Genomic DNA, 72089 nt, shown 5'->3' with positions numbered 1-72089 from the left:
TTGTTGAATTGCAGCTAAAAATATTGCCTGGAGGCAGCTGATGGCTTTCAGGCAAGAGTCTGTATTACCCAACACTGTAAAAGTTGCATGAGTTTAACTTGTTGTTTTCTCTCCCTTTATAGGTGCGGCATAGGAAGATGTGGCGTATTAAAGGGTAATGCCTCCGATGGTAGATCAGGTAAGCCTATGGTGGTAAAAGTGATTGTATTTGTCGGCTCTCTCGGCTCACCTTGTTATTTCTTTTGTTTTCCCCCAGGTGCTGGAGTTCGACGAAGAAAATGATAAAGGCAGCACCGAATCGAAAGATGCTGTGGACTGGTGAGTATGACGCCACGCTGCTGCTGGCGATGCGACACGTGCTGAAGTAATGTCCTTTCAGGCTTGGAGACGTGCTGGATCCGGAATCAGGTAAGGAACTAAAATAATGTCCGTGATCTAACCTTTTCTCCTTCTTTCCCCTTTTTCTAGGAGCTCCGGATTCGAGGCGGGCGTAGCAGAAGACTGGATGCTGACTTGCAGGCATGGTGAGTGTTACGCTGCTGAATGCAGAATAACGTGAAGCGTGTGCTGCTGTTCGGGCTTGGTTTAAATAGCCTCCAAAGTAGTTCCAGGTAAGAAGTTCCCTAGAACCACACCCGAGTAAAAAATAGTCCCTGTAATAAAATAGTCCCATCCAGGCCATCCAGGCCTCACGGTGGCTTGGATTCATTTGCAACATGGTCTGCATGAGGTAAGTAAAGTCTATGAGCCTGGCGCCTATGGCGCCAGAACTGATTTCTAAAATGAGCCTGGCGCCTAAGGCGCCAGGACTGAACCCAAACAGCCCCCAGCCGGGGCTGCTGGGGTTTTAATAAGTATCTGGATGCCTGCTCCCGGGGCTGATGGACTCGATCTGGATGCCCGGGGGTAGGCATCATGACAACCTTATGGTTACCACCTGGGGCAACCTTCGCTATTGCTTATGGGAAACATTTCTGCAGCTAAAATGGCAATCCCACCACGAGTACTGCATTGCATGCAGGTTTTACTGAGGTTTATACCTCCAGAATATTTTAAGGACCTTGACATGATACGACTCAAGCTATTTTGGAGCAATAAGATCCTTAGGGTGGCACTATCTAAACTGAAACTACCCATATGACCCACAGGGCTCGTGGCTCCAGATTTCCAGACTCACTACTATGCAGCGCAGCTACCGCTTGTCAGCTGATGGGGGGAAGCGCATCAGGCCTACCCACTATGATGATGCAGGCAATAACTGGAGAACAAAAGTTGCTGAATCTCTTGTGGGCGGGAGCAGCGTCAGCTGATGGTTTACCGACACCAGCATGAAGTATGGGCTAGACTTGACCCACGCAAACAAGGCAGACATATTTTAGCACATGAAATTCCACTATGGGGCAATTACATTTTTAAAGGCCCAATGAGCAGCAGCAGATACAGGATCTGGGGCGTAAGAGGGTACAGAACCATGGGGGAGCTATACGATGATGGAAGAGCGCTGTCATTTCAAGATTTCGGTTTGAAGTGGAATATGGGTGTGTAAGGAAGGCATGGTATCAAACAGTGAAGACAGACAAGTGATCACAGTTCAAGGGTGTTTATTGAACTTCAATGGGTTGGTTGAACGCCTATCTAACCCTAAATGTAATGATCGAGCAAGCTACGACCATCAAATAACACAGCCCTAGTGGAGTCTGTGTCAAAACAAAAGGGCCTATACTAATAAACCTATTGGCAATCCTTACTTCAAAATACAAATTGTGTGGAACAACAATTTATAAGAAATGATATGTCAGGATAGTTGAGCGGTTGACTTCCCTTCCCCATGTTTTCAGCACGAGAAAAGGCGGCACATTCAAGCTTCACACACACGCTGGCTTCTATGCCACAAGGATATCGTTCAAAGCATAGGTATCAGGGCATTCTGCCAGTCTCTCTCAATAACAGTCCCTAATTGCAGAGGGCCTGACGTAACAAACAAGCACCAAAGTTCCTTTCTTATCGGGAGTTTCACATTCACAAGTTCTCGAGTCCACTGTTCACTATGGGTCTCCCCTCCTTCAGGCTCGGATCCCCTTTTAACACAATATTCACAATTGGTCTCCCTTGATCGGAATCATACCACAGATCTCCCTCATTCGAACTCGTACCCCTTAAGCTCAAGGTTCACAATTGGTATCCCTCATTCGGGCTCAGACCCCTTTAGCACAATGTTCACATTTGGTCTCCCTCGTTCGGGCTCGGACCCATTAAGCACAATGCTTACAATTGGTCTCCCTTGTTCAGGCTTGGACCATGTAATCTCACTTTCTAGGCTTTCCTCTTTGTATCAAAAATCAAAGACGATTTTGCTTAAACCTATTCAGTTCAGATGATAGGCAGCAGCTGGGATGGAAGATGTTGGAGGTCGGGGCCCAACTATGCATAAGGGTCCTGCACACCAGTCAAGCTACTGTGCGATTAGCAGGGGAGAGAGGGAGTGAAGGAAAAGGTAAAGAGGAAGGACTTGAGGATTTTTGGGAACTTAAGGAGGTGCTGCTCAAGACGAAGAGGGAGTGGGAGGCTGTTCCAAAGAAGGAAGCCGGCTGATGAAAGCGACAGACCACCTGCTCTCTGTTTCGCAAACTGCTTCACACACAAGCAGTTGGTGCCAGAGGAATGCACATTTCTAGAGGGGGAGTATTTGGTCAGAAAGAGTTGCAGATAGGGTGGTCCCTGACCCCAGACAGCCTTGTGGATGATGCAGAGGGATATGAATTTAATACGTGCTGCGATCGGGAGCCAGTGAAGACTTTGTAGGGCAGGAGAGATGCAGTGCCTGGGCTTGAAGCCAAGGATAAGTCTTGCTGCCCTTTCTGGATTAGCTGGCGGGGTTGCAGAGTGGATGAAGGTAAATTAGGGAGGAGGCTATTGCAATAGTGAAGCCTACAGAGACAGAGAAACCCCTCTTAGCGTTAGGGCTAGGGATGCCTTCCCCAGCCCCATTTTACCTTGAATAAAATTCTGAAGCAACAAAAATGCCACCTTTGGGTTGAATCTCTCACTACTCCACCCTCCCAAGAGGCAGTGGAACCTATGTCACATGTGACAAGCCCTTGCTCCTTGACCTGGGAGTTGTTGAGGTGGGTTCCTTCCCACAACACCACAGATAACTGCCTCACGGATCAAGGTGGTAGCACCCAGCCACCCCATGGTCATTCCCTAAAAGAACCCAATGATCAGGAAACAGACACAGGGGGTAATTACATGTTTCCGTGTCTGGAAAAACTGCCAGTAATGCTAGCACTGGCAATTTTTCTAGACCATGAAAACACCAGTTTGTCAGGGGGTGGGGCTCAGATTTACTTCCAAGCCTGACCGGTCGGTAAATTTGGACCCCAATCGCAAAACATTCTGCAATTAACAGCAACGATACTACAAGTAATTGTGACAACCCCCTTCATGGAGTCCTGTGGGACTCATGGAATGGGGATTTGCCGCCGTTGCAGGCACCTGCAATATCCTGGTATTACCGGGATATCAGGCACCAGTAATGGTAGAGCAGTTTTTCCGTTATCACGCTGGAATTACTGGCGGGATACCGACAAAACTGTATTGAGGGCCATGGTCCCATAATATACTCATGTTACTGCAATATGTAAATAGGGAAACACATTTTACAACATTAAGTACAAAATGGTTGACCATGATCACAATAGGGGAAAACGTTTGCTACAGAATATATGGACAAAATCAACTTGCATTAGGGAAAGTGATGTGATCTATTCAAACAAAATCTAGCATACAACCAATCAACCAATACCACCTTGTCTCCAATGTTTTTGTCTTGTGATCCGAGATGAAGGTATTCAAAACTAAATGTGTGTTCATGCAGGATTACAGAACAGCAAACACAAATTTGAATTTGGTCAGATTGAGCTTAGAGTCATAGCTTCTATAGGAACGCTATGTCCATCAAAATGTAAATCCCTTAGGTTTATGCTCTAATCAACCTGCCTGCTCTGTTGTGTAACACAGGATAACTTTGCAAAAGTTCAAAAGACTAAGAATTAACAGAATAACCAGGCATGAGCAAGGATAACATTTGGTGAATCAGTCATTCCCTAAATCTCATGCAAACTTCATATCCATGTATAGATATATTTTATAGTTTAATAATTAGGCTCCCAGAGACTTAGGAACAGGGTACTATTTTAATATTAAGTTCTCTCGTACTATTTAAACCTTTAAATAAAAAACATTTTAAATTTTTGTCTGCATTGCAGTTCTGCTGGGTCAACCTTTCCCACCGGATTGTAAAGTGGGCAGTGCTGACGTGCGTAGGGCTGGGTCAAGTTTGGTTTGGTATAAACATAAGGAGCTTGTTGACCCCTGGCTGACAATCAGATTGCAGGAAACAATGTCTGAATCTGCCAGTCTCAGTCTCTGTTCACTGCTGTGGTGTGTTCCACTGTGTCTGTCATTTTCTCTCACCACAGTCACTTCCCACTCACCTATTACATCATCATTCCTACTGGTGATAGTGTGATTTTACAGGTTTGCAAGCAGTGTGATGGCCTCTGGGCGTGCTCCAGCCTGAACCATCTCAAAGCATACTCCGACCATGTTGCAGCCGCAAGTCCTTGAGATTTCCATCACCACACAACCAACTTCTGACAACTAAAGGATTGAGATAATGCTGGACACCACATCCCATACCGGCCATTGCGGCTCATGGTACTCAACATTTTCACCTAAATATGGACCAATTGGCTGCATGCAACATACATGGTTTGAATTCATTAAATAAAATAGGATCCTGTGCAGCTTTAATTACTCCTGTTCTGATCAAAATTGTGTGATCAAGGAAATCAAATCCTGTACCTGACAAAATTGCCTTACATGGAAATAAGAACAACAACCCTAATTTGATAACAAAGATAGAAGTGCCAACCTTCAAATATCTTGGCCTTCTTATAAATCAATCGTTAGCTAGACAAGGCACATTTCTTCACTGTAAATTTGGAAAATTCTTACTCAAACCCATCTTTGCTTTCTACAGACAAAAAGTTGTACGAATTCTGACCTATGGGAGCAAAACCTTGATCAATTTTCCGCAAACCATGTGGCAAAAATACTAAGCGTTGTTCTGGAGGATCATTTTAGCACTAACTCCTAACTACCACATGCCAAGAATCAGATTTGAAATAGCAACTCAGATAAACATGGAAAAGTGACATGGAAACAAAACTGACAAGAGAGGAAATCTCAGAAATGCTATTTCTTCACCCGCAGAATGCAAAAATAAAGATCCAGCGCAATGACTGGATCAAAACTATTCGAGAAAAAACAGCACACCACATGAATTTACACTGTGAGATAGAAACAAGGTCTGTAAATGAGCTCCCAAGCTATCTAATACTATTCCCAGATCCGGCAATTTGAGAGACATATCTGAAATTACGATTGAATCTTATTCCAACCATGTACAGACTTGCAGAAATGAGAATAATTCCCATCACGGATCAATATTGTCGATTCTGCCTCAACTAACAACAGCAAGAGACAATTGAACACACTATAATGGAATGTCCTGCTCAAACAGAAAAGAGAAATCTCTTTAGGGATCATTTTACGATCTCAACACAACAATTGGATCCAGAAACTAGATGGGCGCAGATTCTCTTGGGAAAAGACAAGAATTTGATATACACAATCATCCATTTGCTAAACAGCAGCACAGAACTGTCCCAGACTCAACGATGAGTAACCATAGAATACAGACATTTTCTCATATCTTTTAGATCTTCGGGGATGGAGATCGTTTAGACTTACCATGTGAAATGTTATAAATGAAAAGTTTAACATGTAAACTATATAATTTTAAATGAAAAAATAAAATAAATAAATCAATGAAAATTCTGAGAAATGCAAACATGACAATAAGACCATTTAAAAAGTTGACACATTCATTGTAACATAAATCAAGAAGGTCAACCCACTTATTAAAACAAATGTTGCACCTCTCCTCCAAGAAGCAGTTACACACACAGCAAAGCCAGGAGCAAGAAAAGGATTTAACAAATGGAGACCCTGCTAACAATGTATTTTTAATGATAACACAGTGACATATTGGCTGAAGCACAATATTCTTTTTCAGCATTTTAGTCAGTTTAGGAACCCAGGTGGATATGGGTTCAATTCGACATAGGAGCTTATCCAAGATCATTTTCAATTGGTAAACATGTTGTCCACTATTTCTTCATGTTATTCAGAGAGAACAGATATGATGGTGTAGGTGCCTTTCCCCGTCTTACTAAATGTGAGAGAAAAAGAAAAATAACAGGCAAAACCCCTTGTCGGGGAAAGAGGCACTGAGACCCGGCTGCAAGAGTTCAAAGGATGGTTTATTTCTCCAGCTAGGAAATAACCCAAATAAAAAGCTCCCTCCTCCTTACATCAATGCCAACATTTATATTAGTTAAAGTAACTCTAACAAAAAATACTAAATGGATCCGATTGGCCAGACGGTGTGGTGCTATAGGTGTGGGTAGCAGCTCTTCCTCCTGGTTGGCTGAGTAGCTGACAGACGTCAATCATCTTGTGCTCCATGCAGGTCAGGGCCCCGTCACTGTGGTCACTACCTAAGCTAGTATTGTTTCATACTGAATGACAAATTATTTAAAACATTTTATGCTACTTGTCACATTTCTACATGAGTTACACACAATGATTATTGTCAGTACAATTGGGTCATTCGTGGCTTTAATTGAAAGCTTTGACCTTTATTGTGCAGGCAAAAGAATCAGACTATGTTTCGTATTTCTTTCTAGGTTTCAAATTCATTAGTGCAAGTAAAAGCATATATAATAAAAATGCTTAAGGTTAGTAGTGGCGAGGGTCTGGCACTTGAAAGAAATACCTTACAGGGGGTGCAGGGTCAGGATGGCAATAAATTGTTTTAATGGGGGTGGGTGGCTTGCACGTTTATGAGAACGAATCGAGCAGAAAGTGCTTAGCTCATCTTGGTTCACATGCCGGTTTTCAGGCAAACAGTGATCTCAGAGGAAGAAAACTGTGCATATTTATTGTTGCAACTTTCTCCAGCCTCAGCGTGAGAATGGAAGTGCAGAGCTTTTCCTTTGCAGGGGGAGTGCAAGGGTGGGGGCCAGTCGGCTGCCTGCGCGCCTTGTGTGTGTGTGTGTCTGTCCTTGGCTGCTGCGGTGGAAAGGGGAGCTGAGCATTGCTGTACTATCGCAGTGAGGCCTGTTTGCCCAAGATGGAGTCGAAAGGGGGCACAAAAAATTGATGCCCCGTGTCCCGCTCAGTAGTCCCATCTATGTCCCGCTCAGTAGTCCCATCTATGCAGCAGTCAACCGTGGTTAACTTTACATAAGGGCAAGGGGCAATACCACTACCGGAGGCACGCGGTCCAAGCTTTGTACTGAGGAGCGTACGACGCGAGGGGGCCTGAGGACCCCTCGCTCCCATACATTCCCCCCTTTCGTTACATCTAAAGTAACAAACTACTTTATCTCGTTCTTTCCGTTCTCCCTTCGGTAGCGCTCTGTCTTGATATGGGCAAAATCTTCCTCGGGGCCAGCCCTTTGAGAGCAAAAAATACCCAATTCAGCCCAAAATACAGGTTCTATTGTGCTGAGCAGTGATCTCATGCTAGTGACAAATGACACCTTCAATAAGTTTTAGTATTTATTCTAAACAGTGAATTTCATATACATTTGGGATTCAAGTTAGAGAAAATTACAAAGCATAAAACTTAGAGAAATGCAAAATATAAAGAAACATGGAACTTAGATAAACATAGAGAAATATAGAGAAACATAGAGAAACACAGTCTTACGCCCCTTCAATCAGCACTGGGAGACCCTGGCCCTCATAAGCTAGCTGTAACAAGCCCCGCTCAGAGGACAGCGCTGCAGGGTGCCGTCAGAGCTCCAATTCCGGGCACTTGATCTTGCTCGAACCAAGTCCACAGGACGATCTCCCACCCGATTCATGTGAGCATGTATATTTTATAATCTCGTGCTGCCCGTCCGTGACGCACAGTTCCAGAACTTTCCCTGTGCAAAATATAGGCTGGCTCATGGAAAAAACCCAACTCTGTTAATTTCCACTGCTCCGTCTTCTGAGCCCCTCCCTGGCTCCCTGGAGCCCATCTGCCAAAGCTCAGGAATGTCTTATCAGTGCCTTCCCAGAGAAAAGGAGATTAGCTTGGGGCCATGCAGGGCTACCGTTAGTGAGGCAGAATATTCTAAGGGAAGCAGGGATGTATTAACCCCATCTGCAAGCTCTAAAAGGCATGCACTCATAGCTTAGTGTTTATAGCGCTTAAGACTGGCTATCTAAGCGCTATATAGGTGCCATAATGTTCCAAACACTCCAAAAATACCTATTAGGTACAGAGCTAGGGCCCTCTCCCTGCCTGTCTATCAACAATGCATAATGTGACCTATCACTCATACTAGGCCTGCATATTCCTTGTAGCTCACTACTGCATAATGGAAGTGCTACAACAGACTACTGTCAGCATTTTTAGCACATATTTTGAATACACTATTGGCTTTCAGAGGCTACTGCTGTCATCTAAAGCCCTGATTGGCAAGGTTGCAATTTTGTGTATCACTACACGCTCAGCTTCAGCAACAGCCTCATCCCAAGCAGGTGTACCCTTTATTGGCATCCATGCTTTACACACACTTCTTAAGCTGTTACCCCTTCATGCATATTCTTCGGGGGTGACCATTAAGTATATCCCACCATCCCCATCTAAATCTATCCATACCTCATTGTACCACAGCAAGTTTTTTGGTTCTCTAATGGTAGTGTAATGTAGATTATCAACCACAAGTCCATACTGTCTATAGATGGCAGTCATCCTACACTGTGGTGCGGTGTATTCTCCGGTTTGTACTTGGGCATCTATCATGGTAGCCACCGTTGTCTGTCGGCCCACTGTTACCATCATCATTGCTGAAATAGGCATATTATTTTCACAGCATCTTAGTCCCAGTTGGCACACACAGAATATTAAAAGAAGAAAGACTATGATGGGAATGAGTATCTTTGCTGCGATGTTCACCCACAATGGTATCCAGCTGAACAGGTCGTCGAACCACGTGTTGTTATCTACTCCGCCTTCTGCTCTCATTCTTTCTGCTGTTATCACATGTGACAGTGTCCCGTTATCAGCATCGGAAGTTGGTACGAACGTGCAAGATGCCCTCCCAATTTTTTTGCAAACACCACCGTCCATCGCTGTGATAAGATCTAAGACATATCTGTTTTGCATTGTCATCAGGCGCAGTGCACGGAGCTCTATTTTTATGATGTTGAATCCTTCTTCAGTGTCGTTGGCCAGCTAGATGAGCTCTCCGCGTGTTATCTGCAGCCATTTTGCCTTTGCCCTTGCTTGAACGCCTGGTGCTAGGAACGATGCAAAGAATGTTTCTGCAGATGAGAAAAGTTTATACTGTTGTGGGATTTTAGCAAGGAGTTCTGACGATTTGGCCGAAATATAATTGGATCTTTTGCTGCGTGACAACTTGGTTTTCAAAGTTTCTTCTGACAATAGTTTGTATGCTGAGGGCTCTGTGATTGTCTCATCAGGCGCTGTCGATGGTTCAGCCGATTGTCCTGCTGCCGACGTGTCAGTCGATTGGCTTGCTGTTGATGTGTCAGCCGAAGGCCTTGCTGTAAACTGGACGTGGCTCGCTGGTATCACCATTAGTGCTGAGTGAAGTGTGGCTAGGGCACAAGTGCCCCTCCAGGATGCTGGGAGATGCAGGTAAGCTCGTTTGCCACAGATCCAGTATATGTCCATTAATGCAGCAGTGCCTTTTTTCATGACTGGCATTATTAAAGTCTTATTGCACTGCTGCACCGTTCCCATGTTCACCTTCCCTTCTCCATGGAAGCAAAGTTTGTGCGGTATTTCTTTTTGAATCTTTATGGGTTTCTCCAAGGGTGTGACCCATGTCAGTTTGGTGATATGCAGTGTCCAGATGGGATGCACGTTTCTTTTGCCCATTCGTATGTTTCATCTGGCAGCCCTCGAAGCCCTTCAGCTTTGCATTCAATCATTTCATCATGCCACTTGTCATCTGCATATCTTGTGCCTTTTATAACGAAAAATGGTTCTTAGAGGCATATTACTCCTTGTCGTCTGCTGGTGCACGTTTGTTTGTTTCCCAATTTTTCCATAGTGACTGTGTGTGCTTGAAATGTCTTTTTTATTCTACACAGCATCAGATGAATCAAACATTGGGCCTCAGACAAGGGTACTTCCTGTGGGATTAACATTTGTGGGGTTCCAGTTGCATGCGGAATAAGTGAGCAAACATAACAACTTTCGTTACTTGCTTGCTTTGCTGCGATGCTCATGTCTGAATACCATTTGTTTGATTGGTCAGGGTGTCGGGGGTCCTCTATTTCATCTAACCCCAAGTTATGATAAATATCGTATCTATTTTCTCCTCCCTCTGTTTATCAATTGGGTTCCAACTAGTGAATATTGCAGCGGGAATATTCTAGACCATGCTTCATCTATGTTGTTCATTGTGACGTGTGTATTCAGTGGTGGTTTCTGGTGCAGTGTGGGTACGTATGCTTGTATTTCTGGAATCAGTTAACCAATAGTAATCATCATTTACATTCCATCCAGCCTCTATTTCCTTGGTTCCAGTATTATTCAACATTGGAATAGCAGTTTTGTTTACGTGCAATTGTACAAGGGGCCCTGTTATATTTTTATCATTCAATTCAATGTTATAAATGTCCTTCAAAGTAGTTGCTTCAGTCCATATCAATTTAGACCTGGTTTTGTCATATCAATTTCGCTTCCCCCTTTGTTCATTTTATTTGCCACATATAAAACAACATTATACCAAAAAAAATAAAACATCATTATTGCAAATAATATGGCAGCATATTTTATAACACATTCCAAATTATTTAATCTACTGGCCCTAGTGGCATCCCTATTTCTATCTAACATTTCAGCTTGCTCAGCCATTTCGTCGCATTGGCTCATGTTGAACCTATGTGGGCGAGACAAATTCGTTAAGTCACATGGAAGAAAAATAATTACAATTATTCATTTCTTTTTCATTTCTTTACTCAGTTAGGCATGTAACAATTCCTTTTCATTTCATCATGGAATAGATTAGGAGAAAATAGAAAAAACAACTCGATTTATATGAAAAGAAAAGAAAAAGAGAGAGAGAGAGAGAGACAATATATATATATATATATATATATAAAACCTTAGCTTTTCCCCTATACTTTCCCTGTCTAAGTTGCAATTGTCATCATATTAACCTGTGCCAGTGGTGGCATCCACACAGTCGGTTTCATTTTGGGGAGATGCAACACTGTGTACTCTTCTTACGTCTGAGAGGTGCACCCAATATTTTAACCCTGTGACTTTGACTGCAGTTGGGGTGCTGTATACCACTGTGTATGGATCATGGAATCTTGGTGAATTCCACCTCCTCACGAAATTTTTCATGAGAATTTGCTCCCCTGGCATTAAAGGCCCCTCTGGGCTGTCTGCTGTCGGCATGGAGGTGTCTGTTGCTACATCTTCAGTAAATGGTGAAACAATTTGTTTTGCTATGCTGTGTACTGCGCGCGTTAGCTGTGTTAGGTATTCCTTAAATTCTTCTCCCAGCACTGTGGCAGCCCTGTGCGCATCAGACGCTCTCCTAACAGGGGAGAGCGGTGTGTGCATTCTCCTTCCCGTCACGATTTTGTGCAGGCTTAAATGATGGTCCTTGCATGGTTAGTTTCTGAGTTGGAACAGTGCTAGGGGCAGACAATATACCCAATTCTTTTTCAACGTGCTGCATAATTTCGATAAATTGCTTTTGAGCAGCCCGTTGATCCTCTCCACAACTCCATTGGCCATTGGATGATAAATCAAACATAGTTTGTGTTTCACCCCCAGAAGGGAGGTTACTTCTTTGAAGAGGTCATTTACAAAGTGCATGCCGTTGTCTGAACGGATCACATCACAGATTCCCCACTTCTCGCACAAGGAACTTGGCAGCACATTTTGCATCAGGATGGGGACAGGGGCCCGCTTCCACCCACCGTGAAAAGGGGCATACCACCACAATCAAGTATCTTCCCCGTTACATCTTTCTCCCATATCAGCGTAATCGATATGTAGTTCTCTGAATGGACCTGTAGGGCGTGGCAAAGTGCCACACAGAGTTTGCAATGTCATTCCTGAATTGTAAGTTTGGCATGTAGTACATTCGATCACAAATTTAGTCAAGTATTCGTGTAGATTAGGAACAAACCAATCCTCTTGAATATCTGAGGCAATGTGTTGTTTTGCAACGTGAGCTGGAAAATGCAGTTGTTGGAATGCTACTTCTAATAATTCTACGGTCATCACTACCTTGCCTGTCGTTTCCGGTCTCCAAATGAGATCTGTGGCTGTTGCTTACACCATTGTTTGCCCCACAACTCCTGCTCTTCCGGTGGGGGCCTTCTCTGGAGTTCTATCAATTGTGCTATGGGCGTGTTATTGTATGCATCTGTTGGTTGTTCTGCTGTGGTCGATTTTACAATGTACTCAGAAGTTGGTGTCTTATTGAAGTACGAGGCTTCTTTCGCTGCTGCGTCGGCTGCCGCATTCCCCAATGAGACGGCGTCTGTGTTATGGGTATGGGCTTGGCATTTAACCACTGCTACTACCGATGGTTCTGCTAAAGCTTCTATTAGTTCATTTAGCAACGTGGCATGTTGTACAGGGGACCCGTCTGCTCTTCTGAACCCTCTCCTTCGCCAACGTGACAGCCCTGAGTGAACTGTGGTGGTAACATAAGCTGAATCTGAATATATGGTCACGGCACAACCTTTGGCTGTGTGTAACGCGCTGATTAGCGCAGTCAGTTCGGCTGCTTGTGTAGAGTAATGTGAGGGGAGGCGTTTTTGCACAATCACTTCGTATGTGTCTTCTTCCATGCGCATTACCGCCATCCCCACATGTTTCTCTCTTGTCTCTGAATTTATGGATGCTGACCCGTCTATGAAATACATTTCACCTTCTGTAAGGGTGTTTTCGCTTGCTTTGGGAATGTCATCGCCCTCTCCCTCGTATGTGCTACAATCGTGTTCCTGTAAATCCTCAGTTGTGCATGGCTCTGTAATGAAAGTAGCTGGGTTCACTGTTTTGTATCTGACCACATGTACATTTGGACTTGATATTATTATTTCATAAGCAGAGGCTCTGTGTTGTGAGGGTAGATTTTGATCTTTCCAAGATAGCAAATAATGAGTGTTCCGCATATAGCGTCACTGAACATCCCATTACGATCGTGGCACTTTTCTCAATAGTGAAGGCCGCTGCAGCGAGGGCCGGTTCACAAGCGAAATGTCCCTGCATTACTGAGTCCAATATTCCACTGTAGTACGCTAATGGTTTGTGGCCTAGCGATGTCTTTTGTGTCAACACTGCTGTCATCAATGTTCCATTGCTCTGTGAAAACAGGAAAAATTCCCTTTCATAATCTGGATTTGCAAGGACTGGGGCATCTGAAATAAGATCTTTTAATCGAGAGAAATGAGCAATTGTCTCCTGTGTCCATTTTATTGGGGCTCTGTTCTTTTGTGCTTCTTTTAGTGCTTGTAGCATTGGCCGGGTGTACGCTGCGTACTCGAAGATCCATGCTCGGCAATAGTTACATATGCCAAGAAATGTCTGCATGTCCTTCACTGTTTTTGGTATGATAATGTGTTGAATGGCTGCTGCTCTGTCTGGTAATATTCTTCTTCCGTCTATCGATATTTGCTGGCCAAGATACACAACATCAGCAAGGCAGTATTGTAATTTTCCTTTGTCCACCTTGTATCCCTTGGCAGCCAATACATTAAGCAGTGTTATCGAGTCTTCTCTACACTCTTCTTCTGTTTTACTGCAGACGAGTAAATCGTCTACGTACTGTATAATGGTACTCCCTACATCTATGTTGCTGATATCTTCTCGCAGTACTCTGTTAAAAATGCTTGGGCTCTCGCAATACCCCTGTGGGAGTCTGCGATGTTCATATCTGTTGTTTCCTAATGTAAAAGCTGTAAGGTACTGCGACTATGCTGCGAGTGGCACAGAGAAAAAGGCATTTTTCAGATCAATGACAGTGAAGCAAGTTGCCTCCTTTGGTATACTGCACAATATTGATGACGGGTTAGGCACTAAAGGGAACTCTCTTTGGATGACGTCATTGAGTGGGTGGAGGTCCTGGACCATTCTCCACGCCCCTCCTTTTGCTTTCTTAATCGGAAAGATCGCTGTGTTGCATGGGGAAGTTGATGGCACTAAGATACCTTGGCTTAGGAGTGCATTCACTGTTTCTCTAATACCTTCCTCTGCTTCTTTGGATATTGGGTATTGTTTCACTCTGGGTGGGAGGGCACCTGGTTTCAATTTTATTTTTATGGGAGTTACCTCGTGCAACAATCCTACATCGTGTGGTCCTGTAGTCCAAATTTCAGGTGCTACCCTGGCCATGTCTTCTTCAAATATTGTCAGTGGGGCCTTTATGTTAGCCATGAGTGGGTTGTGTATTTCTCTGTATTGAATCATAATGTCACATGGTATGCTTATTTCCATTATTATTTCTCCATCCCCTTCGTAGTCAGTAAACAATTCTTCATCAGTAATGTCTTTTAGCAGTATGTTTGGCTCTATGCATAGCACACTTCTCCACTCGCGTCCTTGCGTGTCCAGGCCTATGACCACAATGCGTTTGTTGGAAACTTGAACTGCCTCAATGTCTATAGACATGATTGTGCCTGGCACTACATCTGTTGGTGTGATTGGGCGGAATATGAAGTCGGATGGTATTCTCCATTCTTTTTGTGTTATTTCAGGCACTACTCTGGCTAATACCAGTATTTCATAGACGAACATGTCCATGTCAATGGGAATCCCTCTTACTGCAACTTCCTTTGTAATCGTACTTATTAGCAACAGTGCCCGTACGGGGCATACCCCTGGCGTTGAGCACACTATTCCTCTTTCAGTTAAGGCTATGGTCATGTTTAACTTACTGAGTAGGTCTCGTCCCATCAAATTGATTAGCGCGTCTTCGTAATATAATAAGGGTGCACGCACTGTTTTCCCCCCCACTGTTACATGAAGATCTTTTGTATAAGGAACTTTTAAAATAGCCCCAGAGAACCCCTGCGTCTCCAAATTTCTTCCTGAGAGCTGAAACCGCCCTTCTGTGAGGCATGATTTTTCTGCTCCAGAGTCTACCATAAAGATAAACTGCTTGTTTCCTATCTCTGCCGCCACTAGTGGTTCCTCATTTGCACTTTGTGTGGTGGATAGGACTGGACACGCAAGTGCTCCCTGTGGGCTGTCCTAGTCTTGGTATCTTTGCTGACCTGGCATTGAAAAAACGTTGTCGCCCACGACCGTTGTGCCGCGGTATGGTGCAGGAGCACCGTTTACAGCTGCTGCAAAAGGGTTATTGTTTATGTTCCCTACTGGGTTTTGTCTTGCCATGGACTGTAGTGCGTTTTGTTGTTGTGGCTGCTGCTGCTGTTGCTGCTGTGGTGGGGCTGGCTGTCTCTGTTGCATTTGGGGGTCATAGCAATATTGATCCTGTTGTCCCCCCCCCTCCCCATTGGAGCTCGACAAGGGCTACCTGGGTGTGGGCAGCCCCACCCCTGTTCATTGTTCATGGGATGTTGTTGGTGCTGTTGAAAATACCCTGATGGTCGCATTCTACAATCTCGTGAATAATGTCCCCATCTTCCACAATTCCAACACGACCCCTGTTGTCCTCCCCCACCATATCCTCTGTTTCCCATTCCTCCATATCCTCCCCTTTACCCACGGTACCCTCCTCTTCCTTGGGCCGGCCTGTTCTGCCACTGCAATCCTTGGCATGGCTGTTCCTCTCCGTTCCACTGTCCCTGATCTTCTCCAACCCACTGCGCTGCTATCCCGACGGGCCTTCCTCCCGCGTTTTCTTCTCCTTCGTTTCCTCTGTCTGCTGTTGCACTGGCAGTAATGGCAGCGACCTTCACTAATTTCGTCTGTACTAATTTCGCTTCGTCAGCCAGCCTCTTTTGCGTGACCTCCTTTTCCTTCTCTTTAATCCTCCTCCAGTGGTGTACAATTATGCTCTGAATTTCAGGCCACCCTTTGGCTTCAATCCCAGCTATTTCGTCCAAGGCCTTCTGCACCTCTCTGGGCAACCCCTTTTTAATGATAAAATAGAATAAAGCTGTTGATTGATTCCATGCCGTACCAGTTTCGCTTCTCCATAAATCTTGCACTCGCAAAATGAATTGCGCAGGATCCTCGTTCTCCTCCATTGTACACTGCATTACTGCATGTAAATCTGGAACGTCTGGAAATGCACGCCGCAATGCATCCCACACTTGTGCTCGAACATTGTTAAATGGTGATCCATCGTGTCGGTCACAGCTCATTGTTACTCCCGGGAACCCTGCCCTTTCCCAGATTGTATCTGCTTGTTCCCCGATTACTGAAACTAATAGACTTCTTACATCACCTATAGCTAACGGCACGCCTGCCGTGTTTTTCTCAAATACATGTATCCACTTACCTGCCCCTCCCGTCAGCGGGGGGAGGAGTTTTAACAGGTTGGTTTTGTCCATTTGGGCCCACGGAATGTAATTTGGCCTACCTGCTCCTTTATGTATCAGTGGCATTTGTAGTTTTTGTTTCTTTCCCGTTCTGCTTGTCTTCCCTTTTTTCGCTTTACTTACCAATATGTTTCCTATCCTCCCTGTTCGTTGTCTTAATCTACCTTGCCATAATGGTGGTGATAGTGTGTTTGGGTTACGGTGGTTTGGAAGCGGGGATCCTTCCGCGGCAGCTGCCTCTTCGTATTCATCTAAATTGTCCCATATTTCTTCTATTTCTGACTCTAACTCGTTATTATCCTCCCAGTTTTCCTTGGGTTCACTTCCTGGTTTTCCACTCTGGTCTCCACTTTGTTGACTCTCTGGTGTATCTGGGCGTATACTTCTCACTGGCTTGTTATTCAATCGGAACAGGAACTGTCCTGACTGCCACTCTTGTTCTTGCCTCTGCTGCGATGACGTCCCTTGCGATACTATAGACTGTCCTGATACCGAGGCTGCTGGGGTTGCATTGCTTGCTGCCCCTATCGGGGGTGTGAGATCTGCCAGTGACAGCGGGGGCACCTCCCCTCCCCCTGGCAGCATTTGCCCTTTGTCTCATAAAGCTCTTAACCGTGTTATTTCCATCTGTGCTTGTGCTAGCTGACGGTCCAAATCACCTGTTAAATGTGCTATATCCACAGGAGGCGCACTTGTGGGGCCATATAGACCTCCTTTGGCATATGGTGGAGGTTCGGAGGCTGTTGCCCTACTCTGGGCAGTGGCGGTGGGTGGTATATACAGGGGTTCACTAAACCCTACCGCTGTTTCGGTTGTAGTTGTTGAGCATTCCCTTTTTGGTGTCCCACCCACTTCTTCTGGGTTTTTCTGCTTTTCTGTCATTCGGTTTGTACCTACCTCTGCCATGGGGGAAACTTCCTCAAACATTCGCCATAAATCTAACACTCCGCTCCGGTTCTGTAACTGTTTCCCTTTGTATTGCGCTAGCAAATGTGTTGATACTAAGTCCAACACTCTTTTGTCAAATGATCCTCCTTCTGGCCAAATTGGTGTAACCCTGTCTCCCTTTATCTCAGTGATCCACTGATCGTGGTACTTCTGTATCCTGTCGCTATAAAGTGGAAGGTGCTGGCAAATATGTGCTAGTGGTGTTACTCCCCCCATGGCAATGTTTCTTTTCCTTTCTTGTGTATTCTAGTACCTTTGAATCTCTTCCCACCTCTTACTTGGTATATCAATTACAATATGTAGAAATAATACGTTCTTTATCAATGCTCACAATTATCATATGTCATATTGGCTTTCTGAGAGATGTTACCTGATCACCTCTCGCAGTTTATTTCTTCTGCTTTACCTTGTATCGATCACAAATTACATGTGTTAAAATACTTTAGCGTGTTCAACAAGACATATACATAAAAGCAGACCAACAAACGTATAATCATGCAACATACACATGCACTGCCTGCGCGCGTTTGTTCTTTCCCTATTCCCGTTACTGACCCTGTTTTCTCTTCTTCCCTATACTACCTACTATTTCGCATCCACTCCCCACCTCTTTCACCTTTATTATGTCTCAAGATTTCTTACTTCCACGGAAAAAGAATATTCTAAAAACTACTCCGAGCCTACACGAGACCCCTACTATTTTTCTCTTTATCTCTGTTCTGCACTTGGTCGAGACAAATGCTACGCGGCGCCGCCTTGTACCCCCTACGGGCTAGGATACCACTTCTCTTCTTCTTCTCACTTCTTACAACACCTAATGGCCATATAAAGGATAGATCAGAAAAGCCTCACCGCCACTCACACAGACCCTATTCTTGGCTACCTTCCCTTTGTTGCTAATTCCCTTCTTCCCATATTTTCCCCCTTAGCTTCCTTTGGGGTCTTTGCAACCAGGACTCCACCTGTTCAGTCAGGTACTCCGAGGGTCGCCTCTCGCGGCCGGACCACGCTCAGGTCCGTCCCCTCACCAAGCCGTGGCCTGCCTTGGCGAGCAGCTTTTGATCGGGTATTCGTCAACCGGGAACCCTTGACCCTTTCTTCTTGGTGTGCACAGTCTGGTCGACCGCAGAGGCGATGGTTCTGCTGGGGGGCGCCCTGGATCTCGCTGCCGGGCGGCGCAGGCCTCAAGGCACCTCTCTAAATCACATCGCGGGGGTCACCAAAAATGTAGGTGCCTTTCCCCGTCTTACTACGTGTGAGAGAAAAGAAAAATAACAGACAAAACCCCTTGTCGGGGAAAGAGGCACTGAGACCCGGCTGTAAGAGTTCAAATGATGGTTTATTTCTCCAGCTAGGAAATAACCCATAAAAGCTCCCTCCTCCTTACATCAATGCCAAAATTTATATTAGTTAAAGTAACTCTAACAAAAAATACTAAATGGATCCGATTGGCCAGACGGTGTGGTGCTGTTGGTGTGGGTAGCATCTCTTCCTCCTGGTTGGCTGAGTAGCTGACGCACGTCAATCATCTTGTGCTCCATGCAGGTCTGGGTCCCTTCACTGTGGTCACTACCTAAGCTAGTATTGTTTCATACTAAATGACAAATTATTTTAAACATTTTATGCTACTTGTCACATTTCTACATGAGTTACACACAATGATTATTGTCAGTACAATTGGGTCATTCGTGGCTTTAATTGAAGGCTTTGACCTTTATTGTGCATGCAAAAGAATCAGACTATGTTTCGTATTTCTTTCTAGGTTTCAAATTCATTAGTGCAAGTAAAAGCATATATAATAAAAATGCTTAAGGTTAGTAGTGGGTGTGTTGGGTGGGTTTCGCAGCACAGGCGAGGGTCTGGCACTTGAAAGAAATACCTTACAGGGGGTGCAGGGTCAGGATGGCAATAAATTGTTTTAATGTGGGTGGGTGGCTTGCACATTTATGAGAACGAATTGAGCAGAAAGTGCTTAGCTCATCTTGGTTCACATGCCGGGTTTCAGGCAAACAGTGATCTCATAGGAAGAAAACTGTAGCATATTTATTGTTGCAACTTTCTCCAGCCTCAGCGTGAGTATGGAAGTGCAGAGCTTTTCCTTCGTAGGGGGAGTGCAAGGGTGGGGGCCAGTCGGCTGCCTGCACGATTTGTGTGTGTGTCTGTCCTTGGCTGCAGCGGTGGAAAGGGGAGCTGAGCATTGCTGTACTATCGCAGTGAGGCCTGTTTGCCCAAGATGGAGTCGAAAGGGGGCACAAAAAATGGATGCCCCGTGTCCCGCTCAGTAGTCCCATCTATGCAGCAGTCAACCGTGGTTAACTTTACATAAGGGCAAGGGGCACAACCAGAGGCACGCGGTCCAAGCCTTGTACTGAGGAGCGCACGACGTGAAGGGGCCTGAGGACCCCTCACTCCCATACAATGGTTACATGTCTTTATTGTATATTGAATGCACATCTCGAATATTTTATATTCGAAATGTTTATAGTGAATGCACTTTTTTTGTTTTATTTTGAGGGGTTTGTCCCCAAATCCCCATTTCCAACCCCTAAAAACCCACCCCAACAGTTTCCCAAATACTATAAAGTATTTTAATATAATACATTTGATATATGTGCATTCAAAAAAATTCTATATAAAACACTGCATACCAGATATGATATCATTCAGGTGACAACATTTACATTTTATCCAGAAAGGCAACAGCACAGTGAGAATTTCTATTCCATTTGCGCTTCCTGCTCTATTTACACAATGTCCATTATTAAAATACATTTCCATATCATTTAATGAAACACTTTTGATATCTTATTTATGCACTTCACCCCAAACCCAACTCTTATAATACAGTGCTTTAACACGTGAAATGCATCCGTGTGTAATTTCACCTCCACATGCTGATCCTAGGCTGGCAACTATCTGCAAATCTTACATGCTCCAATAAAGATCGCCAATATCGTTGGACCCTTTGGGGATCCTGAGGAGACAAGACTAATGTTGTAGGATTTGCTGTAAATGGTGCAGGGTTCAGCTAGAAGAGTGTTCCTGGCGAGACACACTTTTCTTGTAGACTCTATTGTCCATGTTTTCTCGTTAATGAACAGGGTCTTTTCACATATGTTGAGTCAAGCTTAGTCTAATTAGCCATGGGAGAATACAACTTTCTCCAATTGGTTAAGAACACTTACACATCATTTCGATTTTGAAATATTTTACTCCCTGTGTTTTGAATTTGAAAGTACAATTATTTATGGGGGGCGTACAAAATGAATTCACATTCCCAACAGAGGATTTTTTACTTAAGAAAGAAAAATACTGTAACAGTTCTATTCGTAATTCACGCTTCTTTGCACCTTGCAATTAATTTAAAGTAATATATACATTTTTACTTTGCATTTTCTGTACAGATACTTGTAGTGGTACTTCACAGCTCGTACCACAGAGCTGAACATATGCATGGAGCACAGGGGTGTAAGCATGCATGTTGCCATCCATGTGTCCATTGTTTCCAATTTTATAGTTGGGTGTATTGCTACTTTTTTGCTGGGTGTATTTGTCAATTCTTGGGGAGTTAATGTGCCCATTGCAGCGCTTACCTGCAAGACTAGTATGAAGCAATGCACGTTTTTGCAGCAAGTGGCCACTAAAACATAAGAAAATCCAGCAAAATTAAGGAAAGGCAAAGGAAAATAAATAGGTCTTCAGCAAGCGTCTGTGGTGGCACGATATTTCAGACAGAGGGATAAAACCGAAAAGGCTTCCTAAGCTGACAACCTTCTGAAACAGGCAATCTTCATCTGGGTGGGCTAGATCCAGAGGTGCAGAGAGGAGAAGGGTGGCAGGAGGAATTGCAGGAAAGGAGACCTGTGCCACACAAAGCACAATGAGTGAGACAAAGAGCATCATTATAAGTTTGCCGGTCTGGTAGTAACGGCACTGGTAAGCTACAGGCGCCGTTACTACCGGACCGGCAAACTACAAGTTGTGCTGATGGTGCCTTTCTGCATAACTCGTCAGATGCGCTGGCACCGTCCATGAATGGTGCCGGTGCATCCGACCTCCCCATCCCATTGAGCCCTATAGGACCGGGTCAGCCGTGGTCGGAATGCCCCTGTACGTCCCCATTGCTGGATGCCGGTAATTTCACAAAACCGGCATGGCAACCGCCAAACTCGGCATGCGGCCCAAAGCACCTTAAACCCCATCTGAAAGATCAGCGTGCCCCAGTGCAGATAGTAACGAACCATAGTAATATGATCTATTTTTAGAAAGCCTGGAAGACGGCCAGACAGCCAAGAAAAAAAAGTAATTGCTGTAGTCAATTCTGGAACAAATCAGGGTTATAGCAACTGACAGAGTATGGAGCATAATAAAAGAGGGGTTATTCTGCAACAACTTTGGGTGTAAATAACCTGCTATCAAAAATGGCATTTGAAAGACAAGTGAGAGGTTGGAGTGAGTTTTGACTCCCACGTAGATGACATTAGCACAAGCTCAGAGGGATGCCAGGGAAGCATGCCAAGTGCACGTGCAATCCCAAAAATCAATATACAGTTTAGTCAGAATTCAGCTTTAGCCAGTGAGAACCCAATCACTCGTTCAAGGATAGCAGCAAACAGCTGAGAAAATTCAGTGAAGCATTTGCTGTACTGCCAATGAGGCATAAGAGGTCTTAGTGCTGTGGGACTAGAATCTGACCACAGGCAAAGCAGGATATATTGAAAGGAGGGGATAAATCAGAAACCCTGGGGCATGCCACATCCTGTAAGTAGGGACTTTGACCTCAAATGTGGCATATTAGCTGCATCTGTTCTAATAGCTTGGAAGGAATGTTATACGAAAAAGGAGTAGTTTGCATTCCCGATGCTGGGATCCCTTAGACTAAGTAGGATCTAATGATCAATAGTGTCATAGGAAACCAAGAGGTCCAAAAGGAGATTAAAGGTTTCCCACACTCACTGCAATGATGCATTTTCTCACCTCTATGTCCTCTGAAAAACTACAGAAAGGATGACTGATTTAGTGCTAAGCAGCCTCGTGGGACTGACTGATTAGGAGAATTCTCCATAATATCAAATGAGGGTTTACAGTTATTGATTCCACCACTGTCTTTTTAAGCTTTTTACAAAATTACTGGTCTCCATATATTTGCATAAGATTCTTAGGCAAAATGTTCCAGAGGATGGATGCCTCATCACAGAAGGTACTGTCCCCCTTTACAATATATTCCAAACAGCAGTGATTCAACTAATGTAAATAGGCCACTATGTTTGTCAAAAGGAAACTGGGAACAGCTGTGGCGCTCTTGACTTCAGGGTCTTGGTCAATTATTTAGGCTAAACAGTCTCATTGAAGTAGCAGTCAATCCGGTCTGATGCTTCCTCGATTGCAGAGATTTCCACTTCTGCGTGTCCTCTATCATGACAGACAAGAACATCCTGTGAACTGAAGTATTTTTCACATTCACAACACTAAAATGGCTCCTCACTTGTATGTTTTGTCTGGTGCCTAATAAGGTATGAGCCTTGATTGAAGCTTTTACCACATTTGGTGCACCAATAAGGTTTCTCACCTGTATGTGATCTGTGGTGGCGAATAAGAGCTCCCTTCATAATGACCCATACCCACATTCATTGCACGCATGAGGTTTACCACCTGTATGTGTTCTCTGGTGGCGAATAAGAGGACTCTCCGAAATGAACCTTTTCCCACATTCAGTGCACTCATGGGGTTTCTCACCTCTATGTGTTAACTGGTGGTAAATAAGACTGTCCTTCTGACTGAATCTTTTCTCACATTCACTGCACTGATACGTTTTCTCATCTGTATGTGTTCGTATGACTTACTTTCAAAATAAAGCATTTCCCGCATTCAGTGCACTGGTGAGGTTTCTTGCCTGTATGTGTTAACTGGTAGTAAACCTTTTCCCACATTCACTGCACCAGTTTCTCATCTGTATGTGTTCTGTGATGAATAATAAGATGCTGTTTCGAAATGAAACTTCTCCCACATTCAGTGCACTCATGAGGTTTCTCACCTGTATGTGTTCTTAGGTGACTAATAAGAATTCCCCTTCCGACTGAACTTTTCTCCACATTCACTGCACAAATGGGGTTTCCCACCTGTATGCTTTCTCTGGCAGCAAGTATTAGTATCATACGAATGGAAGCTATTCCCACATTCAGTGCAATTATAAGGGGTTTTACACATATTTTCCTTTGGCCTACATGTACATATTTGAAATTGCAACATTTCACACATTCTGTGCACGTGTAAGGTTTCTCACCAGTATATCTTGTCAAGTGCTTAAGAAGAGCAGTCGCTTTTCCCAAATTCAAAGTGCAGATGACCTCTCATAAGTAGATAATTTCTGGTTTCAAACAAGACATTTCTTCTTACTGAAGCCTTTAAAATATTCAATGCATGGATACTGGTTATCCATTGGGTTTCACAAACACCTTCAAACAAACTTCCCTCGCATTCAGAATATGTATAAAACGGCATTCGCATGTGCTCGCTCAGGAATAATAGGCACATCTAAAAGGCTAGTCTTACGGTACATCAAACAATGTTGCTTTCATTAGTCAATTATCCTAGATTTTATTTTAGCTCTGTGTTCCTGGTTGTTAATACGAAAACCATCATGTATTCAATATGCTGCTCAATCCCAGTTCCTGAATACTCTGAAAAGATAAGTGAACCCCACACGTGTCTCCTTCTAAGATGGTGGGAAACTGCATGTTCTAAAAATTGAAGCTTTCAATATCCAGAGACTTTCACGATTACTCTTGTTGCATTGTTAGGGAATCAATCTCCTATGGAAATGAAAGGAGATGCACATTATGAGTTTCAACATGTTTGCAATCACAGGCATCACATGCATTACACAGACTGATTCTTGGTTGTAGTGATGTACATTAGTTAACTTCTTATGTACAAATTAACAGCTTAATTGCTAAGGAAGCGCATATTGAACCTGAATTCCCATAAGGAAACATTGTATGCTGCACCAATTTAAGTTCCATCTATTAAGAACAGGCACTTAGTAGGTGCCAGAGTAGGAGTGCACCAATGATAGCACAACGTGACACTGGTGATATGGAGCAGCACCAGTGCGATTAATTGACATTTAGAACCTTTCAGTATCTAAGGGCATGAGTAAAAGAAATCAGAAGGTCTGGATGAACAAAACAAATTTGAGTGGATATTGTAATCAAGACCATGCATATTTGTTCTACCATCTTATATCTACAGAAAGGACTAAACTAGTGCATGGAAGCTTCCCATTTCCATAGACAAACAAAGTCAGATGTTGCACAACTGGTCAGCAGTTTTTCACCAATAATATACATCACTGGACCAGTTTATTATGTCATTGGCGATTAATTCATAATCTCTCTGCAAATGTACATAGCACAAACCAAATGTAACCAACAGCACTGTTGGGGAAGGAAGGACAGAACTGAGAATAAAGGAAAAAGTACCAGTCTCTTCTCACAATGAGAATGGCAAAGGCTGTGCTGGCACTTCATTCAGACATCGACTTAAAACCTAGACACACTCCAAACACATCCCTCTCCCCCAGGATGGACAGAAAGCCTGTGCCAGAGACCAATAGAATGACATTGTTTTCAAAGTGAACAGGAGACTTCCCGTCCTCTAACCCTGCCACTATCATTTCCATTTACCTTCCTAATTGTTTACACAATTACCCTATTGCCATGTTCTCTAGTTGATTGGCCAAATGGGACCCACTTTTATTGTCCTGTTCAAAGTATCACTCCCTCATTGGGCCGCTCGGACCTGGAAGCTGCCACCCCCAGCCTTCGCCCGCCTGAATCTCGTTATGATAAGGCTATTGGCATTGAAAGTTCTTGCCGGTCGGGTGGAGCAGGACGTGCCCAGAGGTTATGACATTTTGGGGGGGCATCAAGATAAGAGCAACAGCAGGCAGACTGCAGATGCAGGAATGGACGTCAGAATCCTACCTGCTGGGATTGTTCCCCAAGGGAAATAAACAAAGGACGCATATAGCCAAAATGAAGGACATGATATGCATCCTGGCAAAGCGCCGGATTGCTATGGCATGGAAAAACGAGGCAGGGCCCAGTATTGATGCTTGGTGGGCCGACCTGAACCGGTGGACATTGGCAGAGGCAATACAATAGACTGCAGTTCAAAGAGGGTCAAGGGAGAGCAGCGATAAGATAAGGGCCTGGAATGCTCTGGTACAGGAAGTGTTGGACCCCAGGGATGAACGAGACAGAGGATGCGAGTGGGCAGAGGGTGGAGGAAAATCTGTCACACCGAAGAAAAGCACCAACAGAGACGTCTAACTAACCGGGGTAAGGTTTGGACAATAGACCTCTAAACTAGGAAACTGATACAGAGCTGCCAGAGGTGACCACAGGACTATGTACATAAGGAGAGGAAGTGCCCCCAACACCCACCCCACAAGTAGTGCCATTTCGAATGTTATTTGTTGTTGAATGTTGTTAAAACATTATAAAGAGTTAAAAAAATAGACAGACTGGTCAAAATAAAAAGGCCTATACTAAGAAAACCAAGAACGGTGAAATATGCCAAGAGGGCAAACAGAACAAATATAAGAAGCATTGGTGGGAAATAAATATCAAGAAGTATCGGTGTTGAATATGTACTTTGGAAAAGACAAAAGAGAGTAAGAACTACAAGTGCCAAGAGGCATTGAGAGAAAAGAAATACCAAGAGGTATTGGTGTTACACATGAACTTTTGAACAGGCCAAGAGGGCAGACCAAATAGAGCGAGAATTATGAGTACCCAGAAATATTGATGTCACAAGATGAATATGGATTGTGAATTAAAGGAAGACTGAAAGAGAGGTCGTAGTGGTCATGCAGAAGTATGTGTAAATTCCTTGCAGTTTCTAAAGTCTTCAACAGTGAAAGAGATCCAAGATAAAACGTGGGGAAGGGGACCACCACACAGCACAAGATAGGCTCAAGCCCTGCAGAGGGAAGCCTTTGCAGAACTGTGAGAAATGGATAGCATATGAACGGAGTACTGATGACAAGGCACAGAAGCCTAAGGAAGCGATTGAACTACCAGAAATTGAAAGCCTAATGATTGAACTGTTGAACTGTACCAGTATGCCAAAGTGTGCAAGACTGAGAACTGTGCCATCAAGAGACTCTCTAGACCCTGTGGTGTTGAACCTGGGGAAGGGAGTTGATGCTGAAGCCATTCTGACATTTCTTTTTGACACATTATTTTCCTTTTTGTATTCCTTTAACACATTTGCTACTCCTCATTAATTTTGCCACTCTGTTCATGTTCCAAAATCTTCCGTCTTCTGTCCTCACAGAATTATATAACACCTTCAAAAACTTGCATGATGAGGACCATCTAAAGGGACCTTGCCTCAATGCACCAGGCAATTTGATTCTGAAATAATCTGAATAATTCTGAAATAATCACACAATTTATAGTTAGACTTTCTCCCACTACATAACTTGAATGGTGATACTCCAGTCATGAAAAAAATCCAATTTAGACAATACCACCATAGGAACTTAGGATTCCCATACAAGATGTCCCGATATCCCTGTCTTCGATTTCTCACCAATTACCACACCGGAATTGGCTAGAATAATTAATCACCTCAAAACTACTAAATACAAAAATTATATTTACACATCCATGATTATTAAAACATGCCCACCCACACTGCTTAATGCGATTTGCATGTTTATCAATGCTGCCTTGGTTACTGGGAGTGTCCCTCAGGAATTGAAAGACGCCTGGGTTATGCCAATTATAAAAAAACCTGGCCTCGAAGTGAATATCGATACAAATTATAGGCCTATTACTAACACCAGATTTCTTTTGAAAATTCTGGATTGTGTAGCCTATGAGCAAATAGCTATGCATCTTAATAAACACTCAGTTCTACATGACCATCAGTCTGGCTTTTCAAGTGGGCTTTGGTACTGAGACGGCTCTCCTAGAGCTTAAATCCAAGCTACTTGCACGCTTGGATAAACAGGAAGCATCACTGAGGGAAGTAGTTTTTTCATCTTTAGCGGTCAATTGGATCTCCTCCTTTCTTCACAATCAAAAAAGTAGGGTATTCTTCAAGGAGGCCAAATCAGCCTCCATTAATGTTGCAATGGGAGTACCAGAGGGGGCTTGCACATCAGCAAGCCCGTACAACATATTTACTGCTCCCTTATGTGCTATGCTGACCCTAGAGGGAGTAACATTTACGAACTATGCAGATGACACGCAGTGTGTCATCCTTTTTTTTTATTTTATTGTATATGGTTTACAAGAAACCTTTACAAAAAAAAGACTTTAAAATAAGGAATACATTCATTACATTTAAATTTCAAATATTCAAACAAACATTAGAACATAGATCCAATTTTCAGTTAAAAATTCCAGATATTAAGGGACAAATTTAGATTTGAATAGTTCAGTGCAAAATACAGTGCAACATTAAAATATATCGACGTTAAAATTTTAAAAAGTTTAAACATTTTTTAAATTCTAATACAGAAAATAAAACTGCAGAAATTGAAAAATTCATAAAGACGAGCATAATCATAACAGAGGGGCGAATAAATCTAACGCTTTAATAAAACCCGCCACAGCAAGTCCATCCTTAATATTAGAAATAGAGAGACACTGTGACCAGATCAGATTATCCGCCCCCATATGCCCATTACATTAAAACTAGCTAAATATTTGCCCCTTAAAGATGTCAAAGCAGTACAGTCCAAAAAGAGATGCCGAGAAGTTTCGATCACCCCCAACGTTTTGCAGAAACGACAGATAGGATCTAAGTCAGAAAACTCCTTCCTTTTATGTAGAACTTCCTGAGTGGGAAGGAGATTCCATCTGAGTTTAATGAGAAGGGAACGATAATATCTGTTGGGAAATTGATTCAAAATAAAGGACAGCAGACCTCTTTTCTTATGGTCAAATTGTAGGTCTCTCAAAGAGGGGTACGGATGTAATTTTTCAATAGTGTTACTCCAGTCATGACTGAAAAGACACTCTTTGACCTTGTTAGGATTCGTAAGAAGGGTGTCCCTATCAGTCGAAATATCCAACAGGGTCTTGTCACAGAGATCATTAAAAGCGTTGAGGTATAAATTGCGGACTAAAGGTCCCTGAGAAGAAATCATGTGACCCACATCAGCATAGAGAGTATCAGGTTTAGGAGAGAGCAGAGTTGAAAAAAGTGAAAGAACCCTCCAGAGAATCCTGGCACGAAGTGAGACTAACCCTAGTTCATACCTAATAGCCACTGTAGGAATGGTGTTCGGCAGTTTGAAAATGTTCCTCCAATAGATACCCTCGAGAGAATCCCAGAAAGTCAAAAGTGCCAGGTAGTGGAGTTCCATACCATACAGAAGTTTTGGAGTAACCTTACCCTTAAAGAAGTCTACTACAGGCTTAAGGGAGAATGTGCAATGTTTATTATCTAATCTAAGTGATTGGGAAATGAGAGGGAGCAGTTTGTGTCTAAGAAATCATCTTAATTCAATCGCCGAGGGTTGGGCCAGAATCGAAAAACCAAGATAGACGATTTTATTTGCTCTAATTATATTTTCACCACCTATTTTCCATACCTTGTTATTCCCCGTTCTCCCATTTGAGAAGACCATAGTACGGGTTTTACTCGGGTTAATCTTAAGCCCATTAAGAATGGCGTATTCTTCAAATTTACAGATGAGCCTCTGCAGGCCCACTTTAGTCTGATCGAAAAGAAGAAATTCATCCACATAAGCCAACCATGAGAGCCTTAAATCACCTAGTTTAGCACTCACCATGCCTGTATTTCTCAGAAAGTCATCAACATCAGCCATATAAAGGATAAAGAGACAGGGAGCTAGCGAGCAACCCAGTCTCACCCCAATACGTGTCCTTATTCTTCTCGAGAGTGTTCCTGCCAAATCAAGCCTGATATGAACCCCCGAGTTTTCATACATAGCCATGATAAGAGTTAAAAGACCGGCCGGAATGCCCCATTTAGTTAATTTTTCCCATAACCTAGACCTGATAACCAGGTCAAATGCATTTGACAGGTCAATAGATGCAACGTAAAGAGAACCATCATATTTACCCCAGGTAGACGTCTGCAGGGCACTAAGAATAAGACCATTAAGATTAGTTGAGTGGCCTGCCCTAAAGCCTGTTTGTTGTTTGGGGAGAATATGGTTTTCCCTGATGCAAACGTTAAGGTGGGAAAGCAACATAGAGGCAAAAAGCTTACAGTCCGCATCAATAAACGAAATGGGCCTATAATCTTTGACCTCGGTGCGGAGGCCTCTTTTAAAAATTGGAACAATATGAGCAGTTTGCCAACTAATCGGTACCTTCCCAGAATTAACGACGTCTTGAAAAAGCAAAGAAAGGAGGTTAGCCCAGAGATCTGGCTCAGCTTTAAATGTGTTATTAGTGAGGCCATTAGGCCCCGGAGCCCTAGATTTTTTGTCTTTGGAGATGAGTCCTAGTACTATCTCCGAATCAATAACAGGCTTCCATGAGTCCTTAGAGGGGTTGTTCCCCGGAAGACATGAAACTAAACCCTCACCCCCAGTATCAAATAGTTTAGTATAATGCTCAACCCATTGGAACTCAGGGATAGCGTTCAGCAGGTCAACCCCCGCTGCATTGTATAAGCTAGTTACCGTAACCCAAAATGCTCTCAGATCTCGTTTTATTAGCACTGCAAGCATATGCTCCGCATCATTTTGTACCATAGAAGCTTTTCTAGACTTACAGTAATTTTTATATTTTTTGCGGATAGTTTTAATTTTAATTTTTTTATCAACCCATTCAATATCTAGGGCTTGTACATCTCTAATGAGTTTCTTAGTGAGACCCTTTCTATTGGCCAATTCTTGGTCGAATCTATGAGGGTGAGATGTTTTAGAGACACCTTTCCTCAGCTGGCCATGGATACTAGACTGGAGAGCATTATCAAAATGAACTGTATTGAAAACTGCTAATTTCCAGCAAAAGGAGGTATGGTTAAAAGAAGAAATCAGTTTACGATTAAGTACACTGATATTGAGAGGAGTCCACCGTACCCCTGTCCCTTGACCCACAGTTTGAAGATGGGTAGGACCCCCCGTGGGCAGAGACTTAGAAGGGAAGGGACAGACAAATGAGACCCGAAGGATAACATGGTCACTCCATGAATTAAAAGAAACCTCAACATTAGACGAAAAAGGAAAGAGGGAGTGATCTACAAACAATTAGTCTAAAGTAGATATTGATGAAGATCTGCACCATGTAGGAGAAGGGGAATTAATGGCGTCAAAATAACCATTGAGACAAGTTAGACCAACTGAGTCCAGGGCGGAATTCCAACAACGACCCCGTGCGAATTTCAGGCCAAGACGAGAGTCATCCTCCATAGCCAATCCCAGGTCATCATATTTGGATTCGGAGGAAATAGAGCAATCCGAGTTAAGATCACCTGCAAGGATCAGTTTACCCCTAGGGTACAAAGATCGCCAAGAAAGAAGCATATCTATTAACCTTTGCAGAAACGGCTCAAGAGGAGAAATTCCCTTGTGCCAATATACATTAACCAGGAGAAAAATAGCCGAAAGATCAAGAGAGAGTACTTCCAAGGCCAGGATACCAAAAGGCGTATCCAAAAGCAACTTAGTCCTAAAACCAAAAGAAGTTTTTAATCCTATAAGGAGACCCCCCGAGAGCCTCCCTCCCAAGCTGGGTTTAGCATTTTGAGAGAAAATATCAAACCCATCTAAAACAGGAGTTGTGAGCATCCAAGTTTCTTGAAGAAAGAAACAGTGCGAAGCCCTAATCAGAGTAACAGTATCTAAATTCGTGAAGAGGTGGGAATTACCTCTAGAATTCCAAGAGAGAAACCCAAAGGTGTTCACGGGGAGAACGTTTGGAGAGGGTTCTGAGTTAATCCAGAGGTAATCATTTCCACAAACCTGCGGTAACCTGTGCCCAGTTGCGAAAGTTTCCATTTGATTTGGGCATAAATTGCCTCCGTTGGGGCTGTGGGGTTCTTTCCAGATGATATACCATGGTAAGATTACCCCTATATTCTGCACCCCCTCCGTTATTACTGGGAAACTGAATGGATTCCAGTAAATTTGCTTCAAAGCCAAGTTGCTTTAACCCTTCCCTATGCCCCATGATCAAGTCCAGGACCACTCTTGATTTAAGAATGATATTACTCACATCTACCCTATCCTGAATGGGAAAAAAAATGCTGTCCATGTCATAACTAGAGATGAGTGAGAGCGAGGGAAGTTGATGGAAGATCTTTAAAATATTACCACGGTTTAGACAAATTGGCATATCTTGGCCCCAAAGGCTGGTAAGCTGTATAATATTACGGGAGACTTTCGATTCTGATACATCAGGTAAAGAATCAGAGATCTTTTTAGTGAAATGAGTTAAAGAATCAACTGCCAAGTCGGTGCCCCTGGCACCTCTCAATATAGTCCTATTTTGAATAGCATTTAGACCCACAGGAAATCTTTCACCTAATTTGAAAGAATTATTGTAAGGGACAACATCGGGCCCAGAAGGAAAACCTTCACGGCCCATATACGAATCAACACTAGGCAAACTTGAATAGGTTGGGTTGAGAGGGCAAGGGGCAGAGGAACCTCTCTCTAGTCGGGCTCCCATATCACCATCCCTTGTTGTAAAGTCAATTTTGGCACGAAGACCCTCAGTAGCAGAAACGAACGGTGGCTCCAAAGGTAGAGGCAGGTTAGAAAAAGCCCCATCCTGGGACGGGCTTATATTTAACTTGGGCACTGCCCCATGTGCAGTTTTAGGAACCAGTATCTCCTGGAATAAATGTTTGACCATGTCAATATTGACCAAGTGTGCTGTAATCGTAGGCAGAGTAATCTCTGAATGGCTCTGGTCTATCGATGATATGGAGTTAGATGGGATAGTTGGAATTACTGCAGCTGAAGAGGAATCCTTTACCTTGACAATAATATCGGTGGTTAACACAGTGGAGGCATTAATGGAAGTCGGCTCTAGTGAAGTTGGAACTGTTATCAAAGTACTAGAAGCCGCAGAGTCCACCGCCCCCTCAATATTAAATCCCACTACTGGAGGGGGAATGTTGTTAGTCGAGGGACCAACAACCAAGCCATCTGGCAAGGAAGATAGAGCTGCTGTGATGGGCAGTGAGTCAGCTATGGCCGCAGTAGCCACCGTAATAGGAATAGGGGTCAAAGAAACCCCTGGATCAGTAGAATTCCCAGTCCCCTTCATAACGGGAGTAGTAGTTGAGGAAGCTAAAGTATTTGCCAAGAAGAGATTTTTAAAAAATTGGTTCGTATATGAAGTAATATTTTTCACGTTCTTCTGATGTTTAGTTTTTTTCATTTGCTGAATAATTTTCCTTTTCCTTCCTGTACAGGACAAAACTTTTTGGTGTAAAAAGCCTTTAGTGAGATCAATAGGAACAGATGGATTCTCTAAAGTTGGATTAGATATGAGGTCCAAAGAAGAGGCAATATGTACACCCTTAGATGTATCGGCCGGTTCTGAAGTCCTTCCCACAAAGGGGAGACCTTGAGTAGTAAGGTTAGGAAGCGGACTTACCAATTCCTCTTGGACTTTCTCCTCCGTTAATACCATAGTAAGTTTGGTGTGGGAGATAGGATGTACTACCTTCCAGCCAATAGCCTCTTGCACACCCTCGGAAGTAATTGGCGGAGTTGTAGAAGGTTGGCTACAAAATTTCATAGCTGGGCAGTAGGGGACCGTAGGGCCCAAGCCCTGAACTAAAACTACCTCTTGTGTAATTGGCGTGGTCACAGAAAGCCCTTGATCTACGATAAGGGCTTCAGCCGGGAGTTGATTAGTAGGGGTTGGATCGGGACCGTGTGTGGACAAAAGTGGATGTTCTTCCTTAATAATTTTAACTAACTCTTCAAATCTATCAAGGCTCCTCTAACTTAGAATAGATTTCAGAAAGGAGTAGAGAATGTGATCTAACCTCGGACCATATGTTATCATACAGACTGACAAAGGAACTCAAAACCATATTCAGAGCCGAGATAGTGGGTTGAGAAAGTTGAATTCTTTCATCTGCCTCTTTGAGAGTATGATGTAAGATAGACTCGCTGCCCTGATTATTTTTTGAGTCTGGAAGTAGACCCCTTTCCTTCAACCAATTTTGTTTCTCTGTATACTTATCAATAAAGTTGATGAGGTCAGAGGGAGAGCCCACAAAGGAATCATCGCAGATTTGCTGAGTGACATTATTTATATTATTACAATTGGGGCCCAGGTGACTATCAGCAATTGCCTTATCTGCACATTCTATAATGCTGATGTCGTCAATATCATGATCTAGAGGGTCTTCGATGTCCAATTTCTTAGCTACATCCACTAAATTAGTATGATCCAAAGAACACACTGTTGGAAGTGAGTGTAAAGATTTAACGAGGGTACTAGATGTGGTCCTCTTTCCAAAGAAATGTGAGATATTTTTCCCTTGAATTGGTTTCCCTTGGGTACCCATATTGATTTTTGTTTTGAGGGTAGGATTATGGGTTTTATTGAGTGGGGTTTTGAACAGAATAGATTTCCCTGTGGGAGTGTATGGAGTTCCAGCAGGGTTGGTAGAAAGATTAACATGGATAGACGAAGTATGACTTCTGCCTCTAGCAGAAGAGTTAACCTCTGGCGAAGGTTTAATGGGAGGAGAAGCAATATTCCCATTAACCGTCACCAGTGGTAATTCAGGGGCATTAGCTACAGAGTCCGCCACCATGACAGATAATTTAGGCGTCTTGGGATGAGATTGAGCAGGTGTTAAAAGAGCAATATTGACCATGTTGTTGTTAGGGTAATCCAGATGGCCCTTATCCTTTTGAAGAGTAACACCTTCCCCAAGGTTAGCGGCTAATGTAGCTGCTAAACGTTCTTCCTGTGTATCTATCGAGATATCATGAATTCCATTGAAGATACAGCTATTATAAGTTGTATTGCATGGAATAATACCCATAGCATTGAATACCTCAGACCTATCACTGACATGAGTTTGAGCCTGGGCCAGGGTTTTAAGGAGTAAGGGGTTATGAGGGGCATCTACTGAGACATGATGTGGATTCCCCAGTAAAGCCGTGGAGGGAACATCTAACAAAGTAGTAACTGATGAGACAGAAGGAAAGTTACCAATAGCAGAGGGAGTCGAAGCCAATGACGCCTCCATAGCTGCCTGACTACGAAGACCCTTACATGTCATTCAAAGAGAACCAGAGCCCAAAAGAAAAAAATACAAGGGACTTAAGAAAATTATAATAATGGGTTGAGGTCAAAATTAACCTGAATTACAAAGATTAATATTTACAATAAAATACACGAGAAAAACATACAAAGAGTCGGTAAAAGTATGAGCACTGAGATCTAAAAATATTGCACTAGGAGCCAAAGGCAACCTCAGACAAGGAATACACTTGTCCAAATACAATCTTGTATTTATAAATACTAAAAATGGATCTATGCAGCCAACGAAAAAAAAGTTAAAACAGATGTATTATAAACTAGAATTTGTAGTGTTCTTAATCAGAATGTAGTTAAGTAGCTTGATTTTTTAGGAATAGCCACATACGTCAAAAATGAAACAAGAGAAGCGCTCAGTCTCAGGGTAGGGAACGCCCGATAGCTTGTGGAGCTGCCAGAGTCCGACTCTCCACCCCACACCCTGAGAAATGGAGAAGTACTTATTTACGGATTTGCTGCTTTAGACCCCAATTCAAGTTACTCACAGGTCACAGCCAAACAGCACAACAGCAGCTCCAGCCCTTACTGCTTCCAGGGCTTAGCGCCGCAAGGGTGGTTAGTCCGTAGTTAAAAGGACCTTCAAAGTCACGTGGTCCACCACGTGACCGCAGTCAGGTCCGCCTCCTCCAGGAAGCAGAAGGAACGTCGGCAAGAGCCTCGCTCGCAGTGCCGAGTAAACAAAAGTGCTGCAAATGCTGCCGTGGAGCACAAACGTTCTGGCAGACAGGCGCTCCTTCAGAACAATGTATGACATCCCATTAACTGGCAATTACGATGCAGACATTCTCCTGATAAATAAGATCTACTCCCTAGTAGCTTCTTGGATGATCTCTACTAAGTTAGAACTTAATAGAGAGAAGACCGAATTATTAGTCATCGGCTCTCCTCATACAGAAAGTGGGCCCTAAGGAAAAAGTTACTTACCTGTAACTGTTGTTCTCCAGCATGGGTCTGGCATGGATTCACATGCTCATGAATATTCCCCGTCGTCAGGCTGGGAATCCTCGGTAAAGAAAAAATCAGTTTCAGTTTAGTTTCTGAACTGTCTTTCTACTAATAACCAATCACTGGTCTCTGGGTCATACTGCCCCCAGCCAATGACTGCCCTCTAGCTAAGCCCCGCCTCTGGCAGCCATCTTCAGATTTGGTAGCACGTAAAGTGGCAGTAGGACCAAGTGAAGAGCCGCAGAGGGGTAGGAGGGAGGGTTCGCATGTGAATCCATGCCAGACCCATGCTGGAGAATAACAGTTACAGGTAAGTAACTTGTTCCTTCTCCAGCATGGGGTCTGGCATGCATTCGCATGGTCATGAATACAAGAATACATAGCAGTACACACATGCACAACCACGAGATGTGGCAAGGCTCAACATTAAGCATTTCATCACATAACAGTAAGCATCTCTTACCTAATCACCAGGCGCACCTTCAGGCAAACAGGTTGCGCAGCACTGCCTGGCCGACTCTGGACTCCTCCCTGGAATCCAGGTCGATGCAGTAGAATCTCGTGAAGGTGTGCGTCGACCTCCACGTAGCAGCCCTGCAGATGTCCAACAGGGGCATGCCAGATAGGAACGCCATGGTAGCAGCGATTGCTCTGGTCGAATGGGCTCTCGGACGGCCGGGCAACGGTCGGTTTGCCAACCAGTGACAGTGCATGATGCAGCCGGAGAGCCATCTGGAAATGGAAGCCTTCGAGAGGGCCTTCCCTTGGTTCAAAGGTCCAAAGTTCACAAACAGCTGTGATGTCTTCTGAAAACTCTTCGTGCGGTCCACGTAGAACTTCAGCGCTCTACCTACATCCAGCCACTGCAAAGTCCTCTCGGTCGGCGACGAAGGCGAAGGGAGGAAAACAGGCAACACCAAGGGCTCGTTAAGGTGGAAGTCCGACGGCACCTTGGGCATGAAGGAGGGGTGCATCCTCGGCACCACCCTCGTCTCGTGGAAAGTCAGGTACGGGGGCTTACAAGAGAGGGCCTGGAACTCTCCCACTCGTCGTGCGGAGGTGATGGCCACAAGAAATGCTGTCTTCCACGACAGGAACTTCAACAGTGCTGAATGCAGAGGCTCGAATGGTGGCCCCATGAGCCTGGTCAGCACCATGTTGAGTTCCCACGCCAGGAAGGATCGGAACAGTCCCTTCATGAACTCCTTCACCAGGCGATGGGACCACAGGGATGAGCGCCCCAGAGTTCTGGTGTAGCGGGAGATAGCCGCCAGATGGATCTTGACGGAGGCATGGGCCAGCCCCGTCTTGGCCAGCGATAGCAAGTACGGCAGCACTTGAGGGACCGTAATCCACAGAGGGTTAATCTTCTGTGCACGGCACCAGACAGAGAACCTCTTCCATTTGTGTCCGTAGCACTTGAGAGTTGAGAACGCCCTGCCCTTTGCAAGCACCTCCTTGCAGTCCGCCGGGATATCGTATCCTCCAAACTCTAGTGCTGCAGGAGCCAGGCCTGCAAGTTCAGCACTCCCGAGTCGTGGTGGAGGAGGGTGCCTCCTTGTCTGGAGAGGAGATCTGCGTCCATCGGCAGTTTGACTGGGGGAGACGCTGACATGTCCAGAAGGTCCGGGAACCATAGCTGTCTCAGCCACGCCGGTGCGATGAGGATCATCCTGCACCGGGACCGTCTGAGTTGGTTGATGAGTCGCAGCAGCAACAGCAACGGCGGTAACGCATAGAGGAACATGCCATCCCAGGGGAATGAGAAGGCATTGCCCATGCTCCTCGGCTAGGGAAACCTGCTGGCGAACCTCCGGCACTTGGTGTTCATCGTCATCGCGAATAAGTCGATCTGGGGATTGCCCCATCGTTGGAATAGCAGATCCACTTGATCCTGCCGCAGTTCCCACTCGTGGCACAAGCGTAGCTCCCTGCTGAGTGAGTCAGCGATGGTGTTCTTTATTCCTGCCAGGTGGAAGGGTACCAGAAACATCCCTTGTCGACGGCCCAATGCCACAGATCCTGAGCCTCCTTGGATAGGACTGGGGATCTGGGGCCTCCCTGCTTCCGGCTGTAGAACATCTTGGTGGTGTTGTCGGTGAAGATCCTCACCACCTTGCCCTTGAGGGACCAGAACACGGCTCGGAGCTCCAGAATGTTGATGTGTAGCGACTTCTCCAGGAGCCAAAGGCCTCTTGCATGGAGATCTCCGGTGTGCGCTCCCCATCACTCCAGGGAGGCGCCGTCGTCACAGTCTCCTGGTGTGCAGGGGTCTGGAATTCCATCCCCGCCACGAGAGGTGCGCGCATGTCCCACCACCGGATCACTTGGCGGAAGGTCTCGTTGAGCGAGATCCTGTCTTCGAAGCTGCCCGCTGCTTGCATCCAACGGGCATCGAGGAACTCTTGCAGTGGACGCATCCACAGCCTGCACAAGCGCACAAGGTAGATGCATGAGGACATCATGCCCAGAAGGGACTTGATGGACCTCACCCTGTCCACGTCCATGGCCGACAGTCGTTGCACCTTGCCCAGGATGGCCTTCGTCCTTTCCTCCGACGGAGAGGCCAATCGCGCCACTGTGTTGAGCCTGGCTCCCAGAAACAGTGCGACTTGTGACGGGACCAAGTGGGATTTCGTGTAGTTGATGGAAAATCCCAGATCCGTGAGCAGTTGGACGGTCTTCACTGTATCTCTGACGGCGAGTTCTCTTGTCCTTGCTCGAATGAGCCAATCGTCCAGGTAATGAAAACAGTATCACACGCAGAGCCGCGCTCTTCCCAGATTCCAATCAGATATTCTAATACACAGTGTCCAACATTTAAATACATTTTTTATGAAATTTTCCACGTAGAGTCAGCCGACACGTGTTTCGACTAAGCGTCGTTCTCAAGGCTGACATTAAGTGCACATAGAAAAATTAATGTTGATAAAGAAAAACGATGTACAGTACAGTTGAAAAATAACAGTCAAATCTTGTAAATATGCACACAAACATTAAATTAAGAATAACAAATGAAAAATATATTGTCAATCACATACCGAATTTGCAGATGAATTTGGTTGTGGAAACATGGGCAGGTTAGAGGCAAACAGAAGAAATAAAACATAATGAGCAATGTATTTGTAACATATTGCCTGTCCCTGTTGATAAAGAACTAAATTAACACCATACGGCATTGGATGGGATAGTGCAGCAATACAAAGTGACATTTCCCAGCACCTATGTGTGTCACATTGATTTGTACTGCTTAAAGTATATAAAAAAGAAGCAATACTAGATCACCCAAGTGTGTTATTTAAGTGTGGTGCATGCAAATCCGTGCGAGATTTAACACACAGAAAATGCAGCTCTGGATATATGGCGTATATTACAGATGGTGCTATTCACAAACTATTCCATATATTCAGATAGTGGCATTGTATGAATACGGTATAAAGTAATGTGGGTTCTCAACTAATTATTTAATGTTGTGTTGATACATTACTGGATTGTGAATTCATGTCATCTTAGGGAAATGCAACCTTGAAAATGTCTGCCAATAATGAGAGCAGATGTGCATTAGTAAATAGGAAACTGTGATTAGTTAGAAAGAGCTAAGTATTGTATTGTATTGTATTGTATTGTTTATTTGATAATGCGCACAAAACCCAGGGTAGCCGGGCGCAGCAGGTACAAGGTTACTTAAGCTTAGGTTACATACAGAGTATAGCAAAAAAAAACAACATAACAATGCAGTAAGAAACATGTCATTACACGCCGTGTGGAAGAAAAAAACTAGCATATTACAGTTTTGAGGGAGTGTACAGGTATAGGTATGAGAACAGAATCATTTTAGACAACGGTATTGTGGTCATTGGGTGCATTAATTAGATATGCTCGATATAGAATAGCTCACCCGTATGCGTATATGCAGAGTTACCTTCTTTTCTGATGGCCCCCTGTGGGCGCAGGTTCAGTTCTGAGATAAACAAAGCTGTCCCCCAATGGACACAAGATGCGGCAAACTGTTAAATTAAATAACGTAATGAAAATCCTCAGTATGTAATTTAAAAAAAGTAAAAATCGGAATCCTTTATTAGCGGTTAATATGTTTACCTGTTTATAAGGGCTCGATCCCGTCGGCTGTTAGCAGTGTTCTCACTAACGCGAACACTAGTGTTCGGACATCAGTAAAGCTATGGTTCCATTGGTCCGGGTGGAGAGATTAGGATATTCTCCTGTGTATGCGCAGGTTGAAGGGATATGCAGTCTTCATAGTGCACATGCGCAGTGCGGAAATTGACACGCATCCATGTTGTTATTTGTCAATATATATGCGTGAGTGTTAAGTATGAGCTGTATGCAAAATAAAATACAAATATAAAATGGAAGTCACAATATTTGCTGCACAAACACAGCCATGCTTGCTATAGCTATGAATATAAGCCAAGAAAACATTATTTATTTGATTGCCAACCCTACTGATTTAGGCAGTAGGCTACTGCTTTTTAAGCATTCCTACCGCCTACAGATTTGGGTGTCAGATCCTACTGCTTTTTACAACCCTACTGATTTAGGCAGTAGGCTACTGCTTTTTAAGCATTCCTACCGCCTACAGATTTGGGTGTCAGATCCTACTGCTTTTTACAGTGGCAGGTAATTTATGTGACTCGCAAGTCAATTAATCTTTCAGTGCCATGGGCGGGAAAGTGATCAATTTGAGTGATGGGCTCAGATCAATCCACTGACCTGACAACTACATGACTCTGGAAAAACTATAACAAATAAGGGTGCTGCTACCAAAGGGTAACTCTGCCCTGCACTCTGGCTGGGACAGGCCTTCTTAGGTGAACCACCAGTGAAGGAAAGTGGCAGAGCATAACACCATCACACAGCATCTGCCTATCAGACTGGGGAGGGTATCAGTCTCCATGTTGTTCGGTGTTCAACCTGCACTGTAGAAATAGATATGTTCTGCCCAGGGTGCACACGTTGCCTACCAGCTGGGTGTGATTATTTTCTGTGAAGTTAGGTAATTGAATTTGGTGTTAACTTACCATTCACAAAATTATACATTTTAAACATTTGAGCGTCTTTGCATGTTGTCCTGTTTGAGAGGCTGTGCATTTTAGAATACTCCAGCAGTGCCAACAATGAGTGTTTGTAATTTCCTGTGATGTTATTGATACATTGATATGCTAAGTATCATTTTTGAAATTCGAAAAATCCCACATCTTTTTGGTCACAGAACGTTGGCAAGTATGTATTCAAAGAGTAGCAAATGGATTAATCTCACGTCCAAAGTAGATTTAAGGTCTAGCATCATGTTTGATCTAATAACGGTCTCAGATGTTAATTAGTCACGAGTTGCTTTGGCTTTCTCATAATTGTTGCGAGTCTTATAGTATACATAAATGACAAATACTAATGTTTCTCATGCACTTTGCAAGGTGCCTAATTACAGGAATACATGCATCTCATTATCTGAATTGAGACCTTCTTTAGTGCAACAAAATAGACAAATACATTGAGCCTCAAGTTGCCTAAGTTTCAGTACTGTGTCGCCACCTCTCTTCCCCAATATAGCCTTCATCAGACCCGTAAAACAAATACCATCCTTCTTGTCTGTTTGGTGTAAGGTTTGTCAATGGATGGCAAGTGGCAGTTTGGGATCCTGACTGCCTAAACTAGAGATATGCTCACGTATCCTAATGCAAAGTTGTCTGATAGTGGAACCAATGCATATTTTGGCACAAATACATCTAATTGCATACACTACATATGTCGTACGGCAATTAATGAAGTCTCTAATCTCAATATTGCGTCCACTAACGTCTGTGAATTGTGTAGTATTGGTCTCCGCAAACATACACATGGAACAGTTACCACACTTATGAAAACCTTTGGGTTGGGACAACCAAGTAGTCTTCCCTCTAGGTAAGTCATTATGAATTTGAAGAAAAGACGGACAGACTTTCTCTCGAATTGTTCCTGATCTGGTAAAGATAAATCTCGGTTTGTTAGCCAGAAATGGTGTAATGTCCTTGTCCAATAGGAGAATGCCCCAATGTTTTTGAAGACGTTTATATAAAAAGTTAGAGTCTCTAGTATACTTAGTGATAATGTTGACAATATCTGGTTTATTAGATTTACGTTGCTTAGGTTTTAATGTATCCGCCCTATCCATGGCATGATATCTGGCTAAGCCCTTCTTAATGCACTCCTCGGAATACCCTCGTTGAGACAATCTCCTGGATAGAAGTTCACACTCTTCATGAAAGTCCTGGTCTTTATTGCAGTTTCTACGTGCTCTGTAGAATTCGCCCATTGGTATATTCTGTATCGTGGAGGGGCGATGACACCTTGTAGAATACAAGGTTGAATTAACTTCAGATGGTTTGCGATAAGTTCTAGTAGTGATTCTACCAAGAGTTGACTCTACGTGGACAACTTCATTAAAAATGTATTTAAATCTTGGACACTGTGTATTAGAATATCTGACTGGAATCTGGGAAGAGCGTGGCTCTGCGTGTCATGCTGTTTTCATTATCCACTTTGCCAGGCATTTAGTGGGTACCTGGCCTTGACACTTGCGGCGCTGCTCAATCCCATTATTAAAGCAGAGTGTGCAGAGCGCATGTATAGCCCTTTACTCACTACCCCCATTGTTTACATCAATCGTCCAGTTAGGGGTAGATGTGGATCCCCTGCAGGCGCAGCCGCGCCGCTACTGGTGCTAGGCACTTGGTGAATACCCTGGGCACCGACTTCAACCCGAAGGGGATGGCCTTGAACGGGTAGTGCTGTCCTCGGACTACGAATCGGAGGAACTTTTGTAGTCCTTTTAGAATGGGGATGTGGAAGTAAGCATCCTCCAAGTCCAGCGACGATAGGAAGTCGCCCTCCTCCAGCTGTCCCAGCACGTGCTGGACATTGACCATCCGGAACTTTTGGGACTTGATGTACTTGTTTAAGCGACGAAGGTCCAGGATGGGTCTCCAGGCGCTGGTCTTGTTCCTTACGAGGAAGTATCGTGAGTACACTCCAGAGCCCCACAGCCTCTTAGGGACGAGTTTGATGGCTCCTTTCTTCAGCATCGCCCTTACTTCCAGCAGCAGTTGAGGGACGTGGTTTTCCTTCCTGGCCACGGGAGGAATGCAGGGGCACTTTTTTAGAAACTCGAGAGTGTGCCCGCGGGCTAGGGTATCCAGCACCCATCGGTCGGTGGAGATGGACTCCCATACACTGACAAACTTCTCCAGCCGGCCTCCCACAGGGCTGCTCAGGTGGGCGACCGATGCTACGGCCGGTTCAGTCCTGCTTGGTAGTGGCCTTGCTGCCTTGGCCTCCTTGACGACGACGAGATCCTCCTGACTTGCTGCGTCCTCTGTAGGCCTCCTGCGAAGAGGAGCGTGCCGCCTGGCGGTACGTCGAGGAGCCGCCGCCGAATCCTTTGGAGGCACCTTGCTTGCCACCAGAGTTCCGAAAGGGCGACCGTCATTGTTTCAAAACTCCCAAGGCCCGTGCCGTTTCTGTGTCGGCCTTGAAGGCCTGAAGTGACTCGTCCACTGTCTTGCCAAACAGGTTGTTTCCATCGAAAGGCATGTCCAAAACTCTGGTTTGGACACCCTGGTGGAAATTGGTTGCCTTGAGCCAACCATGCCGGCGAAGGCAAACACTGTTGCCCATCTGGCGGAAGCCGGTGTCAGCAATGTCCATGGCCACCGTTATGGCGTGGTCCGACGCCACCTCGCCTTCCTGCAGTATCTCCAGGGTCTCTTGTCGTCTGGGAGGAAGTCCAACAGAGGAGTGATCTTAAACCACAGCTCCCTGTCGTAGCGGGCCACAATCCCGAGGGCGTTGGCTGCTTTAATCGTTGTCGCCGCCGATGAGATGACCCGTCGTCCCATGGCATCCAATTTCCTCCCCTCGCCATCCGGCGGGGAGGTTGAAGTTGAAGCCATCGCCCCGCTGCTTTCTTCTTGGCCGACGCCGAGACGACCGAATCCAGGTTCGGCTGCGCCCTAAGGCACATGGGGGCGGAATCCGGGACCCGGTACTTCTTCTCGTACCGGTCTCTCTTCGCAGGGGTCCGGGTTCTTCAGGAGCTCCAGCCCCTCGTCCCAGATGTCATCAAGCAACGGGACCAAGAGGACCATCTTCATCTTGGCCTCACGCTCTTGATAGAGGAAACGTTCCTTCTTCTGTTCCACTGGGCAGAGCTGAAAGAGCTCGGATGTCCTGGCGATCATGGTGTGAAAGGAGCCAATTTCGTCGGGCAGGGCAGCCCAGGGGTGGGGGGGTGGTGATGGAAGGCCCATCCCGTCGTCACCACCGTTGTCATCCGTCCCCGTCGTAGCCGTCTCTATTCCCGTGTCATCCCTCGGATCCGGGGGATGGGTATGAAGGCCTTGAGGGCCGCGTAGGCTGGAAGGGCGGTGGGCTATGAGTTCTCCTCCGCTTGCTTGGAGGGCTTCCTGTCGGTCCAGGCTCCGCTGGGTCGTCCGTTGGGGGTAATGGCAACCTTGTCCTTATCTCAGTGCACAAGGCCTGGATAGCCATCAAGATTGCTCCTGAGCTGTCCTGTGGCCCATGCACCAGCTGCAACGGGCGCAACGGTTGAGGAGTGGAATCCTCCGCCTCCAAGGTAACCTCGTCGGCGTCACTGTCGTTTTCTTCGTCCGCTTCGTCGGGATCACTCCCGTGGGACCGGACTTCCTTGGACCTCTTGTCCAGGATCTTCATGACTTCAGCCAGCTCCTCTTCAGAGGCTGTATCTGTGTCCGTGATGGCCACCGCCCCCCCCTCTTTTTCCACCAGGGTTTTCACGGGGGTCTTATCAATGGGCTGAAGAGATGATTCCCTCCGCGGTGGCAGGGAAACTCTGGGCCCCGAGGTCACCTCCACTGGGGTAGCCTCCACAGGCTTTGCCACGGCGCCACGACTCCCTCAATAGAGGACTTAACCGGGTGAATTAAAGTTTGGACGACTTTGGATGCGCTTGAGGCCTTCACCTTGGGGGGAGGGTCACCGCCTCGCTCCCCCTCGGCTGTCTCTGTCGCGATCGACCGGGGCTTCTCCCGAAGCTTACTCAGCTCTCCGACTTCCTTTTCCCCCGAGCGTTGGCTCGTGGTTGATGACATCGGTGAAAGTGCGCCCTGCCTGGAAGCCGAGGAGCCCAAACGTTCGACGCTCCCGGTGCCGGCGGACTCACTGTGCTTTACCTTTTGTTGGGCCCCGTTGCTGGGGCGCCCTCAAAGTTCTTAGAAGACCGCTCGGACCTCTTCTTCTCACCTGCTACTGGGCTCTTCCCCTCCAGGCAGTTGGTGAGGCGGATCCGCCGATCCTTCATGGTCCATTCCAACATGTTCTTGAAAAATGCATAGTCCTTCTCCACATGCGTTTTGTCTTCGTGAAGGCAGTAGAGGAATCTAGAATGCTCGTCCTCCTTGAAGACATTCTGCAATCCGCATCCAGGGGAGCTCCTGAACAGCTTGGATCCGGGTGTCGTGCTCCCTTTTTCCTGGGCCATGTCCACGCGGGGTAGGCCTCCACGAATCTTCTGGAATCCTCCAAGAAGCGGCACTCAACGAAAACTTCGCCCTTGAGGGGCGTAGAAAATTCCGAAAACGGGTCCCCGTTGATCGGAAGTATAAACGGTGGAGCTTGAGGCTCAATTGACCGAAAAATGAGGGTTAACTCTTTGAAAAATCGCAAAACGCAGTAAAAGCTTGAGAGCTATACCACGAGGACTCCCAACACTTCAACGTGCAGTAAAAATCTGAAGATGGCTGCCAGAGGAGGGGCTTAGGTAGAGGGCAGTCATTGGCTGGGGGCAGTATGACCCAGAGACCACTGATTGGTTATTAGGAGAAAGAGTTCAGAAACGAAACTGAAACTGATTTTTTTCTTTTCCGAGGATTCCCAACCTGACGACGGGTAATATTCATGAGCATGTGAATCCATGCCAGACCCCGTGCTGAGAACTTTGCACTAGGACATATACAAATGACCCCTCTTAAAAAGGTAAAAACTATGGGAGTAGTGTTTGATCAACACCTTACAATGAAGGCACATGATCATATCAAACTGCTAACATGTGGTTTCATTGTTTCATCAACACCTTACAATGAAACCACATGTTAGCAGTTTGATATGATCATGTGCCTACTATATAAAACTACTTACCCACCTCAGACCATTCATATCGCAAAAAAAGTGCAGAAACAATTGCGCAAGCAATTATAGGCGCAAAGATTGAATATTGATCTAGCCTCTTGATAGGCATTGATAAAACCACGTGTAATAAATGGCAAGTAGTCCAAAATGGAGTGGTAAGAGTGGTTAAGGAGCTTGACTGAAGAGATCATGTCACTGAGGCAGGGAGGAGCCTGCATTGGTTACCCATTCACTCACGTATTCTTTTTCGTATCCTCACTATTACGCAGAAATGCATTCAGGGAAAAATGCAGCTATACCTGTGAGAACTTCTAGCCTACAAAACTCAGACTAGACTACTTAGATCTAGCCAGCGGAATCATTTGGCTATTCCAAGATGCAGAACAGTTAAAGTCACCAATGCTGCTTTCTATGCTTTCTCACCAAAAGCTCGGAATGGCATCCCCCTAGAAATACACTGCATTGAGTCCCTAAATATCTTCAGAGGGAAACTCAAGACCTACTTGTTTGCTTAGCTACTGCAAGAATGCCTCTTCTTCACTTGCATGTTACTCATGCTTATCCGTTAATTGTTGTCTGTCTTGTTGGACCCTTAAACCCAAGGGTCAATGGCCGCGCAATATAAATTAAATAAAGTTAAGTAAAGTATAGTGTGGGGATAGAATCTGTGTGCAACCATCCTACTCATTACAACTTCCTCCTAATAATCTCCATTCACCCAGGCCCATCTGATGTAATCTTTTATTACCTTCTTAAAGCGTTCAGCTACCCCATTGGTCTGGGGATTGCAGTCAACCTGTATTGGATACCATTCTTTGTCAAGTATTCATCCACCTCGCTTGATTTAAATTGGACACCATTATCTGTCACCAGCTTCATCAGGCATCCTTCCCTTCTAAACACATCTTCCATAAAAGTGATGACATCTTTTTTTGTAATGTGCCTTGTGACTTTTACCTCCACCCATTTGGACAAAATGTCATTTAACATAATACAGTACTTGTCCACACTTCTGCCATGATTTGGCCTAGCAATATCGATGCCATCTCTTTCCCAAGGCATTTGGGCAACTCGTACCAGTGACATTGGACTTTCTCTTCGCACCAGATTATTTTCACTCAAACAGCATTGGACGCAGTCGCTCAATTCTCTCCACTTCCAAGTCACACCCAAGCCACCAGAATTCTGTTCACAGCCTGTTTGTCTTTTGTGACGCCTTTGTGTCCCTCATGGGCTGTTTCAATTATTATTTTCTGTTGTGTATGGCTTGGCTTTGCAGAAGGAATGTTGTTATGTCATGTGGAGTGTTTATGACAGAGTGTTGGAATGCATGCGTGGATGTTCTCACCTGGTCAGTTGGTCAGCCCTCTGCCTGGGTGATGGGCTGCCAGTGTTTTACCTCATGTCAACACCTAGCAAAGCAACCTAAGAAGGTTGGTAGCTGCTTCATTTCATTGGTGACGAAGGCAGTCTTTTAAAAGAAGAATCTATGCGTGAAACAGATGAAATGCTGGTGCCGTGCTGCGGGGGGTGGGGGGGTGTAGAAAGGAAGAAAAGGACAACAGTGCCCCCAAATGAAGTAAGGCCCATCACCCAAAGCGGGAAGGAGAAGGACATGGCCCCAGAGATAAAAGAACCTGTGCTCCTAATTAGGTGAAGAGACCTTGAAGTAAGGAAAGGGAAAATTAAGTTTTTCATATGGAAGATAAGAGTAAAACCCAACATATAAGCGTACAGTCCCCATAAACTGGACAAAGTAAGGGCGGGTACCCTGTAACAAGAGGTCACTGGAGGGGCAGGGGAATGATGGTCAGCTGATGGAGAGCTTCCTGTGCATAACGGGTGTTTCAGTATCCAGTGTCGTGTTGTGTTTGACAAAGTCTGTCTAGAACTTGTAGCCCGTATGCAGTGAGGTTGTGTAATTAAGACTCGGTCATATATGCACCAAAAGCTGTGAAGCACATAAATGTACTGGCTGAGTACGGAAAGACGGTTGAAGACAGAGCTCTTACTAGCCATTCTCTCAGGATGAAATGATGTCACTATGGCACCGTGGGGAGTTGGCGATCCGTCGGAATCCTAAGAGTGTTTCTAAAGAAGTGAGCTGTTACTCACATGGTGATCTGCTAATGCGGATGCAATCTCATGTCAGCATCAAAAGAATTTGAGGCTGGGTTATGTGAGTAAAGCACCTTAATATGTCCCCACGTTGACCAGGAAGTATCAGGGAACTGACCCTGGGCCGCGGTAGCTCGGAGGCGTCTGAGCTCAGGAAGAACTGAAGTAGGAAGCACAGTATAAAATGGGAACCATGGAACAGGGTGCAACGTGATTTGAGCCTATATGGTGTGGCGACGTGTATTTCCAAGGACTGCTCCTCCCATCAAGCATAATACATGGAAATGGTTTTTGGTGAGGCATGTCAGTGAGAAGTGTTCTTTTCAAGAAAAGACACTCTTATTAAACGTAGGACAGATTTATGTGGGCTGGAACTGTGCAATCTGGTTTGAAGTTGCTTGTCTGTGAATTGGAGGAAAGCGAACTATGTAGTGCATCCTAGAGTATCCATTTAATGTGCTATCCGTGTTTTATTTACTGTAATGCACACAGGTGGATCTCAGTCTTGTATCTGGTGTTTTTAAGGATGGATGGTTACGGGTATGGTTTGGATGTGGTGAGTGGGTTTTAGATTGAACACTTTTGAGGATTTGCAGTTTAGGGTCGCAGCAAGTGACATGGACTTTTAGTATGGAGTAAAGTGTATGGTATGGTGCAAGAGGAGTATGGAAGTTGTTTCCCAAATTTTTTGTTTTTCAACTGCTTTGAGGATTTTCAGCTTGTAGGTTGCTGGGTTGCAACATGGACTTTAAGGTGTAACATGAGATGCACCCAATTTAAATAAGGGTGTCTAGAAATAAATTTCTTTGAGGAGTTTCAGCGGATAGTCGTAGCAAGCGACATGGACTTTTAGCATCGGTTTTGATTACAACCTCATGTCACCGATGTGAATAAGACATTCCACAAATGTACTTAGCATTACAATGTTAATTGTACCCTGTGTGGTCTGTAGCGTGTGGTGTGTGGTAGGGAAGCCCAACATCAATATAGGGTAGAAGTGGTATTGGGGCTAGCGCCTTCAATCCTGGTATGGATGGGTGTGGTTACGCACAAGGTTATTGTGGGGGCAGCACCTCCTATATGTTTGGTGAGCTTGGAAGAAGCCTACACCAAATATGTAAGAAACGTTTTTGTGATGGGGTGTGTGAATGTGGTTACTGGGGTGTAGCGCCTTCAGGTAATTTTAGTACCTGTGTATATGTATGGGTTGGGATGTGGTTCCGTGTTGTGTGGTATAATGGGGTAGCGCCCCCGGTATTGGTATGGGCGTGATTGTGAAGAGTCGCACACAGTTAAACAGTGTACGTGTGTTTCTGGTGGTAGCACCATCAGTTCTGTCGGGGCATGACTATAATGACGTTATGCATGGTTACTCCACGTATGGCTGTGTGAAGTGGTAGCGCCACCAATTGTCAGGGCGTGACTGAGGTTAGTCATGCAAGGTGAATGGTTTGGTATCTGGGTGGTAGCGCCCCCAGTAGGTGTAGGGGTGTGACTGCAGCATAAGTCACACATGGTTAGGGGTATGTGTGTATGGGTGGTAGCGTCTCCGGTTTTGGTATGGGCGTGTCTGTAGTATTAGGCATTGCATAGTCAAACTTTACCCCGACTTTGTGGTTTATTTACCACAAATAATTTGATTGTTCTTCTCTGTGCAGTAGCGGCTGTGTTTAGCTGTACTGTGTGCACTTCCATGACTCTTTCCACCCTCATCAGGATACGGAGAGTGACAGTGATATTGGTTGTTGGTCTCGGTGTGCCTTGCCAGTGCATCGGGTATGAGGTGAGGGTAGAGTGTCAGTGCACGTATTGTGTGCTAGCCCTGATGATGCGAGTCGGTGTGAATGGCATATGTTGGTGTGTGTGGAGGCGTGTTGTGTAGAGTCTTGCGTTGTTGTCGGTCGATGGAAAGAGGGGAGATGTGTTGTGTAACGCTCTGTACATTCTGTACATCTGCAAATTATGTAATGTGCCAACATAAAGGGAGGAGATGTGTTGTGTATGGCTTGGCTTTGCAGAAGGAATGTTGTGATGTCATGTGGAGTGTTTATGCCCGAGTGTTGGAATGCATGTGTGAATGTTCTAACCTGGTTAGTTGGTCAGCCAGAGGCCTGGGTGATGGGCTGCCAGTGTTTTACCTTATGTCCTATATGTAACCTAGTGAAACAACCTAAGAAGACTGGGAGCTGCTTCATTTCATTTTCCTCAGATCGGTAGTTGGAATCACTCTATCCCCTCTCATCGCATAGCCTCTCTCTACATGCAGTTCTTCACTTACATTGCAGAGTCCATCTAAATTGGTACCGTCAACTATTTCTTTTCTCAATAGACCACCACCTTCCAGACCCTCTTACACCTTTTTGAGATTGTCATCATCCTCCGCACGTCTCTCCCATTCATCACTCGTTATTTTTTGTTCAACCCACAGCACGCATTCTTCCTCTTCCATACGCTTTTTCACTCTCTCCATCCACACCCATACGAGACAATCTGCCTGTTTGTTCTTTTTTTCCTGGTACATATTCCACGTCAAATCGATATTCTTGTAGTGCAATCACCCATCTTCTTATGCGTGAAGGAACACCATCCAGTTCTTTCTTTTGCAGAGTCTCTCAACGGCTTGTGATCCTTGTGTGTTATACATTCAGTTCCCCATAGAAATGTCCTAAATTTCTCAATTGCTCACTGCGAGAAGTTACTTCTCAATAGTAGACCAATTTACTTCCGCCCCTCTTAAAAGTCGTGAAGCAAAAGCGATGACAAACTCTTCATTGCCTTCAACGTGTGTAAATACAGCCCCAAATCATGTGTTGCTGGCATCTGTTGATATTATCGACTTCCTAGTCAATCTGAAGTCCTCAAGCAAGGTTATACACTGTAATGCATTTTTGATTAAGGTGCATTCCTGAGCGCATTCTGCGTCCAGTGTGATTCTTCAGGAGCATTCTCATATTCAGTCATGCTTGCAAAATTGTGAATGAATCTTTGGTACTATTCCGCCATGCCTAGGAAGGTACGCACTGCATCCTTATTGTTTGGTTCTGCTGTATTCTTTGTTGGCAAGCTTCCCCTTTACGTTTATCCCTTCAGCCGAAACTGTGTCCAAAATACCCAATTAGAGTCTGATTGTACACTTCTCTTTGCTCAATGTCAGGCCTCTCCTAATCAGCATTTTCATCACCCTCTCCAGTCTCATATCATCTGTTTGCTGATCTTCCCCAAATATTGAAATGACATCTTGAAAACATTACTCCTTCTACATCTTTGAAAATTTCATACATGACATGATCCTTTGGAAAATGGAAGCAGCTGATGCAAGTCCAAAAGGCATTCCTACAAATTGAAACAGCCCTTCTGGTGTTATGAATGCCATTGGCTGTTTAGATTGCAGATATAATTTAACTTGATGATATGCTGCTGTTAGATCCAAAGTCAAAAATATTTTCGCACTGTTAGGCAAGACTGTATGCAGTACCATGTGGGTGACTGCACCAGCCTTGTCCTCCTGGCAATAGGAATCCAACCTTTGGTCTAAGTCTGTACTACACAGGTTGGTAGTGTGGCTGAGCATCCAGGCTTATCCCAAGAGGGGTCAATGTGAGCTGTAGGGTTATAACAGAGACTCACACGGATAAGTATCCAAACAAACTCTTACACTCAAGGTTTCCTGATTAAACAATTTATTTATTTAACAGTCAGTTGAATAAGCCTTCTTCAGAAGGGGGCAATTATATGTAACACAAAAGTATACTTCGAAATACACACTCAGTTTCAGTAAATCGGTAGATACCCATTGGGGATGGCACTTCCTACACCCTCAGGTGACTTAAATAACCAGGACACTGTGGACATTGATATATCACTGGTACATTTTAGAGCAATACTGAGTTGGGTGTCAAAGAAAAGGATTTGGGAATAAAACAAAGGTTAAACAAATATTCCAAAGCAGGTAAGTACTTTTTGATCCCTCCAATGCAAAGTAATTTAAGCCTTTCCTGGAGGAAAGGAAACCCACCAAGTCAGAGGTAAGAAGAGTCTTTCAGGGATACAGGACAGCCAATATTAAGTTAGCAAAAGTCAAGGTGAGTTGGAGCACTTTTTGCAGGTAGGTAAAAAGTCTTGCACAGTGTTTTAGAAGTCTTTGTATCAAATACAAATCACTGTAGGGACACAAGCTGGGAGGCTTCCGAGGGGCAAAGCTGCAAGCAACTCTGCAAAGCAAACAAGTCTCAACTGAGAGCTAGCAAGGCTGCAACAACAAGAGGTAAATCCCCTTAGTTTTACAGAACCTTTGCTTTGAAGAAATGGATCCAAGCTGCACTTCTGTTCCAGTTGTAGGTTCTGAAGATCCTCTGTTCCTGGGCCTCAGTTGAGGGAGGACGTCTGGGGACTCCTGCACTACGAATTGAAGGTCAGAGGCAGAAATGGGCAAACTTGAATTCAGCAGCACTTTGCGGTTTCACCTCTTCGCATCTATAGCACATAGCACCACTGCGGGTTCTCGGCTACAACTTTGGACTTTCCTTGCATGTGGGGTCCAGCACTCTGTTGAGGTGGCTCAGGCGTGGTCAATCCTGCTTCCTTGGAGTCCGGATCATCTTCCTGGAGCTCGGGTCCAACTTAAAAGCGAAGCACTCAATCTGGTGTTCTTCTCCCTGGCACTTCGGTTCCAGCAGCAGTGGAAGTACAGCCAGCTCCGAGAGGATGTCCGGACGAGCTCACTTTGGGGTTGATTGGTCCCATCAACCCAAGGGGAGAAGTCGTCCTTGCAGGGCTTCTCTAGTCGAGGTGAATTCAGAGCTTCAGCACAGCAGCAGGGCTTCACCGGGCAAACCAACGGTCCAGGTGTTGCAGCAGGCATCTGTTCCAAATTCTTCTTCGGATTCCTTCATCCAGTGGTCGACTCAGCCTTCCAGCCAAAATAACTCCCCTTCTATGTAGGTTTCTCCCATTCATTCATGCTTAGCTGTCAATCACACAGCAGGGTGACTGTCCTCCAAGGACAGCCAGCCGGCCAATCACCTTTGGGTGCATTTCTGTAACCAAGGGGATTAAGCACAGGGAGTTTTGGGCACCTCCCTCACTTCTTGCCCTGCCAGATACTCTGGAGCCAGAGGTGGGCTTCACCAGTGAATCCTGCCGAAGACAAAAAGAACAAAGGGACCAAACCTGGTTTGGCACGCAAAATAAACCTCAAGAAGGACCTTCCCAACAAGAAATGGTGAAAAAAGACGACCGGGGCCTTTTTGACAAAAAAAAGCACCCACGGGTACCTTTCTGCAGCTGCGAACGCAGTCCACGGTAAAAACAAACAATAGTAGAAAAAAGTAAACCACTGCCACCAGCCATTAATTGTAGAAAGGGTAACATAAAAATGTTACATAAGAAACTAGACAAAGCGGATACTAGGTAACTCCTCCAGCACCCTATTGTAAGATAATGTGTGCTGGGTCTAGAAAGTTACAAATGTAAGTAAAGTCAATTTCACTTCACTGCTCTTGGAAACAGTAGTTATCCAAGCCAATGGTGAGACATTTTTTCCACAACCCATGTAACTCTTATCCCTGTTTATCTTATGGGAAACTACAACTCCCATAATTCCTCCCCACCTTGTCTTGACAAAGGTACTGCACCAAGGAAGATGAGGAATCGGGACAGAAGAATTACCTTCCCTGACGTGCATTGGCCATGTGCCTGTAATGAGGCCAGGCAGAGTCATGCACATAGTTCTAATAATGTACACCTGACAATTATTAAGTCTCCCTGTGAAAATAAAAGGTGGCGCACACAGACACACTTTGAGCGAGGCTTGGTACGAGAAGGAACAGTTCTTCCGATGCTGTTGCGAACCAGGCTGTGGGAGTTGGAAGTCCAACGGGCTGATCAGCAAGTGAGAGGATCAAGAGACAGCCAGACAAGATTTTCAAGCTTTGTTCGAAAGGCAGAGCCGAGCGAGTGAAGAAAAGAAACCTACAAGGTGCCAGAAAACGGCCTCCAACCCTCCCGGTGAACAGCAGAGTTGGGGAGTAGCAGAGGAGGCATTGGTAACTACCTTCAGCTGCGAAGAAAAGATTAAAGACATTAATTTAACACAACCGGTGAGTTATGGAGCGCAACAAAAATCTGGTTGATGTTAAAGGAAAGTGACTGACTGATTTGACAGTTGAAGGATGCGTGTGTGCCGATAAAACGCGAATGAAGAGAGAAATTATTAAAAGAAAAGGATACAGAGTATCCAAGTGGTCCTTGTGGAACTCACACAAGTCTCTGTGAAATGTTATGAACTTTGAAAGATATTACAAGCGGAGGTCAAAGGAAAGAAAGTTAAATAAGAGGAAAATTAAATGTGTGAAATATGAAACCGGCCAAGTATGTGGAAAGAGAGCAAAGGTGCGTGGTGGAAGAACGGATGGGCATGTTGGAAAGAGAGGGAGTTCCACAAATAATGATAATGACCATGGTCTGCTGAATGGTGATAACCGACCACGTAGGACGATTAATAAGCCTGAGGGACTCAACAACAGTTTGTGTTTTATTAATAAGTTGGAGGTGTGTAGTATTCCAGATTGCACCGGGTTAATGATGTGCAGTAGGGACGAATGAAGTAGGCTCTAGAATATGAAGGTCAGTTCTTACAGAGAGGGCCTACTGCACTGATGGACTCTGTGCTGCTGGTGGGTGTAATGATACTCTGAAGAATAAACCTGCCGTGGAAACTTACAGGCCGATTCATGGAATTAATGTGCGCTGAAAACGTCCGCGCAAGCGTGTGAAAGCATGCGAATCGCAGGGCAAGTGCGAAAAATCACAGCGAAACCCGCGCACAGTGATTCATGGAAGTCTATGCACGTGTAAATCCATGGATGTGCGCTAAAATCCTGCGTGTCGCAAGCTGGCGCACACGTCTTCAAGCAGCGTGCGTTACGCGCACAGGGAAAGCGCCCATAGTGCAGCGCACACAACAAAAGTAGGCGTAACACGGGGCGTAACACGCGGAATGGGGAACAACGCATGAAAATGTGGGTGTCACGGGGGAAGTACAGGAGGCAAATGCGCGAAACGCCCACACGCTTGCTTCCAACACGTATTCATGGAATCGAACAGGGCTAACGCGTGCAACAAAAAAGACGCGCTAATCCGGAAACACATACGCCAGCAGGAAGCAGGCGTACGTGGACCCACGCTGCATAAAAGTGCGCACAAACAACAAACAAGCTCAGACGCTAAGATGAATATACCGTTCCTCGCAGCAGTGGTCGTGGGATACCTCAGGAGGAGGAGGAGGATAGTCAGGGCCAGAATCTTTACACCCAGAACCAGCCTTTTTGGGATGCCTGATGACCAGGTGTATGGGAGGTACAGGTTTCCACCTCACATAATACTCGACCTGGTGAGTGAGTGGGAGGATGACCTCACATCACCCACCCTGTGCTCCCAAGCACTGAGCCCCTTGGAAAAGGAGCTCAATGTACTGCACTTCTTGGCCACTGGTTCATTTCAGCGGACAAGTGCCTTAGTGGGGTGGTGTCACAGGCCACGCAGTCACGCTGCCTGCCTCAGGTGTTGGCCATCATGACTGCACGCCCATCAGTCCGCAGCCCAGAACACCTGCAGAAAGGCAGGCTGTCGTCGAGGATTTTTACGGGGTGGCAAACTTCCCCAAAGTGCTAGGTGCCATTGACTGAACCCATGTGGCTCTACGTCCTCCCAGGGCATCTGAGCACATCTATAGAAACCGCAAGCACTGGCATTCCATCAACGTCCAGGTAGTATGTGATGCCAAGGGAATCATCACCTCAGTATATGCCAACTATCCAGGGTCCACCCATGATAGGTTCATTTACAGAATGTCAACCCTAAACCGGGACCTAGAAGCTGGGCGGCATGGCGATACATGGCTGCTTGGTGAGTATAAATGCTCCTGCACATGCATGCATGTCAGATACTGAGTAATGTCACAACCCCACTAATGATACCCATCATCACCTCCCAAGGGAACAGTGCCTACCCTCTGAGCACCCACATGATGACGCCAATTCGGAATCCCACCAAGCCACCCGAGGTAAACTACAACACAGCCCACATTGCAACCCGGGTCATAGTGGAGCGCACATTCGGAGTGCTCAAGTCACGCTTTTGCTCCCTTGACCGCTCTGGTGGGCAGCTGCTATACGCGCCCCCAGTAGTGTGCAGGATCATAGTGGCAGCATGTGTCCTGCACAATGTTGCAACAAGCCGGGGCCTGCCGGTGGACATGGTGGTGGCCCCACATCCCCAACCACAAGCACGGCCGCTGCGCATGGGGGGAAAGGGCACATGGTGAGGCAGCCCGTACGCAGCTGGTGGCTAATTACTTCACCTAAAATCACACCCCTGTGGAGTGCACACAGCCCTGGCACATACCAGCTGACAATCAATGATGATGACATAAGGGACAGTCAACTGTCACAACCATACCATCCTGAGATTGGTCACCTGGAAGTGTTACATTGTGTGCATTCCTACCTACCGAAAGACAACCAATGCTGTGTCACAAAAAGACACACATTTATGCTGCAGGAATGACGACCCCCTTGCAAAATACACCATGAAAATAGCGCCATGTCACCCAACCCCTCCCCATCTCCGCCACCAAACACACTGTGGCATGTCCTGCAATGTGAAAGCAAACAAGGGAATGCACAACACATGACACAAGTGTCACAAAGTGAACTGTCCCAAATGGAAACAGGCCACAGACAATATGCTCCCAGTAATCAATAACAAACAGCACACATGACCACATTCTTACCAGCAACACAATACAGCAACACAGCATGAAACATTGCAAAAAACAGTACAAACTCAAAGTACTGTAAGTCATACAACCTCAATAAACCAGCACAATGTGTCAGTGTACTGCATACAACATGAACTGCATCTGCAAAGGAGACGGCCTTGTGAAGACATAAAGAAGGTACCTGCGGATAAGGAGGAAGACATGGATGCACAAGCACATATCTATACACCATGCAGTGTTCAATACAAAAACAAACCCCACTAGGGATGTCCAAACAGTTATGACTACAGACTGCCCACACAGCTCATGGGAGCCCAAGTCACTGTCGCTTGCTCACACCCTTTGCAAGCCCATGGAAATGGGAAGCAGGAGGGGTGTGTGTGTCAGGAACCCAAGCATCTAACCCAAACACAGGACAAGCCTGCATGTGCCAGCCGAAATACACAGTGGATGCCCACGGGAGCCACACAAGGCAACACACTGTAAAAAAAATAATAAAAAAAAAAAAATTAAAAATGGTCATGTGGGGGTTGGGGGGGCCACCCAGGAGGTCCGAGGACAGGGTGCACACCAAAACCCGCCTGTGTGGATGTTGCGAAAAAAAAACACCTCCATGGGCTAATGGCCTGCACAGTTACGCTACTGTGGGAGAAGTGCTGCTGTCGCTCTCATCACCCTCTGCTGCTGCAACAGGAGGTGGTGGTGCTATGGGAGGCAGCCCACGCAAAGCCCTGGTATGGTCCTCCATGGCAGCAAGCATGCAGGTGTGGAAGGTCTCGTTCTGGAGGATGATAGTACGGAGATCCCCATGCAGCACCTGACGGGTTGCCTGCATTTCTGCATGCATGGCCTCCCATGATGCCCGGATCTCCTCCCGAGTTGCCTGCAACTCAGCTGAGAGTGAACGTGTGAGCCGCTCCAGCTGCTGTTCTGTCCTCAAATTTGTGGAAGCCTCAAGTTCAACAAGAGTCTCCCTGAGGTTATGGAGTTCTACCCTCAGGGCTTCCCTGTGGCACTGTGACTCTATAGAAATGGCTTCCCGCAGAGTCTCCATTGCCGACCGTGGGTCCCTGTTGGACGCCAACATGTCTTCCCTGTGTGATCGGCAAATGGAGTCTGTTGCCTGCTGTTGTTGCTCCATCTGCCTTTCAGGGGGGATAATGGAAGTGGTCACCCTCTCCATTGCATGAGCCATCATTTCAACTGATGCTGCCTGTTGGGTTGCCATACCGTACATGGAGTTTTCCCATACAGTATTGCCTGGTGGCGTATGGCCACCTGCGACGGCACATAAGTCTCATCATCTGATTCAGCACCTTAATAGAGGTCTGGGGAGGTGCTCCCAGAGACACTCCTGGACAGTATGGTCTGCATTACGAAAGGGTTTTCACCCACCACCACACCACGTCCCCTACTGGTGCCCGGTCGTGCCTGAGATTCCTCCTGGGGCTGCGTCATCACCTGCAAAAACATGAAACACAAAAAATGGAAACAGGCATTAGCACCATAGCACACACATAGGCCTGACAAGCCAGAGATTCAGTACATTATTTACACATGTCCCACATGACTATAACCCTGGCATGCATTCACTGTCACTGAGTTGGAAGGGGAGGCAAAAAGCGTCATTAAAGCTAGGCTCCCTTGACGTGCCGGAGTGTGTAGCCGTGTCTGGGGTCTCAGCCTGTAGTGCCAGAGCACCCTTCTTCCTCTTTTTCAAAGGTGGTGCGGATCCTGAGTGGCTTACGCCGCTCTGGTCAGTAGGGGCAGAAGCGCCAGTGGACTGGGTATTAGGAATGTGCGAATGCACAATGACCATAGGTCTTGGTGCAGGCATTGGCTGCAGGGTGATGTTGGCAGCGGCAACGTCAGTTTGATGGACCAGGACCGACACTGTCCCGGCTGGGAGGCTCAGAGCTGGGGTGGATTGAGCTGCAGCTGCCCCTGCAGCCTCCCCACCCTGCCTACTTGGGGCAGCAGATGACATAGCTGCCCCAGATCCACGTGTCCTGGTGACACCAACTTGCACCGGTACACGTGGCGTAGACTTGCTGACCTGGAAGTCAGCCTGGGAGTCATCCTGTGCCGGTTCAGGTGCCACAATGGGCTGGTCCAACAAGGGCTGAGCTGGGATGGTGTCAGCTATGTTTCCCACAACCATGGGGGGGGGCATGGATGTCCCTGATTGCTCCTCCACACATGAGGGTCTAGGGGCACCCTGCAAATCATGGCCACGTCCCCTACCGCGCCCACCACGCACACCTTTTGGTGGTCGGCCACCTTTGCCTCCCTTACCGCTTGGTCGCCTCCCAACCATGGCACTGATGTTGTTGTGCGCATGGGAGTAGCAGTAAACAATTGTCCTGGGCAATTGGGGGTGAAAGGGGTAGGGTACTAGATGGAATTCATGCCCTAGTGCTTTAGCAAGGCTGTCTGTGACCCCTGGGGGAAGATGACGGGTCACGCAATGCACAGGCACCCCGAAAACAAAAAATAATGTGCACGCAACCCCTCGTAGACCACGTGCGTGGAAAAATGATCCCGCACTACTTTGTGGCACCCAGAAACACAAAAATAAGAATACGCGTGTTACACACAGCCTACAATGATCTCTGAAGGTGTACGCGACACGCGGGGCAAGCACAGTTGGTAAATAAGTGCGCGACTCACCGTCTGCCTGGAAAAAGAACATGAAAAAGAAGCACGTGTGCGCATTGGCAACACCCCCGCCAAAAGAAGAATTGTACGCTACCTGAGGAGACAGGACCAACAAAAAAAATGAACGCTGTCAGAGGTAACAGGGAGTACGAACTTGAAACGCTGTGAAGTAATCGCGTGTGAACCAACAAGAAGTACAGAATTCACCCACTCGCTCTCCACGAAAAGCACGTACAAGGAAATGGGGTCCTACACGTACCTTTTAAACCGGCTCTTTCCTCCAATTACACGTGCTGACACTCGGACGTGCAGTTTTTGGACGTGTACGATGAACATGCACCCGTGTTGAGGGAAACGCCCGCGCGTGTCACGTCACAGACGCGTAGGCCCTTTCCCCGGATTACACACATTCACACGCGGACGTGCGGTTTTTTCACGCGCCCTGAACCACTATGCCCACGTCACGAGGGAAATGCCCGCGCACGTAACGTCACAGGCGCGCTTACGCGCTAGGGCCCTTTCCTCGAATTACACGCTGGCCACGCAACAACACACGGAAGACCATGCTCCTGCCCAGAAGGCCGAATAGCTGCCCCCAAGAGCCCCGAGCACGCTTCCACCTGCCATCTGCTGCTGCCTGCCTGCTGCCCATGTGCCCTGATTTTTGCTGCCTGCACGTCAGCCAGGGGTGAAGTTGCTGTGCCCCCTTTGCTGGAACTGAAGACTCCCGACTGGGATACCATCGCTCTACAGCCCAGCCCCAGGAACCAGTTGCCCAGCCACACCTGCCTCTTGGGGTTGCCATGTCGGGCACAACACCATCTGGCACCACTGGCAACCCCCAGCCAGAGAGGCAGAGGGCCACCAGCTTCAGTGCCAGGGAAGTTGGTGTCCTGGTGGAGCAAGTCCTGGGGCAGTATGATGCCCTCTTTGGAAGTTCTTGCGCCGACTATGAAGGACGGACCAGTATCTGGATGGACATCGTGACTGCCATCAACGAGGATGGGGTGGCAGTCCGCGAGATCAAACATGTCAAGAAGAGCTGGGAGGACTTCAGGTCCAGGACCCTCGACAAGGCCCGCCGCCTCTTGAAGGCAGCAGATGCCAAGGGGCACCGGGGCCACCTGTCCGACCACCAAATGAGGGTCCTGGAACGCATAAGCCCAGCGCTCTATGTCCAGGTCCTTGAGAGGCAGACCCGCCTGGAGTCGAGCGGTAAGTGTATATGCATACTGGTTGGACGTTGTGCGTGTTGTGGTGTGCCCGTAGTGTGCAGGTTGCACATGTGTTTCTGTAGGGCCATATATGGATGTGTATGTACAAGGGCGTGAGGCTGACACATGCGAGTCCTCTCATGTGTGAGACACATGGATGGTGGATTTGTGGATAAGCATGCAGGCCAAATGCAGATGTGGGAGCACACATGTTTGAATTACTGTGTATGTACGTTGGCATGGTTGTAGTGTTACACATGGATGTTGGTTCCAGCTGCATGTATCTGCACTGTGTACATGTGCATGTGTGTGTATTTGACAAGTGTGCAACTGTGATGCAACATGGATGCATGTGACACTGATATGTAGAAGGCTGAATGCCAGATGTGACATGGATGGCGATCTCATCACTCTGACAGTTGGTGGACATGCACACATGCATGTAAGTGTGTTGGTGTGTCTGCATGTGTTGTGTACTCCCCGTGTTTCATGTGACGTCAGACTCACCTTCGGATGCTGATTCTGTTGTATGTGTATGGATGGTGCTGCCTGGTGCAATATTGCTGTGGAATTGCTCATGTGTGTATCAGTCCATTGTACAGTGCCCTGATGCCTGTGTTCTATCTCTCCCTGTCTGCAGCGTCAACTGATGAAGAGGGCGGAGAGGGTGCTGTGGAGCAAAGCGGCAGGGATCGCACCACCAGCCGGAGACGCAATGCCCTGCTCCCCTCCCAGATTGTCATCTCTTCGGGGAGTGAGGAGTCTGGTGCCGCATCCCAGGCGGCAGCTGCCGAGTGTAGGTCCAAGAGGCAGAGGTTGGAGATGGACTCCTCGCCAGCAGGAGGGGCAGCTGAGACCCCACAGGGTCCGACGGAGGAAGATGGCATGGAGTCATCCAGGTTGGTGGGGGGTTTGGAGGAGGAGGAGGACGTGGAAGGGACACACACGGGGTCTGGAGGTGGGATTCCACTGGTGCCAATGGTGCAGTGCAGGGGCAGGGACAGGAGGCAGCACAGGCCGCTGCGGAGGTGCCTGTGTGTAATCCTGTCCCTGATCCTGTGACTGCATCATCTGGCACCAGCAGGGATGCCTACGTCCAGACCCGTTTTCAGTGAGGGGATGGGCGCACAACAACTGGCCTTCCTCTCTCTGCGGACGTGGCTATGCGGGACCGTGTTGAGCCTGTCCTGGCTGGGATAGCGTTGCGTCAACGGGGCATGCGAGGTGACCTGCGGTGTTTTCGTGAAGACACTGCACATCATCTCGGATGCCTCTTTGACCGCGTTGACCTACTGGGACGGGTCACAGTGCTGGATTTGTCCGTGTGCTGGACCTTTTTTGCGACCCCCTCCTCACCTGAACCCCCAACGCGCCAGTCGTCCTCCATGCCATCTTCCCACCCATGTATCACCTGGGTACCCTGTGGAGCTGCCTCAGTCTCGAGTCGGACGTCCAGCAGGGGTGGCCACCACGACAACTGCACCCCAGCCGGAGGAGGACGTGCAGGCATCAAGAGCCAGGGTGCAGACACAGGCAAAGCAGCAGCAGCAACATGGTGGAGCAATGATGGCTCGGGGCCTTCAACATCGGAGGGGGAGGCATCGGCCAGGAGGAGGGGGAGGCATCGGCCAGGAGGACCCAGGATTGCAAGTGTCTTCCATGTGGCAGCGGTTGGGCCACGCCATAGATGCGGAGCGGCAGCGGGCGGAAGAGGCACGGCTCACAATGGTCAGGGCAGAGAACTCAATGCGGAGGGCACTGAGGTGGGCCGAGTGCCTCGAGGCAATTCGCAGGGAGTTGGAGGCCAACATGTCATCGTCCCTGCAAACCCTCAGGGCCATGGAAGAGGACCGCCTCCAGGACATTGAGCGGGAGTTCGATGATGCCCTGGCCCGGGACATCCAAAAGTGAGCCGTCGGACTAGCCCGCTGCCATTGTAAATAGTTAGTTAGTTAGTGTTAGGTTTCATTTTGGTTTTCATTTTTTTTTGGGGCACTTGGACAATACCCCACATTTTTGTATATAGTTCTGAATTAGTTAGTGTATTTTTGTAGGTTTCATTTGGACAGTTGGGCTCATGGACCCAGGATTTCATCCTTGTAAATAGCTGGAGTGTGGATTTGTCGGCATTTTCTTTTTTGATTTTTCCATGGAGCAATGGATTTTAGTTTTTCATATTTTTGATTTCATATATTTTAGATTCTGATTTCCTTTTTTTATCATTATGTGACATTCTGCATTGTTTTCCTTATGTCCATTGTTTTGTATTTGATTTTCTTTCACCACATTTTTTGTTCAATACATTTGTTCCCGTACTTCAATGTGTGGTATTCTCTCATTGGTTTCATGTATGTCACGATGTGGGTTTCACATTCACTGGCACCCATTGTGTGTGTGTGACGGACATGTGTTTATGTACATACATGCCATTTGGGTTATTTCATGTAATGGGCATTTCAATGTAGGGTGTATGTTATGCTTGGTTGGTTATTTGGGCAGGGGTGGCGTGCCGTGGGATTTTGGTGGCCATGAGGGCCATGATTGTGGGTCATGTTGACATGTTGGGGGAGGGGGAATGAGTGGGGGCCTGCTGGCAGGTGACCCTCACTGCTGGGGTGTGGGGGTGCAGGGGGACATGAGTGGGACATGAGTGGGGGCCTGCTGGCAGGTGCCCCTCACTGCTGGGGTGTGGGGGTGCTGGGGGACATGAGTGGGACATGAGTGGGGGCCTGCTGACAGGTGACCCTCACTGCTGGGGGGTGTGGGTGCTGGGGGAAATGAGTGGGGGCCTGCTGGCAGGTGCCCCTCACTGCTGGGGGGTGGCGGTCCAGGGGGACATGAGTGGGGGCCTGCTGGCAGGTGCCCCTCACTGCTGGGGGGTGGGGGTGCAGGGGGACATGAGTGGTGGCCTGCTGGCAGATGACCCTCACTGTTGGGGGTGGGGGTGCAGGGGGACATGAGTGGGACATGAGTGGTAGCCTGCTGGCAGGTGCCCCTCACTGCTGGGGGGTGGGGGTGCTCGGGGACATGAGTTGGTGATCATATTGCAATGTGACATGTGGCTTGGCTGGGGGGCATACCCATGGTGTATGGGCTGCCTGCGGGACATGACCAGGGGTGCAGGGTAGTCCCCTGTGGTGTGGGCTGCCTGCAGGGGCCGTGGAGGGGGCAGAGGGGACACCTGGGAGGACCCACGCTGCCAATTCACATGTACGACTCCCCGCGCACCACACTGGATACACGTACCCCGCTCAGACAGCAAAATTGCGTGTGAAACTTCACACGCACCCCCGAAATACACATACCCCGCTCTGACAGCAAAATCGCTTGTGAAACTTCCCGCGAACCCCAGTAATACACGTACCCCGCTCGCACAGGGCCAATCGCGTGTGAAACTTCCCGCACATTCCAGTAATACACGTACCCCGCTCGCACAGGGCCAATCGCGTGTGAAACTTCCCGCGCATTCCAGTAATACACGTACCCCACTCGCACAGGGCTAATCGCGTGTGAAACTTCCCGCGCACCCCAGTAATACACGTACCCTGCTCGCACAGGGCCAATTGCGTGTGAAACTTCCCGCGAACCCCAGTAATACACGTACCCTGCTCGCACAGGGCCAATCGCGTGTGAAACTTCCCACGCACCCCAGTAATACACATACCCCGCTTGCACAGGGCCAATCGCGTGTGAAACTTCCCGCGAACCCCAGTAATACACGTACCCCACTCGCACAGGGCCAATCGCGTGTGAAACTTCCCGTGAACCCCAGTAACACACGTACCCCGCTCGCACAGGGCCAATCGCGTGTGAAACTTCCCGTGAACCCCAGTAATACACGTACCCCGCTCGCACAGGGCCAATCGCGTGTGAAACTTCCCGCAAACCCTAGTAATACACGTACCCCGCTCGCACAGGGCCAATCGCGTGTGAAACTTCCCACGTACCCCAGTAATACACGTACCCCACTCGCACAGGCCCAATCGCATGTGAGACTACCCGCGCAGCAGGGTACGTGTATTCGGAGGGGTGCGCGGGGAGTTTTACAGGCGTTTTCGTGGTTGTGAGCCTGCGCGCCATGTGCAGGATTTGTGCGCTGTACATGGCGCATGGGGAGGGGTTGGGGGCTTAACTGGCGCTGCTGCAGTGTCGCTGCGCCACTCTGTGCCACGGCTGGTTTTGGATGTTAAAATCCATGAATACGCTGTGCGCAGAAAGGGATTTTAGCGCACGCGGCTGGCGCAGAAAGTCGCACGCGCACACTGTGCGCCAGCCGTGTGTGCCACTTGTGCCCTGAATTCTATGAATTACCCCCTTAACCTGGCTCATCCCTTACTTCAGACATGTATAATGTTCAGATGGGCTATCTCTATCGTTCCCTCTGCTCTCCTACCTCTGCTCTCTCTATTCTTTCCCTCTTATGATCCTTCTCCTTCCCTCTCCTACACTCCATCTCTCCTCCCTTCCGTCTCTCTCTCCTTCCCCTTCTTTCTCTCTCTCTCCTTCCTCCCACTCTCCTTCCAACCACAAAAATTCTAGGTCCTCTAGCTTGTGCTCCACTTTATCTCACCTCAGTCTCTCCCTACATGTCCTCTTCTACACTAACTCCCTCGCCCAGGCTCTCTCCCTCCTCCTTCAGATCTTCTCACACTCCTTCACAACCCTCTCTTTTGTTATCTCACCTTCCTCATACTGCTATGTCCTCACTCCAAACGCCCCTGGTACACCTACCTCCTCTCTCTTATGGCCCTCCTCTACCTCTCTGATGCTGCCCTTCTCTCTAAATTGCTGTCTCTCTCTTCCAATCACACCTGCCTCTATCTACCTTCACCCGCTCCCCTACTCCTCTTGCACCTCCCCTCTCCCACCTCGCCCTACACACTCTGACCCACACTCACCAATCACCACAGTCTCCAAAGTTTGGTACTGCTCTCTCTCACACACATACTGCCGTACCGTGCATGCACTCTCGTCCAACATGCTCACAAGCACTTCCTTCCTCTACTGTACCTTCTGCTCTCAACCGCATGGTCTTTCGGTCCACCAAATCTCTTCCAACCTCAACCAAAAAAACTCTCATTCATTGATCTGAGCGTGGGGCTTTTAGAGCCCTGCCTTTCTGGATGTTCAACTTCTCCTACCCATTGGTCCGAAATGTGTCACTTGTCGGCTTGGGACATCTTCCCTTGTGCTTTCACGTGGGGCTAGGTTTTCATAGCAAACATGTTTTAGTCAATTCTTGTGCCGCCCCTTTTAGTTCACCGGCATTAGCTCTGTTTTGAGGGCTTGGTGTCACCTGGTTTTGCCGTATAAGCCGCTCTTTCGTAGAATGGTGAAGTGTGCATCTTGGCGAACACTACAGCAGTCGTTATTTCTCCAGTTTTGCTCATTCTGGTGTTGTTGTGCTGGTTTCTGAGTACTGTACTTTTGAAAAGATGGAAAAAGAACTCTGGGTAGAAGTGAGGCTTTTAGGCAAGATGAAAAAGACAAGGGTACCAATAGTTTTAAAATGCAAGGCATGCTGGGGGGGGGGTCAGGTACTGAGCCTCACCCCTAACTTCTTCACCATACATATGGGGTATGATCAGCAATGTGTCCATTCTTCCCAAGTGGAAGCCCTCCCCTGTTAGGCTACGGAGGTGAGCCTGCTCCACAAAACCCTCCCTAGGGGTGGAGGAAAGTTGGACCTCACCGGGAGAGACGCCCCCTTTGGGAACAAGGACTCCCATTTACAGAAGGAACTGTCTAGAATACCTTCCAAAATAACATATTTAACCCTTCCCGATGACAAAATCAGTAGGTCATTATGTGTTATTGGCAATATGAAATGTAAAATCTCCTTTCAAGCTCCCATTCTACTTGGACGAAGAGGGCATATGGAGAAAAAGAAAACCCACAAGAATTGTGAGAAACCTGAAGGTGTCTCACCCGCTAGTCCCCGGGGATCTGTCATCCAGGTGGCCATCACTTTTGGATGCAGTTCCTGGGGGTGGACCAGTGAGGGTGGATCACCTGGATGAGGGGTCTTCGGTGAGTGGGACACTGGATGGTGAGACGCAGTATCCCCTTCCCTGTAACACCTTTTCCCCATTCAAGTGGTAGGATTTGTGGGAACTCAACCCCTTAACGGAAATGCCATCGCTCTTGGATCCTGACCCTGGGGGAGAAGAAGAAGTGAGGGAGGATCACCTGGGTGGAGGGTCCTTGGGGGTTGGGGAGAGGGCCTTAGACAATACATGATATCCCTCCCCTTCCTTGTGAGAGACAACCTTACCCTGCCCCCTGCCTTTATATGCTGTTGTAAACCATTTCCCCCCATCTCCCCGCAGTGACAGCATTACAGTACTGGGATAAGGAAGAGGTGACTAGGAGTAGCGCACACCAACATATAATTTCACCACTCTGATACTGAGACGAAGAAGAGGGATAAAGAGGCATGCAGATGGCACAACCAGGCAAGTGAGCCTAAGGGCCCTGACAATAGTCAGAAACTTGAAGTCAATGACCTGCACCTGAGAACCATTAACTCACAGGAACAGTATAAAAGACCTCACCACGTAAAGGGAGAGAGAAGAAGTTGGGGAAAAGAGAAAGAAACTGACGCTGGGAGCGGGACCGTGTGGTGCGCCGAGACTGCGGGTCATGTGAGGCTGGTTCTGGCATCGTAGCTCAGATTCTGTTGCTTAACAGTGAGGCAGCAGGAAGTCGTACTGGCAAAGACGCTTCCCATAAAGAAAAAGCTTGCTCGTTGCCTCCATAAGTAACGTGTGTCCCGGAGTGTCAAAGGGGTAGTGTGAAAAACCCCTGCGAGCAGAGGAAAATGGAGCAGCAGTAGAGGAATGTTGTGAAGCAGAGCACTGTCGCAGGAACAGGAACATGAACCAGTGAGTGTCAGCTGGGAGAGACACTGAACCGCTTTGCTCCCGAGTGTGAATGTCAGCTGCAACAATTGCAAGCAAACTGTAAGGAAGGAGAGGGGTTGGTTTGTCCCCCCTCTCTGTACATTCCACACGATGGGGACTACCTGCTCTTGCAATAGTGGAGGGGTGCCTTCCTTGCCCTTCCCTGGTTCCAGCGGACGAGTCCCTGGCACCTATAGAAGCGGGGCTACTGCAAGATACATTTGGACTCCATTTTATTTCTCCAGTTTTGCTCATTCTAGTGTTGTCGTGCTGGTTTCTGAGTACTGTACTTTTGAAAAGATGGAAAATGAACTCTGGGTAGAAATGAGGCTTTTAGGCAAGATGAAAAAGACAAGGGTACCAATAGTTTTAAAATGCAAGGCATGCTGGGGGCGGGGGGTCAGGCACTGAGCCTCACCCCTAACTTCTTCACCATACATATGGGGTATGATCAGCAATATGTCCATTCTTCCCAAGTGGGAGCCCTCCCCTGTTAGGCTAGGGAGGTGAGCCTGCTCCACAAAACCCTCCCTAGGGTAGAGGCAAGTTGGACCTCACCGGGAGAGACGCCCCCTTTGGGAACAAGGACTCCCATTTACAGAGGAACTCTCTATAATACCTTCCAAAATAACATATTTAACCCTTCCTGATGACAATATCAGTAGGTCATTATTCCCGAGTGTGAATGTCAGCTTCAACAATTGCAAGCAAACTGTAAGGAAGGAGAGGGGTTGGTTTGTCCCCCCTCTCCGTACATTCCACACGATGGGGACTACCTGCTCTTGCAATAGTGGAGGGGTGCCTTCCTTGCCCTTCCCTGGTCCCAGAGGATGAGTCCCTGGCACCTATAGAAGCGGGGCTACTGCAAGATACATTTGGACTCCATTTTGTGTGCCCCAGACTCCATCTTTGGATTAGGCCACATTCTGGTATCTGTGAAGCCTTCTCTCCCCTCAGCAGCGCCGTGCACAGCGAGCACTAACAGCCCCCACATTTTTACTACCGTGCTTGTGCCACCCAAGCCCATTTCTCGCGGATGCTCTGGCGCAAATTGTTGCAAGCAAACGGTGTATTCATTTCATCCTTCCTCTGAGATCACTGCCCTGCGTGTGACCGGGCCGAATCATGACTTCTGACCCATCTGTCTCCACAAACCCACTCCTGCACCTCTCACCCCCGCTGGTGGAAAGTTACTGCCTGTTCGACCTTGTGCCCCTCCAGTCTTCTTTGATATAACAGAAGGGTGACCCTTCCTTGCTGACCACCCTAGAGTGCCCCCAGTTGTCAAATATCCTGCCCAAAACCAACACACATCAATCCATCCCCTCTCGCTCTGAAGTGCCAGATCTGACAACTGTTAAATCTCACCCCCAGTAAGTCAGCTTGAGGGCAAGACCCCCACAACCTTCACCTCGCCAATGATCTGTGGCAGGATAATGAAAATAAGTGTGTACAATGTATAGGTCTCTATTAATACCATAGGTTAAGTTTATGGGTTATTATTTACTGCATGTTCTGTGATAGCATGTAGATTAGTTAGCCGCCAACTGACCTTCACCTCGCATGGACCAGCCCAGCCGACCCACGTGATGCCTACCAGCCCGCCAAGCTGCCAGCCAATCTCATGGAGCTTGCCCCTATAGTCCCATACTGGGACCTACTCCCTCACCAATCAAAATGTAACTTGTAGACTATATGGAAAACGTCATCTATGACGCTTGTAGTGATACACAAAATTGCAACTTTGCCAATCAGGGCTTTAGATGACAGCATTAGCCGCTGAAAGCCAATAGTGTATTCAAAGTATGTGCCAGAAATGCTGACAGTAGTCTGTTGTAGCACTTCCATTATGCAGTAGTGAGCTACAAGGAATATGCAGGCCTAGTATGAGTGATAGGTCACATTATGCATTGTTGATAGACAGGCAGGGAGAGGGCCCTAGCTCTGTAGCGAATAGACATTTTTGGAGTGTTTGGAACATTATGGCACCTATATAGCGCTTAGATAGCCAGTCTTAAGCACTATGAACACTAAGCTATGAGTGCATGCCTTTTAGAGCTTGCAGATGGGGTTAATACATCCCTGCTTCCCTTAGAATATTCTGCCTCACTAACGGTAGCCCTGCATGGCCCCTAAGCTAATCTCCTTTTCTCTGGGAAGGCACTGATAAGACATTCCTGAGCTTTCGCGCAGATGGGCTCCAGGGAGGGGCTCAGAAGAAGGAACACAGTGGAAATTAACAGAGTTGGGTTTTTTCCATGAGCCAGCCTATATTTTGCACAGGGAAAGTTCTGGAACTGTGCGTCATGGACGGACAGCACGAGATTATAAAATATGCATGCTCACATGACTCAGGTGGGAGATCGTCCTGTGGACTTGGTTCGAGCAAGATCAAGTGCCCGGAATTTGGAGCTCTGACGGCACCCAGCAGTGCTGTCCTCTGAGCGGGGCTTGTTACAGCTAGCTTATGAGGGCCAGGGTCTCCCAGTGCTGATTGAAGGGGCGTAAGACTGTGTTTCTCTATGTTTCTCTATGTTTATCTAAGTTCTATGTTTCTCTATATTTTGCATTTCTCTAAGTTTTGTGCTTTGTAATCTTCTCTAACTTGAATCCCAAATGTATATGAAATTCACTGTTTAGAATAAATACTAAAACTTATTGATGGTGTCATTTGTCACTAGCATGAGTTCACTGCTCAGCACAGTAGAACCTGTATTTTGGGCTGAATTGGGTATTTTTTGCTCTAAAAGGGCTGGCCCCGAGGAATATTTTGCCCATATCAAGACATTTGGTGGCAGCGGTGGGATTTGTGAAGAGCAGTGCCTTGCTGTGAAATGACAAATTGTGTGAGAGAACACAGTGCAGAGTGAGGAGCAGGCTGTCGCATTTCCTTGGTGGTCTCACTGCAGCTCTGAGACTTCAAAAGACAGCAATGTTGTGTCGGCTTGCCGTGGCCGATAGCCTGTGTGGTTAAGACTCCCTTCAGTAAATCAGTCATGACTGACTTATTGCTTGGGAATGGAGCCAGGGAGTACAAGGCGATAAACAAGCGGGAAATGGCTTTGTTTAAAGCGCTCCAATGAATGGTCAAGAAAGATGTATGTTCAAATAGGAAAGAATTTTATCATGCGGTTTCCCCAGTTTAAAGTTGTAATTTGAAATGCAAAGTGAGACAGAGTTCTCAACTCTATTCTGTCATGAGGGCAGGGAAAATAGTTGCAAGGATTTGACATGCAAATTGTGAATAGTAATTTAACCATTGACTCAGCCCCAGTGTGCTAGCGAGTGGGGGGCTGTAATGTACGGAGGCGAAGGTTCGCTTTTTTAATGTATGCTTTTGAAGTGTTGACATTCCTGAAGATAACGTGGGGAATGTGCCGTGCTTAGGAGAAAGAGTAACATCTGTGCTGAGAGCCTAAAGGGTTTGTTTTTCTTTTGGCAACTGTAAATTCCATGTGCTGGTGGTACATTGTGTTTAAAGGAAACACACTAAAATGGTTATATTGCATTTTAGTTGTGTCATGCTTATAATGGGTGAGAGACTCACTTAAAAAAGAAAGTGAGTGAATGGTATTTGGATTTTCGATGTTTGTGTATTGATTTGAAATTGCAGAATCAGTTTGCAATGGTTTGGGGGGAAAAAACAATTTATATTTTTCTAAATTGCCCCTGGAGTATTTTTGAGTGTTCCCACGCTATGCCATGGATTTATACTGTTGCCTTATAAGTGATGTATGTTTTTGGAAATAGTGTCCTGTTAACTGTGGTACATGGTGAAAAATGTTGTTGACACATTAACAGCCCACAAGCAATATAGAGTGTGGGTTGCTCTTGTAGAAAAAAAAACGTGCAGGGAGCTGCACTACATATGGCATTTTTTAAATGCACTGAAATAAGTGGTTATATTCTGGCAATGCTACAACAGAATGAAAAATCTGTGTGTGATAAGACAGCACAAAGATTTAGTGGCTTGCGGGTTCTTTTGAAAGATCGCACATTGCATTGGAGTGAGTTTTTGAAACCAAACTACAAGGTTACGAGGAAAAAGAAAAAAAAAACGTATGCTTTTAAATGGGACATTGATCAGTTTCAAAACAGGCTAAAAGACGATTTGACATTTTGCAAAATTACATGGAGTAGAATCTGATGACGAAAAAGTGCCTCTTTGGAAAATAAGAGTCTTGCTGTGTGTGCAGAGCTTGTGCCTTGAAGATAACTTGCACTGTCTTGGGCGAGGTGCGCGAAGGAAAAAAAACTGTTGGAGGAAGGCAGAAAAAAGCAGAATACTGCACTCCTGTTTAGTGAAATGGTGCTTACAGAATGGCAGATATGGGAGCTTTTCTGAGTTGCTGGAACAGTGCAAGAAAGAGTTAATCTGGATGAACTGTCTGAAACGAGTGCCTTCCATTGAAGCCGCCACAGTTTAAGAGTTATAGAG

This window comes from Ambystoma mexicanum, chromosome 6q (genome assembly GCF_040938575.1).
Source record: "Ambystoma mexicanum isolate Mex_15411 chromosome 6q, UKY_AmexF1_1, whole genome shotgun sequence".
Lineage (NCBI taxonomy): Eukaryota > Metazoa > Chordata > Amphibia > Caudata > Ambystomatidae > Ambystoma > Ambystoma mexicanum.
Note: the sequence above shows the minus strand (reverse complement) of the source record.